Source organism: Stenella coeruleoalba, assembly GCF_951394435.1.
Source record: "Stenella coeruleoalba genome assembly, chromosome: 3".
NCBI classification, from domain to species: Eukaryota; Metazoa; Chordata; class Mammalia; order Artiodactyla; family Delphinidae; genus Stenella; species Stenella coeruleoalba.
In genome coordinates this window covers 11,546,427-11,618,515 of record NC_137148.1, presented here as the reverse complement: position 1 = coordinate 11,618,515, position 72,089 = coordinate 11,546,427, and the positions used below count along the sequence as shown (strand labels likewise).

At 38.9% G+C, this 72,089-nt stretch overlaps 1 protein-coding gene across 1 annotated transcript; it reads left to right on the top strand.

Annotated features, from left to right (window-relative positions):
* Positions 1 to 12,191: 12,191 nt before the first annotated feature.
* Positions 12,192 to 32,079, top strand: LOC307184107 (signal transducer CD24-like; the record flags this gene model as incomplete). The annotated part of the gene is made up of 2 exons (XM_079917360.1): positions 12,192 to 12,327; positions 31,841 to 32,079. The coding sequence occupies 2 exons, from the start codon at positions 12,192 to 12,194 to the stop codon at positions 32,077 to 32,079; spliced, it is 375 nt and encodes a 124-aa protein (XP_079773486.1).
* Between the last annotated feature and the right edge of the window lie 40,010 nt (positions 32,080 to 72,089).

Here is a 72,089-nt window from a genome sequence, read left to right as displayed (position 1 = left end):
ACTGCCCAGTTTGTGATACCTTGTTATGGAAGCCCTACCAAACGAATACACATTCCTTTAGTGATTTTAAAAAAAAGTTCAGCGTTGTACTTTTCAATTCTATTGATAGAATTGCCATTTGATTCTTTTTAAAATTTCTATATTTTCAGTAATATTCTCTACTTGATGAATTCTTTTAATTCTTTAAACAGGGCTTTTTAAAAGTCATTTGAACATATTTATAATAGGTATTTTGAAATCTTTGTTAAGTCCAACATCTGGATCCCCTCAAAGGCAATTTCTTATTGCTTGCTTTTTACCCTTAGGCATGGGTCAAATTTCTGTTTCTTTGAATGTCTCATAATTTTTTGCTGAAAAGGGACAGTTTTAGATAATAAACTGTAGTCAGTCTGGATACTGATTCTACTCCTCCCCCACGGGGCTTGTTTTAGTTGTTTGTTTCATCACTTGTTTATTTGTTTAGGGACTTGGCTGAACTGGTTCTGTCAGTAGTGGTAGCAGTCGGTAGGCTCAGATGTCCCTGCTTAAATTTTTTTCCCCTTTGTTTTTGTCTTATAGCCTAGCTACCTAGGTGTGGCTCCTGCCTCAGCTTCTGTGTCATTGGTCAAAAATTGTGCTTTAGCTTCTTAGCCAGTTAGAATTTCCTTCTTTTTCATTGGATCTATGAGTGGCTTTGAGACTGCTTTCACATTTTAGGGATTTTGTGATTTTTGTCCCACATTCAGCCAGGGACCAGTAGTTTGCAAGTTCCTTCTCTAATCATCCTTGAGACGGTGCAGTTTTGAAGACGTGTAGTCTTCCAAACTACAAAGGATGAGTATGATTTTATTTTGAAACCTGGCTTCCTAGGAGTTGCTTCTGGATTAGAACAGCTTAGTTTTAGACAGGGTTGGAAAACATGTGGGGCCTACTAAGCCTCTAGTGACAATAAGGCTTCTGCCCCTTGCTGATGCTTCTTTGTGTGGCTTAGAGATTGCTTTTAAGTTTACCCCACGCCCTGCTCTTATTGCTCCTGAGTGGGGGCAGTCGAATGCTGACACAGTGTTCCTGAGTTGACTGCAACCTCTGGGAGGTTCTCTTGGCCATCTCTTTCCTTGGCTTTCTTTGTTAAAGTTCTACTGCTCTTTCATTTCATTGGTTGCTACTGATATTATGGAACTACCTGCCTTTCTTAATTGCTTACCACCAATATCTCTATTGTTTTTGACACTTAGGCATGCAATTTTTCATACTCTGTTCCAGATAAAGTCAGTTTCCTCAGGCAGAGCTGTGCAGCTCTTTGTCCACAAGTCCTGCCTCTCTCTCTGGGCGAAACCCAAGTGACACTCCCTGCTCTGCAAGAGGGCACCCCTGGTCTATTGTCTTGCTTTTCCAAGCATGCAAACTCTGCTTTATGAACAAGGAGGAGGTGATGGGGTCCCAATGTTTTTGACCTGCCATTCTGGGAATAGCGCTTCCGCCCCAAAGTGACTGTAGGGTGAAGGTAGGAAGCCTCAATCCCCTCCACCATGCCCGCTGGGAATAGAGTTTCTGTAACAGAGAACTGGGGTGTTGAGAAACAGCAGGAACCTGGCCCTCCTGAGGTGAAACCTTAGCCTTAGACTGGGAGCTGAGAGAGCAGAGAGAAAGCCCCATCTTCTTGAATGAACCTTCCTGGTGTAAAGATTTCATAACACACAGATGGAGGTGAGGGTGGGAACACATTGTAGTTCAATGCCACACTTTCACTATTTTTACTGAGATTTAGTGAATTTTCTTTAATACACGTTTCTCCATTTGCTGTATGCTATTTGCTTATGACAATTTCCAGAGACTATACACGTTTTTTTTTTTAAAAAGTAATCTCACCAGTTAAATGGATGTTGTGTTGAGGTTACACACTGTCACTTGACCATTCTGGAAGTCCTGCATGCTCATGCAGTTTTTACTGGGCATCTCTTTTACTCAGTCTCCAGCTTCCCATCATGCAGTTGCTCAGCCTCTCTCTTGCCTGACTTCCTCTCCTCTCTTTCCTTGCTTTTTATTTGATCCCAAACAACTCTTGCTTTTTAAAAAAAATTTAGTTGTTTTTACCCCTACTCCTCTTCTCCAGACAAAAGTGGCCCATTAAGGTGATGACTGAATCAAGTTAGCTCCTTTCTCCCAGGACAAATTCTGCAATCCAGGTCTCAGATGAACAAAAGTTTATCCCATAATATATGATCTTTTTTTTAATAGCCAATATTTTGTTTATTTTTATTAAAAAAATTTAAAAATTATTGAAGTATCGTTGCTGTATATTATATAAGTTAACAGGGGTACAATATAGTAATTCACTATTTTGAAAGGTTGTGCTCCATGTATAGTTATTACAAAATATTGGCTATATCCCCTGTGTTGTACAATATATCCTTGTAACTTATTTTATACATAATAGTTTGTACTTAATACTCTACCCCTATCTTGCCCCTCCTCTCTTCCACTAGTCACCACTAGTTTGTCCTTTATATCTGTGAGCCTGTTTCTTTTTTGTTATATTCACTAGTTTATTGTATTTTTTAGATTCCTCCATGATGTACGATCTTATATCACTTATTTACTAAAACCCTGAATGGCTGTGAAGGAGCCAGGTGCCATGTCATGTGGTGGGGCCCCAAGACAGGAAGATGGTTCTTGCACCTAAGGGCCTCTCTGTCTCCTATAGGAAACAGACATGGGAATAACTCACAGCAACTGTGTGCGAAGGACGAAGTAGGGGGTGCGTGCAGGGGCTACGGGAATGACTTGCTTTCTGGGCAGCAGCATAAGGTTTCTTAAGAGAGGGATTGAAAGGGCACGCCTTGCAGAGGAGCTGCAGGGAAGCAGAGAGGTGCGAAAAGCGAGATTTAAGCAATTAAAAATAGTTCAGTGAGAACAGAGGGAAAGAGTATAGGGATGCTGAGATGAGAGACTAGAAAGGTAGAGAGAGACATGCATCTCTGTTAACTAGGTGTCTCATACTCTACCTCCCTAATCTGATGTGGTTTAACCAGAGCTGACTCATATTGTTTGAGGGTTTTCAGTTCAGTCACTGTTTAACATTCTGCTGCATGTAGTGAAAGCTTTCCATAAGTAATTGACTGTTGCCCGGAATGTTGGTTATGTTTGTAAGTTGGCATTTAGTATTTCACATCATAAAGACCATAGCCAGATACCCCCATCCCAGGACTTGCTAAGAGATAGCCAAGATGGTCCTTTGAAACTCCCCCTATACTTCATCTAACCTACAAAACAGAAGTCTAGACTCTAAATGGAAGTTCATGGGAGGAATCCCTGAGAGAAGGAGGTTGTCAGCCTAGGGATAGTGCTGAGGATCTGCTTCTGATCCCGGGCAAGTGAAGGGCACCAAGAGAACCACTGGAAAGATTGGGAGTACCTCCTGGAAAGGGACCCTGGCATCTTAATTTTATTTAACACTTACATAACAAGTACAAAATGCAAGGCACTATATTAAACACTTTATATGTATATTAACTCATTTAATCCTTAACCAACCATTTGATACTGGTAATTTAGCTTTTCTACTTTATGTATGGGGCACTGAGACTTGTTCAAGGTCACTTGGATGGTAAACGAAAAACTCAGGTTTAAATACTGTGAGTCTGGCTGCCATACTGCCTCCCTGATGGGTGACTGGGCTCAAACTATCTTGAAAGAACTCTCCCAAGACAGCATCTTGCTGTGGTGCGGGAACCCTTGGCTGTGAGAAAGGAGAGCTGAGTAGGGCCATCACAGAGGCCTAGAAGGGTGGGCATTGCCTAGTGAATAGAGATCAGAAGAATGAAAGAATGAACCACACCTTCCCACTGGAGGTACGTGGACAATGGGTCAAGCCTGTATGAAGGAAGAGGAGAAGTTTCGAATTAAATATAATATTAGGCCATAGTTCTCATGACTGAAAGGGCATCTCACTTATCACTGGGATTCAGGAAGCCAACAGTTAACATCCTTCTTCCTTGCCTGATCTTTATGTAAATCAACTGAATGATTTAGGAGTTGGAAAGAGGGAAATTTAAAATACAGCATCATTTCAACTTTTGACAGATAAAGCTGGTTGGAGAATAAGGCTTTTATTGTGTCTGATACAGCTCAGCTAAAACCTTATCCTAGAATCAACTTGCTCACCCAGTCACAGAAGAGTTGGACGATTACTACTCCAGAAGTAATGAGAGGGACTTCCCTGGTGGTCCAGCGGTGAAGATGTCTTGCTCCCAATGCAGGGGGCCCGGGTTTGATCCCTGGTCAGGGAACTGGATCCCGCATGCCGCAACTAAGACCCGGCGCAGCCAAATAAATAAATATTAAAAAAAAAAAGAAGTAAGGAGGGAGGCACAAAAGAGAGATGAGAGCTTCTTTCAATGAATGTTCTTCTACTTGTATATGTGAGGAGTGAGAATAAGTGCCTTTAATAGTTACCTGAATGAAATTGTTCTCAAAACTGAAAATGACCAGGAAAAGATGGAATCTTCCACAAATATTGGAAACTGCAGAGACAAGAATGTGGACAGAGCATGTAGGAAGACAGTGGTTGGTCTAAAATAAAGCCATACCCTGAAACGCAGGAGTTCAGCCATTCCACCATCAGTGACATTTGCACACCAGATCACTTGTACTCATCTTCCATGTGAAGGGAAAACACACAGCCCTAACTTGTTTCTAAGTGTGAACTGCAGTCCCTTTTCACTTACTATTTCACTTCATTAGTTACTTATGCTATTTGTGCTTTCCCCTCTCCCAGTCCTTCCACTGATTGTAATGTTATTCAAGTTAATTTTCATAGATAAATTATTCCAACAACGGTTTAAGTGTAACTTAGTTGATATAATTGTGCATCAATTTTGGTAAATACAGAATGTGATGTTAAGTATTTTATGCTAACATAAGCTCTTGGTTTCTCTGATCAGTAAAATTTTCTGAATAATAATAAATCATATCCTCCTCATTATCCTTAAGGTTCCTTCAAACCCCATGAATTTCAATAATGAGTGATGAAGGGAAATGGAAAAGGTTCTTAATTAGACTCCTGTATAGGATAAAACAAAATAGAAAACACACACATTCACAGCTTCCTTTCTTAATGAAAGTATTTTTCACTTCCATCAGTAGACCATTTTTCTGTTTTAATTTTGAAGGATTTCCCAAAACGGCAAGATTGAATATAGTCATTTAAAGAAATTCAACTGTTGAAAATTGGTAATTCCCTTCCATTCCATAATTCAAAGTAATTTTGGGGCTCGAATACCATCCTAAGGCTAAAACAATTTATTTCAAAAATATGTTGCAGAGGGAGGAGTCTTCATCTTTGTCTTCTTTTTCTCCTTCATCTTGCATTTGCTTTCTTATCTTTTCTGCTGTCCTCCTTCCCCTCTTCAACACTTCTCTCCTCCTTAACCTTCTTTACCCCTTCAGCAGATTCAGACTTACTGGATCTTTAGTTCCCAAGACCCAGGAGAGAGAGTCTTTTCCCAGACTTTTAGCAGATCCCTTAAAAGGCTTTGCCTGGCCTGGCTCAGGTCACATCTCCATGAATGTGAAGTGTCCTGAAGGATGTGGCTCTGATGGACCAGGGGTTGGTCTTGATCTGAAACTGCAGAGTAGAGATGATGAGTCACAAGGACTAAGCAACAGGAAGGGATGATTCCTGAAATCATCAGACGTATTCTCTTACTAGAAAAAAGGAGGCAACGGATGCTGGCAGGACAGAACAATAGAGTACGTCTACAGTCATGTGTGTGTGTGTGTGTGTGTGTGTGTGTGTGTGTGTCTGTGTGTCTGTGTCTGTGTATACTTTGGTGATACACTAGGAAAAACTTTTCCCAACACAGAAGTATCATATTTTTGGTGTTTTTACAATTATATTTAATGCAGTAAAAAATGGGTTTTGGGGTGAAGTAAATCTATTTTTTAAAATAGACAATTTCCAAAACCTATTGAATAACTCATGCTTCCTCACCTGATTTTAAGAGGTATGGTTTTATTGTTGTTGTTTTTTTTTAACATCTTTATTGGAGTATAATTGCTTTACAATGGTGTGTTAGTTTCTCCTTTATAACAAAGTGAATCAGTTATACATATACATATGTTCCCATATCTCTTCCCTCTTGCGTCTCCCTCCCTCCAACCCTCCCTATCCCACCCCTCTAGGTGGTCACAAACCACCTAGCTGATCTCCCTGTGCTATGCGGCTGCTTCCCACTAGCTATCTGTTTTACGTTTGGTAGTGTATATATGTCCATGCCACTCTCTCACTTTATCACATCTTACCCTTCCCCCTCCAAGAGATATGGTTTTTAAAATCTAAACTGCCATATATAGGTGCAGGGCACATAGAGGACTGATAGCTCCACTATTTGCCACAATGCGCTTCTTGTCATGAAATCTCCACAGCTTCTCTTGGGAGCCTCACAGCCCCCAAGGAATCTGTGGATCTCAGTGGCCCAGAGCTCAACCTGAGGTCTCCCCTCTCTACACACCACCGTCATAGCAGCGTTTGGATAATCAAGGACATTCTGTTTTTTATACATTTCATTTGTTTATCCAATGGGTATTAAAAAATAATTATGAAGTACACACTCACACGTTTCAAATCAACTTAAAACAGACATAGGTATAAGCCTTTTGGCCAACTACAGCAAATAGTATCAATTGGGAGCAAAGACATTTCCTTTAGATATTTTAAGACATAGGAATTAAGTTGATTTAAAAGAAGAACATTAGGTATTTATTCTATGATGGAAATAGTGCTGGATATGAAGTCAGCACACTCCTACTCATTATCTGCTTGACGTTGAGCTAGTTGCCTAACTTCTAAGCACTGTTTTCCTCATCTATAAAGTAAGGGTAATACTGTGACTTACAAGGCTATTTTGAAGATTAAATAAGAATGATTGAATATCCATTATCAATTTGGTGGTATGCTAACTTGCTGAGTCAGTGCTTAGTTAGTTGTAATTCATCTTTAAAACCACAAAATTACCCTCACATATTGTCATAGCCAAACGCTTGCAACATAGGAGACAACTAAGTATTGCTTATTCATGTCAGTAAAACATTCCCTACATCTGTTCTAGTACTCTCTATGGTGCTTCTCAAATCCAAGTCCATGAACTCCAAGAATTAATGAAGGATGAATAAGTTGAAAAAAACTGTAACTGCTTGGCTCATAGCAGAAGCCTCTCAAATAATGTTATTTTAAAACTATAATCAAGACAATTGAAAGAGGTGTTGAAAAATGTGGTATACTGTCAGCAATAAATATTTTGGTTGTACACATTCCAGAAGAATTAGTTTTAAAACTTAAAATAGTTATGTGTTATGTAGGGTTCATGCAAATGGATTTATTTCATTATTTTTGCTAATTTTGTGGCTGTTTTGAGGCAAGCTTTCCTCTGTCACATCTATCATTTCTCCCTGAAGTGCATTCACAGACTCCTTGGAGTGATGGAATCTTCCTGCAGTTATTGGTGGTGCCTGGTCAGAGGTTGCTTCACTCTAGGGCATTTCTCTGGAGCTGTTTCATTTGTGCAAGGGACCAGCAGCACTTGGGTGTTATTTTATATTAAATTAAACATACACACATTAGCACTTTACAGGCAAAATTGTATACATGGCCACTTTCATATTTTTAAATGTCAGATGGATATGAACCCGAGTTTAATATTTTTGGATGTCGTTTGTTAGGGGGACAGGTTCTAGAGTGGTTACCAAGATCCCCACCTCCTAGAGTTCTCTTGAGTGTGGGAAGGACCTGTGACTTGATTCTAATAGATTGTTCGATTCTAATAATAGTTCTAATAGAACATGGCAAAGGTGATGGATCTTTGTGATTACATTTATGGCATGATTCTGTGGTCATGCTACATAAAACTGTAACACTGTCTTGTGGGAGTATTGCTCTCCCTTCTTGGTTTTGAAGAAGTGGGCAGCCATGTTGGGAAAGCCCACACACAGGGAACTCCAGGCAGTGCTTAGGAGATAAGGGCAATCTCTTTCCTACAAACAACAAGAAGATGAGGCCTTTGGTCCTGCAGCTACAAGGAAATGAACTCTACCAATAACCTGAGAGAGCTTGGAAGTAGGTCCTCCCCCAGCTGAGCCTCTGATGAGACCACAGCCCCAACCAGCATCTTGGTTTCAGGCTTGTCAGACCCTGAGGCAGAGGACCCAGCTAAGCCATGCTTGGACTCCTGACCCACAGAAACTATAGCTACTATTTACAGAAACTATGCATAATAAACATGTTGTTTTATGCTGCTGTGTTTGTGGTTATTGATTATGCATCAGTAGATAATACCTTTTTTTCTAAATTTGTCACCAGATCATCTGCTCCATTGTGAGCATCTGATAAACCAAGGAGTTGAATGAATGATCTTAATCCATTATATAATGCAAAGAGTTGATATCAAGGGATAAATAACAAGGCAATATTTAAGGGCCAATGATACAGTAGAAACTCTATGAAGCCATGGGTTGGGATTTAGGTTCTGGTTTCCCTCTTTGTACAATTAAAAAATCAAATGTTCAGACTAAATACATTTTAAGTTCCATTGTAGCTGTAAATTTATTAAGGGTTTTAAAATTTTAAAACATGAGTACAAAACCCTTTAAACATGAATACAAAACCAAGGGCTATTGACCTCAGGATCTTATCCCTTCTCTAAAAATTATAGCTTTATTACCTCTAGTTAACCATTAAATAAATTTTAGTTTTATTTTGGAATTCATGTTCATAATCACCTGGATGGGATTAAAAGGACTTTTTCTAATGACTAAAGAGAGCATATTAACTTCTCATTAGATACCAACTGATTAATTACATAATATTGTTTCCTCTCATCTGTTTTGCTAAACTGGGAAATCTACCAGCAGGAACATGACAATTTAGATACAGCATGTTAAGTATAAATAGACTTTCTCAATTCATTATTGTATTAAAGAAAAGTGATATCTTTTCTTTCCAAGCTGAAAAAATTTGAAATATTTGATCTTTTTTTTTTTTTTTTAATTTATTTATTTATTTTTGGCTGTGTTGGGTCTTCGTTTCTGTGCGAGGGCTTTCTGTAGTTGCAGCGAGCGGGGGCCACTCTTCATCGCGGTGCGCGGGCCTCTCACTACCTCGGCCTCTCTTGTTGCAGAGCACAGGCTCCAGACGCGCAGGCTCAGTAGTTGTGGCTCAGGGGCCCAGTTGCTCCGCGGCATGTGGGATATTCCCAGACCAGGGCTCCAACCCGTGTCCCCTGCATTGGAAGGCAGACTCTCAACCACTGCGCCACCAGGGAAGCCCGAAATATTTGATCTTTATACATTTCCTGCCCATAAAAAAAGAAAGAAGAAAGAAACAAAGAAAAAGAAAGGAAAGAAAATTAATCTAGACCACACACGGAATTGAAATTAATTTAATTAGTTAATCCCATCCATTTCATTATTTAAAAAAAGATGTCATGCATTCCAGTTAGACTAGGGAATCTTTATTGCTTCACTTGTGTTATATGTTTGTGTAAAAGATCCTATCCAGTAGGTGTCAGCAAAGTAATCTTAAAAATAATCACAGAGGCTTCTCATATTAGCTTCATAACTACTTGTAGGTAAATTATAAGAACTTTTCTGCTTACAGAGCAAGATGTTATTTTAGCGTATCTATAATTTAAAAAGAAGAAACTTCCTGATTTAAGAAAGCTGCTTTCTCCTCTTTTTCCCCATGTAATAAAAAGTCTATTCTGAAATATCGCATAGACGGCCAATACTGCCTCATGGTGTCAGTCATCACAATAAAACAGGGTATTTGTGTACCTGGATAATACTAAAAGGAGGCATTATGATGTCATCAAAAGATGTTAATATATATGTGGGCATGTGTATATCTATCTATCATCCTCTAAGTGGCCCAGATGGTAAAATGTTAGCTGGAAATTTCTGAAATAAACAGCCAGGTCCATATCCACATCATTTTGAAATATACAGAGTATAAGAGGCAAATAGATCCAATATGTAGAAAGCTAACCTATGGTGGAATACATGCTCCTTCTTCCCCTCTCCTAAAGAGACCATGGTAAGGGGTTGTGAGAAGACCCAGCACAGTCAGAGGGGTTCCCTGTGGGAAGGGGGAGGGTAGGTCTTAGGAGAGGAAAGGGGAGCTGGCTTCTCAGGGAAGATGTGTAGACTGAGGGCAAGCACATTCCAGAGGAAGGCTTGGGTAGAAGGTAGTGTCCACCAGCTAGAAAGGGACAGCAGTGCAGTGGGGTATGTAGACCACAAATCAGGTAAGACGAAGAGAAGAGAAGCAGAGTAGGAGCAGGAAAATTTATTTCTTTGTTTTTAGAGAATTTTTATTGAAGTATTGATATAATATTTCAAGAAAGTGCACATATCAGAAGTGTAGAACTCAATAAATAGATATATGTATATATTAATATGCAATATATAAATACATAGCAATAAAGATAACATTTGCCTAACTGGCAGCTAGACTCTGAAGGGAAAATTGAGAATTGAAACAGATAAATTGAATCAAACCAAACGAAACCAAACAGCAACCCCAGAAGACTCCTGTGTTCTAAAGATAAGATGCCTGACTATTCCAGCAACTCCTAAGTTTCACCCATTATGTTAGGGTTTGGTGGTATCTCCTTGTGGATTTACTTTGCATTTCCCTGATGATCAATAATGTTGAGCATTATTACATATATTTATTACCTATTGGATATCTTTTTTTTTCCCCATGAAGTGCCTTTTCAGTTTCTTGCCCATCTTTCTATAGGTTATCATTTCATAGTAGATTTGTAACAGGGATTTGAGATCTAGGTTTTATGTTAGATATGGATTTGAATTTTAGCTTTGTTACTTGCTGTGTGATATGAGGCTGGGCTGGGACCATCAGTCTACTGAAGAGGAGCTTAAGAGAACAAATGTTTTAAACAGTCTTATGTACAATTCCAACGCTACTAAAAATCATCCTTAGTTATGAATAAAGCAAGTTCCTAAAAATAGCTATTTGGTAGAGCTCTCTTAGATTTTTCTTTACCAAATCCTGAAAACTTTTGGATGCTAATATATACAGTCCTTGGTTCTGAATGTTTGCTCCCTGACAGCCCGTTGGAGGGTTCTGTGGCTCTGGGGTTGCTTCAGCTCCTGTCTCTCCCCGTGCCAGGTCTTTCTTCCTCCTAGCTTCTGCTGAGCAAGAAACTGAGGTTAAGAGATATTGAACACTACATCTGAGGCCCACCACTCCTAATAACTGGTAGAGTATGGGACTCAAACCCAGGCCTACTGGGTCCAAAGGCAGTGGAATGAACATGCACTAAGCCATGTTGCCTCTTGGTAGCATCTTAAGGTTTGAGTTAGCAAAGGATGTTTTTGAGCTACTAGTAAGTTTGGGAAACATTTAGGTCCTGAAATAACATGCTGTGGCCTCTGGTCCTTATACCAAGTCCTCTTTCTTAAACCCTCCATTATGGAAGTACTAAAAATTACCTGTTATATCTAACTACATGTTTACCAAGCATCATCTGTGGGTATGATGGGTACAATGATGAGTAAGATAGTTACAGGTCTTGTCTGCTTGTAGCTCACTACAGACAACTATTACAAAGGAGACTCAAAAGGCCCATGGAATGGTGATATGATAGATGTACGTCTGTGATTTTTTTTGACATGAATACAAAACCAAGGGCTATTGACCTCAGGATCTTATCCCTTCTTGTCTCTGCAGAGGCCATACTCAATCTACTATTCCAAAAAAATTTTTTTCTATCTACTGTCTCCTTTTCATCAGTATTTAAACATCCAAGGCTTTCCTCTCTAAATGAAATTGATCCCAGGAGAAACCCTCGTTCCATGATCTTGCATCTTCCTACAGCTCCCTGTTACATCACTCTTCCTTGATTCACAGCCACCTCTGGAGAGCACATCCTCACCCTGCTTCCTTGTCTTTGCTCAGTCTTCAGCTCACTCTGCGGTTGCTACTGGTTTACAGAAACAGTGGAAATGGTGTTGCACTTAAAGGATGCTTCCCAGGCTTTTATTCTTCTTGCTGATTTTCCTTTTCCAGTTATTGTCATCACTTCTCAGTCTCTCTGGTGGTTCTTTGTCTTCTGGTTCTCCTTCAGGGTATCATCCTAGAAATTCTCTCTCAATACACTCTCTTTAGGCACCACCCAAACGTGTCTCCAGCATAGATGGCTCACAACCGAGATCCAGGTCCACTTCTCCAACTGCCCATTGGTCGTCTCCATGTTAAACGAACTACCTTCAACCTTTGTTCTGCTTCTCTGTCCTCCGAAATCAATGAGTGGCATCCACATCTAAGGAATTGTGAGTCATCCTTTAATCCTTCCTCCCCTTTTCATCTCCTACTTTAAACTAATCACACATTTTACCTCCTGAATTTCTCACATCTATCCCACCATCATTTCTTGCCTTTTTTTTTTTTTTTTTTAAACAAACGCAGTCTCCTAAATGGTCTTCTGGCTACAAATATTGTTCCCAACCAAACTCATTTCCTCATAGCAGCTAGAGTTGTTCTAAAGGGCAGTTGATCATGTTCCTGCTCTGCTGAAAACACTTGCATAGCTCCCTATAATCTTCAAGAGAAAAAGCAAGCTGTTTAACCTGACATGAAATCATTCGTTGTCTACCCAGGGCTCCCTCTCCCTCTCATCTCTCATCATTCTGCTCCTGTGCACTCTGCACTGCAATCATATGAAGCTTATTTCTAGTTCTCAGCCCTGTTCTTCTTTCTCTTGCCCTTAGGCTTTTCTCTTTTGTAAAACTCATCTTTCCTCCCTCGTACCATCACCTTGCTAACTCCTATTTACTCCTCAGCTTAGCTTTCACTTCCCCTGGAAGGATTCCCCTGACTGTTCCCCAGCCAGCTTGAGTTTAAATGACTCAACCATGTGTTTCTCCAGCTCCTAAACTACCTTGCTCAGTGCTATGAACTGAAATTGTGTGATTACCTGTGAGGAGAGGTGTGAGACTATTGTGTCACACTCATCATTTCCCCCTTAGCATCTATCACAGTGTAGAAAGAATATTTAAGCTTTATATTTGCATTAAAACTGGTCAAATATTTCCATACAAACTTTTTTTAATAGGAAAAAAAAAGACTAATAAAAGAGTTCCTTAGCCAAGAGGAAATGTTTCTATATACTGCTCTCTGCCAGACATTATTACTTTCTGGCTACTGTCATTACATTCCCTTAGGTCCTCTCTTTACCCTCTTTCTTCTTCAACTCCCCCATAATTAGAGAAACATTTGATAAATTATAGGACAAACAAGCAAATCAATAGGTTTTTACATTCTCTGCCAGGGGACAATATTCTCTATCTTCATGATTTCACATGAGCAGTGTAGAGGTGTCAGCAGTCTGCAGAATCCCAGCTGCATTTTCTCTCTTTTATTTTGGAGATTTGGGGGCTCTAGGGCTTCTCCTCTGAGAAATGTCATTCCAGAAAGAACGAGATACCAAAAATGTCATAGGATTTGGTCTCCTGTGGCAATATCAAAGATTGCTTTGTGGATTAATTCTGTGTGTGTGTGTGTGGGGGGGTGTCACATAATTGCAATTTCACATGAACATCCAAGAATTCAATCTTAAATATTTATGAATATGGTTAATATCTGCAACTCTAACTTCCCTCTAATTGCTAGCTGTAATTGTTAATAATTTTTACCCAGAACAGAACTTCCTAAAGGATTTTATATGGAAACTCGTCCTTTAAGATGTACATCTAGATGAAATTCCTGTATTCAAAAAACTTGAGGGCTGCATATTCTCTTTCCTCTTGGAGAGTCACAATATACATCAGCCTATTGCAGACTTTGTGATGTGTACAGCCATCTATTCAACTCAGAATTTTCCATGTGTGTGTAACTTCAGGACCATTTTTCTTTAAACTTGTTAATTTGCTCCAGAATGTAGTTTGGAAAATATTGATAAGACTCTTTTGGACTTTTTATTTCTGCTTCGCAACAGACCTTGTACTAACCAGATTTCTATATTTATTAGAAATTGTGTAAAAAAGTAATAGCAATAATGGGTAATATTTACTGAGTATTACTGTGTCCCAGGCACTATTCTAAGTGCTTTACAGGTGCTAGTTCATTAATCTTTCCACCAATCCCATGAAATATAGGTTATTGTCACCCACATTATATAGACAAGAAAACTAAGGCAGAGAGAGGTAAAGTATCTTGTCTAAGGGCATACAGCTGGTAATTAGTGGAACTGAGTTTCCAATGCAGGCAGTTAGGTTCAAAAGTCTGGAATTAGTACTATTCTTGGTGGTCTCCCTACTTTATCTTCTTTTACTAAATCTCCTGAGCCTGACCCATGCACGGAGCTTGGCAAAAGGTAGACTTTTTTTTTTTTAACTGTTTTTCTTTTTATTGGAGTATAATTGCTTTACAATTGTTGTTAGTTTCTGCTTTATAGCAAAGTGATACATATACATGTATCCCCATATCTCCTCCCTCTTGCGTCTCCCTCCCTCCCCCCCTCGCTATCCCACCCCTCTAGGTGGACACAAAGCACCGAGCTGATCTCCCTGTGCTATGCGGCTGCTTCTCACTAGCTATCTATTCTACGTTTGGTAGTGTATATATGTCCATGCTACTCTCACCGTTCATCCCAGCTTACCCTTCCCCATCCCCGTGTCCTCAAGTCCATTCTCTATGTCTGCATCTTTATTCCTGTCCTGCCCCTAGTTTCTTCAGAACCCTTTCTTTTCTTTTTTTTTAGATTCCATATATATGTGTTAGCATATGGTATTTGTTTTTCTCTTTGTGACTTATTTCACTCTGTATGACAGACTCTAGGTCCATCCACCTCACTACAAATAACTCAATTTAACCCTCTTGCTCTCTTGGTGGGAATGTAAATTGGTACAGCCACTATGGAGAACAGTATGGAGGTTCCTTAAAAAGGTAGGCTTTTATAGATGTTTGATGCTACATGAATCATCTAGAGCTCTGTCTTTGATAAACAATCCAACTTTCATCCCATCTGTATCATTCCTAACAAGTTAGTTGCCTAGAATGGCTGAAACAATGACTCTTGCTTTTCCCTACCCTCTCCCAAGGCCAACTCTACTGGCTAGTTAAGGAGGCAGAGCAGGAATTATATTGTAGTAAGAAGCTGGCATATGGTGGGCATCTTCAAATGGTGTGTCACAACACAGCTTGAAAAACATGCTATAGTCATGGGTCACACAACAAACACAGACATCACAAAATAGGCTGCCAGAGGATGACAAATATTTGAATATAAATTAAAAGAAGCTTTGCAGACACAGCATAACAAAAAGCCCAATTAACAAAACTAACCATATGCTACTACCAGAATGGTTGGACACAGTGTAAGACACACATGAACATTAGATGCAAAGAAATCTCAGATGAAACAGCTTCAACAGACAAACAGCAGACAGACAAACTGGAACTAGTGCCATACTGAGATGCTACAGTGATAAAAGAGCTTCCCCAGAGAGTCACTCTAAATGTTCCCCAATAAAATAGCTATTCAAGGTATACACGCCCTGAAGCACTGAACAAATAGTCAAAGAAACTAAAGCAAAACAATAAGCTTTTCATTCTGTTTTATATTTTCTTCCACATTGAATTACCACAGACCTTGATTTATTTAGCAGCATTTTTAAGGGTATTATAAACTAGTGGTGAAGAGTATGAACTTTAGAACCAGACAGGCTGGGTTTAAATCCTGGCTGTATAATGTGCTAAATGTGTGGTTTTTGCAGGATGGTCTGAGAATCAGTTACTATGTATGGAAATGGAGATACTAATACCTACTTCTTCATACTTTTGTTAAGATTAAAACTCATGAGGGCTTCTCTGGTGGCGCAGTGGTTGAGAGTCCGCCTGCCGATGCAGGGGACACGGGTTCGTGCCCCAGTCCAGGAAGATCCCACATGCCGTGGAGCGGCTGGGCCTGTGAGCCATGGCCGCTGAGCCTGCACATCCGGAGCCTGTGCTCTGCAACGGGAGAAGCCACAACAGTGAGAGGCTCGCGTACTGGAAAAACAACAACAACAACAACAATAAAAAACCTGATGATATATGTAAAGGGCACAGCACAGTGTTTGGCACAGAGTAAACTTATACTCCATAATTAAGAGCCATTTCATTTATTTAAAGCTATACATATTTCAGGATGTAAATTGGAATTTACATTTTAAGTTGTTTCTTGTTTGGTTTAATCAAATAGAAGAAAATTCCGTCTTGGAGAATTCTGTCCTTGGCATTGTATTATTGCAATAATAGTGACAGTGATAGGTCATAAGACGCTGTTCATTTGCTTTTTCATTTGTTCATTCTTTCTTCATTCATTCAACAGTCCCTTTAGGGTCAGGTGAACTGTCCTAGGTGCTGAAGAAATAAAGCTTCTCGAGACACACCATCCACCTTCAAGATACTCCTAGACTAGTGAGGGAGACAGCCAGAGAGGGACATAATTATAATAAATATAGTAAGTACTAAAATAGATGCATGTCTTGAACATTATGAGAGGGCTATTTATTTTGTCTGGGGTTTACTAAAGAGTCATTTGAACTTAGATATTGAAGGATCAATGGTGATTTCAGGAGGAAATAGGGATTTGGAGATGTATTAATCTGCTTATTCCACTTATTGAAACTATATTGGAAGAACAATAGACAATTCTTTTCTAGGACTATTCAACTAACTTCTAATTACTCTGCACAGGAAGAAAGAATTTCCTAATTTTAAACTTATTCCCCACCTCCCCGCCACCATAACTCCCTTATACCCTAGCCTCCATAGAGCACAGTTTTAAAATTGTAGTTGTTTAAGAAAGAATGTGTGCCTTTGAGGTTTTCTAGATTTGAACTTGAACTTCCCTGATCCTGTCTAGATGTGGGATTTAGGGATGTTGTTTAATGTTTTTGAGCTTCAATTTTCATCTGTAAAATTGGAAATGATGTATATCTTATTAGGTATGGACACTGTGGCCACAATTAGGTGAACCTCAAGAAAATTTAAAATAAAGTGATAAACTGTTCTTGGGCAGTTATGAAATTAATATATAACATTTAAGAGCAGCATCCTATTAAAAACCAAAGTGGGGAGTCTCAAGAGGGAGTTATCTTACTCAGGACACATTTCAGAATGATATGTGGTAGTGGTGAGGCTTTTCCAAGACTCCTATACTTTCCATCCTTCTATTAAAAAGCCTTTCCATCCTTTTAGAAATTATCATTGTAATGAGCCACTACTTCTTATGGAAGTAGGTCATATTTCAAGAGTGGTTGGTAAGAAGAAAAGAAAGGGGGACATTTTCTGAGTTAAGGAAGGAATATGTCCATTGGTAGGGCAGGTAGTCAGTTATAGTCTATTCCTAGAAAAATGAGAGTCATTAGATTAGCAGTGTCCACCCCAGACCTGTATAGGGGAAGTGCTCACTATAGTTATGTAAATACCCAGTCTGCTTTATAGTGACATTTGCTACAGTGAATTGATATGTTCTTGTTATTGTTTTTTTTTAGTCTTTTATGAGTGAGCAGACTCAGGCTGATCAGTTGTGGAACACTGACCCATCACATTCAGAACTATTGAGATGGAAGGCAAGGAATCTGCAATGTGGATAATTCATCCAGGCAGGTACCACATGTTAGTTTCTGCCTGGACAGTCATGCAGTCTTCCCATGTCACCTGCAATTTGCATATGCCCAGTTTGACATCTCCACTGGTATGTCAAATAAACATCTTAAATACAATATTCCTGAAACCAAACTCTTGGTTTTCCACTTTCATGTCAAACCTTCTATTCCATCTTCTCTATTTTAGTCAATGGAAACTCAATTCTTACAGTTGCTTGGGTGAAAGACCTGCAGGCATCAAGGCCCCTTCTTTTTCTCTTACAATTTCTGGTGGTCATACCCTAGGGTGCACCCCATGATTCTACCCCCTTGTATCCATATCCTTGTGAAATCCTTTACTCTTGAGTGTGAGTGGGAAGTAACATGCTGTGGCCTCTGGGACCCACAATGTGCTTCTATGCTATAGAATATGGCATACACAGTGCATGGGGTATAACACCCACGATTATGTTATGTTGTGTAGTAAAAGTCAAGAGATCAGATCCTTAAGAAGTTGACTTTGAGCTAATCAGAGGAGAGATTACCCTGGGTGGCCCTGACCTGGTTAGGTGAGCCTATTATTAGAGGACCTGGACGTTCCCTGAAGACAGAGAATTGTTCAAATAGCAGAGTCTTTCTTTATCTTTCTTGCTGGCTTTGGAGAGGCAGGATGCCATGAGTTCTACAGCTGCAAGGAAAGTAATTCTGCCTACACCCTGAGGAGGCTATAAAGTGGATCCTTCCCTTCTTGAGCTTTCAGATAGGGATGTCGCCTAGGTAACCCTTGACCTCACCTTCGTGAGTCCCTGAAGACAGAACTTGTGTGAGCCATGCTTGGACTCCTGATGCACAGAAACTGCAGGATAACAAATGGCTGCTGCTTTAAGCTGCTAATATTGTGCTAATTTGTTGTGCAGCAATAGGCAAGTAATGCACACATCACATCCAGACCATCGGCAAATCTTGAGAGTTACCTCTTCAACAGAGCCAGAATCTCATCACTTCTTTACCTGCTCACCCCTTCTTCTCTAATCAAAGCCACCAATGTTTTTTGTTTGGATGATTGTAACAGATTGCTAGTTGGTCTTCCTTCTTCTACCCTCACATCTCAACTGTTTTTTTTTTTCTCCAAATAGCAGCCAGAGTTATCCATTTAAAACACGAATCGTGTTATGCCCTACCCCTGTTCAAAATCTGCAAAGGATTGCTGTCCTGTTGGCCTTACCAAGATCCCCACCACATCCTGCTAGGCCTTATATGATCTTGTCACCAGCTACTACTCTGACTTTGCCTCCTATCACTTTGCCCCTACTTCTGTTTGTAATGCCACACTGGCCCCCTGTTTCTTAATTACATCAATGCCATTTGTATTGGACATAAGTGTGATTCTTTATGAATCTGCATTAGTAAGTAATCTCTTTGTACTGACTTTCAAAGAAAAAATATGTAAGGACACATACATATGAAAATAGATTAAAGAATTTCAGTCAGGCTTTTTTTAAGGTTTCAAGAAACCAACGCACATACACGTTAAACGGGGTATTTGGACTTATTGTAATGACATAGTGAGAAGCAAATAAAACATGAACAGCCATACTTATAAACTTTAGGGGAAATGATATTGAACTAATTACTTAGAATTGCCACCCTGTAATTTCTTCACCTATAAAATGGAGATTATGACAATACCAACTGATTTAATTTTTGTGGGGAATAAAAGATTGAATTCATGTAGCAATCTCAGACCAGCATCTGGTATAAGGTAAACACACACACACACAAAAAAAACCCACCAGCCCTTTAAATTATTATTAATTAGGGTTAGAAGTAGTATTAGTCAGGAAAACAGAATAACTGAAAATATTATGAGAATGAGGTGCTTGCTGTAGCAATTAGCGCACTTACATATGTAGGAAGAACCAAGGAAGTGAAGGTCTGGATGAGGGAGCCAGGGAATCAGAGAAAGTCAGGGACCGAGACACTATGTACACGGGGCTGATTTGAGCCAGCGCTTTTCAGATAGTTTCTGGGGACTGGAAAAGTACAGCTCTTCCTGCTGGCTCTGCCGAAGTCCACAGGGGCAATAAAGCAGGCAGCTATGCTTTTACATGGTGGCTTCTCTTCAGCATTGCTGCTTGTGTGGAAACCCTGGAGCCCGAGGACTAAGGAGAAGGGAAGGCTCGTGTACCTGGTTTCTGAGTAATCTGGGCAACGGACCGCCAGACATACGCCCTCTGCCCTTGCCTGTGCGCAGGCAGGATGGGCCCAGCTGGAGAGAATGGCACAGACGCCAGCGTATTCTCTGGCCTCCTTAGCAACCAGCATTAATTTTGTCCTGCTGTATACTCGCTGTGTTGACTCCTGTTCTCACTGTCTGGCCCTCTCCTACCAGTTGCCACTACAGGCTGACTCTCTCCTTGTCTCGTGCTTCTGCTTATTTGTAACTTCTGTTCCCTCATGTCTTCTACTGACCGTCCCCCACGTATGTATCATTTAGCTTCTACCATAGCCACCACTGGATTCTTCTGCTATGTCTCATTCTTCCTGCCCAAGAGCATTTTTCGGTTGGTTTCGTAAATTGCAGTCATACCTTTAGAGCAAAGATTTAGCCTTAGGCCACTTTACGGCTCTCTCATCGGCCTATAGATTACCTGTCCTTGTTCCAGGCTCCCTGCCCTGGTCAAATCCACCTTGGCTGGGCTTCAAGTCATGGGATCCATGTGCAAATGACCATTCAGAAAGGCCTGGGTGAGTGACAGCAGTTAGGGTTCCCATAGCACAAGAGGTGTGGTTGGCAACTTCTATATTACACGTGTTTTAGAAAACATGGGAAATGCTAGGTATTGTACAAAACACCTTGTATGCGTTATTTAATATGATACTCAAACCAACCTTGTGATGTAGATTTTATTAAAATGTTCACTTGTCTTTTGAGGGATAACTGAGCCTTACAGAGGTTAAGGTCACATATCTGATACAGGGTGGAACTAGGATTGGAACTCTAGCAGTTGGCTTCTGTAATACACTCTGCTAATCTGAGCATGCCTCGTGGAAGCATGATTTTGATTGTCTTTTAAATAGGGTGTCTTAAATGTCTAAGATGGTTATGCTGCATTGGAGCAGCTGAAAGTGGACTAGGGGAAATCACACCTTTAATAAAGTCCTTCACTGGGGCAAATAAAGAACTTGGGGCTGTTGATAAATTACTCTAGCATGCAATCCACGAACTGAAAAAGAGGACGCTAAACCTGAACCACAGCTCCCCTTGGGCACCTAAGTAAATATCTTTACTTCTTATTCTTAATTCTAATTTGAAAGTTAGAAAAAAAAAGTAATGTAACCTCTCAGAATCCTCTTGCCTTAAGTATTTTAAAAACAGCTCAATTTCTCCTTCATGAAGAAATGACTATCATGTTATGATTATATGTCTTATATCTGGCAACTCTGATACAAACGTGCTAGGAAGTGCTGGGGGTGGGTTAATGACAAAAAAAAGAGAGACAATGTTGTGCTACTTACCATATATGTAAATCCCATTTGTTTTCTTTTCCTTAAAATTTTTTTCCTTGTCTTTCCTCCACCAGCTCCTACTCCTCTAGGCTGTCACTTGTTATACGTGACCTGAATTATTCTACTGAAGAGGGAATGCTTTATCACTTTAAGAAAACCAAATGTTGGAAAAGACCTTCTTTCATTGCTATTCGGTTGTACTTATCGTTCGATAACTAGCCACCCCTCTAGACAAGGATTTCAAAACAGGAGTTATGATTTGCCAGAGCATTTCACAAATCCAGCCATTAGTGTTCACCCAGCTGAAAACTACAGGACTAAACATAATCCAATTAAGTAACAACAGTATATTTTGAATCAGTGCTGAACAGATGGTAAACTATCCTCCATTCATTATTAATTAATGTTCACGTAGCACCACAGAGAATGACTCTGGGTTACTGCTTCCTGAAGACAGAAACGGAACTTCCCCTCCCTTTCAAGGTTGTATCATCTTGTTGGTGAAAACCACCTTACAGGATCTGGAATAGTTTTATGAAATAAATCACCTTGGAAATGAGAACAGAAAAGGCTTCAGTAGATTTTATGACCTCAACAGATGATTTAAAAAATAAAGAGTCTAGAAATGACGAGTTTTCTTATTTTAGAAGAATTTAAAATTGCAGATATATCTGCCTCCTGTCTCTACTCGGCATGCCAGAAGAGACACTGGAGGTTTTTCTCTTCTTTTAATATCACCTCTACATTTTTAATTTATGAATTCTTAGCTATACCTTGTAACTATTTTTTCTCTCTTGACCTCTACATAATATTGCCACACATATATGTAACATTTGAAGTTGGCAAAGTGATATTCAAGCACAGCAATCTCTCCTAAGGATTTTTGGACACAAATGTTTCAGAGGATATCAACTTGGTTCACACTTTGTGGACTGGCTTGTCATCATGGCAATATTCCTCTCTGCCATATTAATTATAGAGAATACCCATGTGTCTCTTGAGTACTTCTTTGCTCGTAATTATCTTGGAGAGTCATGATTTCAGTTGTGTTCCCATACGAAAATAAAAGAGCTATCCAAGTTTAGAAAAAAATTTCCTACTGATGGAAATAGTTCCCAAAATTGGTTTACTTATTTATTTTAAATAGCATTCATCATCATGTGCATTTATTTTGTGGATAAAATGACCACCAAATTAAGAATTCCACTTTTAGACTTATCCAACTTCTTCATTTTCTTGTTAAAAGCTATAAAAATTTTAACCATCTATGGTAGCTAGTTGCCTACTCATGCTCATCTCTGCCTTAATGAACTCTTAATTTGGGAAGATGGCAACGTATTTAGCTAAAATTCAACATTTTCTAACCCCTATTATAAAATAAGGATGGCCAGTGATATGTACGAACATGTCTTTAGGAGGTAGTTTTTGAGAATGTCTTTTAAAGAGCTAGTCCCTGCCGGGAATGCCGGCACTGACTAGAGTTCCAGCAACCATCTTGTGACCATGAGGTAAACTTGAGGAGGGAAGCCACAGACTAATGAAAGCAGAACAGAAATATAAATGGAGCTTGGATTAAAATGACTGACAGTCCTGGACTGTTTATCTCTGATCTGCATATTAAATATGAGAAAATGAATCCCTTATTTTGCCAAAGCACTCTTTTCTTGGGTCAATTCTCTATCCTAACTGAAGCAGACTGTCAGAACCAAGTAGGTCCTTACAGTGACCTACTGCTGGATCCACCCCAACTGGATCTGGTTCCCTCTTCCACCCCCACCCCCAATACTTGTCTGACCTGTGTCCTACAACTCTCTCCTGCATACACTCTATTTCAGCCCCATGGCCTCTTTGCTGTATGCATCAGGTACACTCCAGCCTGCAGAATTTTGCACTTACTCTTCACCTTACCTGGAGTTCTCTTGCCCTGAATGTTTGTCCAGCAAGTTCTTTCACATCCTCTAGGCTGTTACTCAAAAATCCTCTTTCCGGTTCTTCTTTCCTAGTCACCGTTTCTATCACTTCAACATCCTGTCCCCTGACATTTTATATCTCCCTTCCCTTATTTAGTTTTCTTCCTTGCATGATCTAACACATGGTATATTTTGCTTTTAAGTTCATCTTATTGCCTGTTTGCCCCCTCCCTCCTCGGAATGTAAGCTCTAAGGGACAGATATGTTTGCTTATTTTATTACTAGAATAGAGCTGGGTACTAGGGGTGCACATACATTTTTGTTAAATAAATAAATGTGATAAAGAACTGGTTAAAGGAGGAAGATGTGGAGGGAAAATACTAAGGCTCAGATAATGGAGAGCCAGAAGCTGGTAATCCTTATTTGGTTTAAATAGCAGGGAATCGTGGCCAAATTTGAAAGCATAAGTAAAGAGGGAGATAATAAATATTTCCAAGAGCAAAAGAATAAAGAATGAAGCAAGGAAATGCAGAAAGATGAGGCGCAAAGAGCTCAGGTAGAGGGAACTGCTGTAGTCAAGGGAAGTGATGTGCTTTTCTTGAGAGCAGAAATGAAAATGCCTAGAGATTGAATCCAGAGAGATTTTGTAATGGCTAGGATGGATATGGAAGAAACTCATATTGGACAGTCTCAACCTTCTAAGAAGAATAGGATTCAGGAAAATTTGTTGAGAGTGAGGGAGGGAGTAGAGGTGGAAGGATGGAGTGAGGGGGAAAATTTTATGATGTTAGAGGCTGCAGGAAAGGGAAATAATACAGAACTGAAAGAAAATTGCTAGTGAATATTTCGACAAGCTCAAGTTGAGATAGATAATGAGAACTTACAGTCAGCTCTCCTGGCTTTGTTTCTTTTCTTTTAATTCTTTGCAGCTCAGAAGTGGGAGTAGGAAATAAACAACAACAGATGGTCAGCTTTCCCCAGGGTTGGTAAATGGTAAGGTGGACATGGCAGAAAGACAAGGTGGTTATGGTTGAGTAGGTTGTGGAAATGATTGAAAATGGGCCTACAAGGTAAAGAAGGAGAGGGATAGTATGTGGGTTGTGAAGGCAGGATATGCCCTAAAATCCCAGGGTGCTCCCTGACCATGGACTCTACCTTCACCCTCAACTGAAAGTAGATTTGGACTTTTGTTCCACTTGTACCTATATTGTACATGAAGTTTATGTTAAAGGATTCATAGCGTTCTTTAACCATGTGCCATTTGGCCTGATGTAGAAATATGACCTAACAGAAAACCTCTAGGGCAAGTTTTATGTGCACACTTTCAGGTACTCATGCTGCGAAAGACATAGAGCTCATAAATGTAAACTCATATGCAGGGGAGGGGAAGTGCTCCCCATTTCTGCTTGGTTTTAAGTGTGTGTCCTTCACATTAGCTGTCATTATTCCAGCTCTCCTTTTTGTTCACATGCTTCACACAATTGCAAAACAGAAAGATTGGGAGTTGGAAACTTGGGATCTGGAGTCTGTCAACTGAGATCAAATCCTGGTTCCAGCACTATCTAGCTGTGTGATCCAAAAGAGCAAGGCACTTAACTTCTCCCCAAGTCAATGCTGTCATCTGTGAGATGGGGTGTATACCGCACAGGGTTGTTATGAGGATTGGTGAGATATATATACAGTACCTGAAATGGAATCTCGCATATGAAACGTTTATAATTAGCTATGATGATGGTGGTTGTGGTGATGGTGATGTTTAATTCAATAACTATAGGAAGTTACTGAAACTTCATAAAGAATACACCCATCATTTTCTTGAGGTGGAATAAGTGGGACTTGTATTCCCTGACCATAAGCAAGGTACAATTAATTATTAGAATTATAAACTTTGCAATTCTTTCATGAGGAGTACATTAAGTAAATTCCTGGCCTAAGGCTTTCTACGTGGTACATTCAGAAAAAACAAACATAAACTTCTAAGAGACATCTAAATTGTTCCATTGTCTTTAAAAAATTCAGATAAAAAATACCGATTCTCAATTCTAATCACTATAGTTTCATTGTAGAAAAAGCAGGGAATAAATAAAGCAAAAATATGAAAATTAAAATACCCATAATTCCACTATCCATATATTTATAAATAGCTCTAAATAACCAAGGATATATTCACTCTTCTGAGCCCTTTTCCATGTATATACATCTCTCTCATCCAATTTAAAGGAATTTGTTACAAATATTAAGATGCCTAGAAATCCAGGACAGGGCAACTAGAGAGAAACAAATGCTGATGGTCATACTCATTAAGAATTTGCACATGGAAGGGGAAAAAACACACCAGAAGAATTCTTAAAGAATATTGAATCCAGAATGAAGAGGAGAAGGATGTTCAGTCCTTACATAAATTTTCTCTATTACTCTTTTTTCCTTTCTCATGTCTGAGTATTGCTTGGTTTTGCTGTATAGTTTGAGGGTTTAGGGAAGATTTTTAGGATGGATGGAAGCTAACATGGTATTCAAAAATTATAAAGAGCCTGGTTGGAGTGGGTTGTGGTTTTCTCTTCAGTCTGTAATGTAAATATTGGGTTGGCCAAAAAGTTCGTTTGGGTTTTCCATGTATTGGTTATGGAAAAACCCGAACGAAATTTTTGGTCAATCCAATATCAACAGTTCAACTTGAATGGATAAATATCATGACTTTTTAAGTGGATAGGGATGAGAGAAATCAGCTGTAGTAGACTATTCATATTACATAGAAGTCAATAAAACCAGAGCTGTCAAATCCTGTATCTACAATGATTTGCTAGGGCATCTACCTAATTTTCTGTCTGAAAGACATGATATGATTCTGAGTCTATGGGACCTATGCTACAACTATATAAGTTGTGGGTAATGGGTAGCAATGCAAAATAATTCTTGTCTATAGACATGCAAGTGAATTCTGTAACTTTCTAACATTAACTTCTTGAACTGGTTGGGACCCTTCATGTTTCCTGATTAATGAGTTAAATACAATCTGTAACAAGTGTTCATTTGTATATGTGTATGAGAGTCATAATTTTATATTTATTTTTTCTTTTTTTTAAAAATTATCTTTTGCCCAGTTTTTTCTCTGCAGTAACAATCCAAGGCAAGTGCTGTTTTCGAGGGGCTCTCTTCCTGATATGGCCTCTTCTTGATATGCAGAGGTTGACATAAATCCTCATAATTTTATTTTAATTGCTTTTTTATATCTTTATTGGAGATCAAATTGCTTTACAATGTTGTGTTAGTTTCTGCTGTACAACAAAATGAATCATCTATACATATACATATATCCCCATATCCCCTGCCTCTTGAGCCTCCCTCTCACTGTCCCTATCCCATCCCTCTAGGTGGTCATAAACCACCGAGCTGATCTCCCTGTGCTATGCGGCTGCTTCCCTCTAGCCATTCATTTTACATTTGATAGTGTATAAATGTCAGTGCTACTCTCTCACTTCATCCCATCTTCCCATTCCCCCACATGACCTCAAGTTCGTTCTCTATGTCTGTATCTTTATTCCTGCCCTGCCACTATATTTAAAAGTTACAGATTCTTGACATTTGGAACATGCAGTTAAAATGCCTCGTGATTTTCCTGCAGTCCTATAAAATTTTCCCAACCATTTTCTTTTGGTTGGCTTTTTTCCACAGGATAAGTGTCTTAGCTCCAACTGCAAAATACCAATAGACTGGGTGGCTTAAACAACAAATATTTATTTCTCCTAGTTTTGGAGGCTGGAAGTGTGAGATCAGGGTACCAGATTCTCGTGAGGACCCTCTCCCTAGCTTGTAGATAGCCACCTTCCCACTGTATGCACACAAGGCTGAGAGAGAGCTGTTGTCTCTTCATCTCCTTATATGGGCACCAATCCCATCATGGGGGCTCCACCTCCATGACCTTGTACAAATCCAATTGCCTTCCAAAGACCCCACTTCTAAATACTATCACACTAAGGATTAGGGCCCCAACATATGAATTTTGGGGGGACACATTATGTAAGGAAGCCAAATATATCCATTGGGTATATATCTCATTCTCAAAGATCTCTATAATTAGAGACTTAAATTTCCCCTTGACCCAGGAGTAGTTTAGGAGATTTTTGGTTGTATTATATTCATTTAAAAATTATTTTTGTCTTCTGAGTTTTCATATGTATTTGTTTTAAATTACTAATGCATTGTGACTTAGAAAATGTTCTGTTGGTGGGAACGTATTGTGAATTTCTTTACAGTCGTAAATACAATCATTTTAAGTAGTTTTTAGCCAGATGAAACCAATACGTCATTGATAGGTTATAAAATATATTGTTATGTATTTTAAGCAGTTAAATAGTATTTCTCAAGTGTCCCTATCTTTACCTTATCGAATTAATCATCCCACATATTTGAGTTCAGCTCTTTCTGTCTTCTCTTTCTAGATTGGTTGATTGGTGTTTATTTGAAGGAATTGGCTTAAACGTGATTTTGCAGTTGGTAAGTCCAAAATCTGTAGGGAAGAGAAGCAGACTGAAAATCCAGGTAGGAGTTATGTCGTAGCCTTTAGTCCAAAATCTGCAGGGCAGGCTAGGAGTTTGGGAACTCAAGCAGGGTTTCTATGTTACAGTTTTGAGTCAGAATTCCTTCTTCTTTGGAAACTTCAGTTTTCGCACTTAAAGCCTTCAACTGATTGGTTGAAGGTCGCTGCTTTACTTAAAGTCAGCTGATTGTAAATGTAAATCACAGCTATAAAATACCTTCAGAGCAACATCTAGCCTAATGTTTGACCAAACAACTGGGCACCATAGCCTAACCAAGCTGACACATAAAATTAACCAGCACGCTTCCCCAACTAGGATGGCACCCTTTGTGAAATGCTTTCTGACTACTTTATCTTCCGTACATTGAGAGCAATGTGTTAAGACATGATGAAAATTGTACTTTTTTTTTTTTTTACTATGTACCATATATTTATACTTTTATGAACAGTATGCTATGGTATTTTTTGTGGATGTGGTTAATCTCTGCTTCTTTGACTATTCTGTGAAATTAGTAAGTGAACTCTGGTTCCCTTGGAGCCTATATTTCTTCTCTGTTCCCTTCTCACATCTATGCTTTACTATGCCATCACCGGAGGCTCTGCAGAAATCCAGACAAGGACTTTGGAAACTCAAGGCTTCGTTAGGCTTCTAGCTTGAGCTGTGGGCTCCTGTCCAGTCTCACCAGGAATTTTGCTTTGGGAGGGTATTAGTCAGTGGTCTACTATTAACAAAATGCCTTTCATTTCTACTTTTCCTATTAATCATCCTCAGCCTCAGTGAAAAATCCAAATAGAAGAATTCTTAGCTTCCTGGTATAAAATATCATCAAATACCTCCAAACCAAACCCAGGTTCCTAATGACCCATCTCATTCCTAAGTCCACATAAGTCCCTTGAATGTGTAGTTGATTAGGATCTTTTTCTTTTTACTGTAATGTGTATAAAGCTCTTATTACAGTACTTGAAGCATAGTTAGTGCTTAATAAATTTTTCAATAATTATTACTTCATCCTTAAACACAATAAATTAAAATATCATTTAGCTCTTGAAACAATTACTATATACCTTATCCCTTCATATAATGACTGTGTTGGAATTCAGGCTATGCAGTGTCTTAGATGTCTCTAGTTACCCGAGGGTCACCCACTGATGGAGTGAAATCACTTAAATAAGGTCACCCCTGGAGAGGATTTAGGATTATGCACCTTTAAGAGTCTTTTCAATGTTGCCACTTTGCTTTGGTTGCACTTTTGATCGCACATCGTTAGATGTTCCACTGCTTACCACACAAACTTCTTGCTTGTTAAACCAATGATCAACCAAGTTCAAGTTACTTTGATGACTCTAAGTAGGTTACAGCAAGAGAAGAAAATAAAATACATCTCTAAAATATGACACAAGGGAAAAAAGTAAAAAGATGCTGAAATGTATGACTGTTTCATGGATATCAAGCTATTTACAAGTTTTGAAAACAATGCTAATGAAAATTATCATGCTTTACATTGATATAGAACAATTTCTAACATTTATTTTGTTTCACAATTTTCATAATATCCTTGCAACTATTTAACTATGTATCATACATTTTTATTTTTGTGAATGTTATCCTATGATATTTTATGTGGGTGTGGCTCACCTCTGCTACATTTACAAGTAAATGATGAAAAGCAATGGGAAATACCTTTTAAAGCATTGATGTGAAAAGGGATAGTAATAAAAGTATAAATTTGAGGCTGCTATGTTTACTGATAGAATAATCCTAGATTCAAGATGAAACAAATATTTTTGTTCATTGCAGCCTTTCAAATGAATTAGAAAAAAAAGATTTCAGAATTCCTCAGGAAAAGACAGATAATACACTAAATGTGACTTGTATCCACCCAAAAATATAAAGGGAGTTTAAATAAAATTTTCATAGCCTGAGCCAATACAGCCTCATTCACAAAATAAGTTATACTTTTCACGTGTGATTTAATCAGATACCAGAGTTTAAGGTATCTCATATTATCAAGACTTTATTTTACTTGTGGTGAGACATAATGTCAGTAACAATGTTTTATGGTACTATGAAACATGCAAATTCTTTCTCTTTTTTTCCCCTCCAATTTATTTGACATCTCAAATCAGGTAACTTTTGAGTGAAGGTTTGGGGTAATGTTATCTGCAACAGCCTTGGACGTTTCCTTTCATCCTGGGATCACTCAATTTAATAAAAATGTTAACTTACTTTTGCATCACTCCTTAAAATGTATTAAGTACTTCATGTGATTTGTCTGGCTTGGTCTGCAGAAGAATCCTAGAGGGTAGGCTTGGCATGTTTATATAGGACAGTGCAGCATGGTGGCCAATGGCACAGATGTTGGTTCCAAAGTCCCTGGGTTCGAACCCTCCCTTTGTCCTCATTCCTTCGGCATGTGATCACTGGCAAGTAGCCCAACCTGTTTCCTCACCTAGAAGGAGAGGACAGCCACCTCACAGTGGTAAGAATTGAGTTGATAGATGTGAGTTGCTTGGAGCGCCCCCTGGCCGTAGCAGTCATGACTCCAGCCCCTGTTGTCCTTATTTTACCCAGGAGTAAAGCCTTGCTCAGAGAGGTTATGTGCCTTTTTAGAGAACCTTTTTTTCCTTTCCTTTTTGGAAAGTGAATTCTTCATTGAGAAACAAAGAGAAAGGGGCTGATTAGTGCAACAAAGAACAATGAAAAATTAACTGTGAAGTTTGCCATTTTCAAGAATCATTTGTTTAAGAAAAGCCTTCTACCTTGTTTATTTCTGGAATAATCTGCCTTCAGGGGCATGTAATCACAAAAGAGCTAGTATTTAAATATGCTACAAAAAAAGCCGCTTTTCATTTTCTATGTATGACATCAAAAGACCTTTCTTAGCAATGGATTATTTCTGCGATGACAAGTGTATTTAATACGTTTAGATATATTTCTAATGTTTTATTCTTCACTTGGTGGCTACTAGTTGATGTGGATCATATAAATGACTCACAGATACTTTTTTTCATTTCAATTTAGGTATATACAGAATGTTATAGACTCAATGTTTGTTTTCCCTCAAAATTCATATGTTGAAATCCTAACCTGCATGCGCTCACCGGAATAACGTCACAACTATTCTATTTCACGGCATCCCTGTACATGCCAAGATCTTTCTTCTTTCTATGTGGATATTTGCTTTGACATAGTTGATCCCTCACAAGGATGATTTTTCTCTTCCTTCCTCCTCCCCCTTTCCTAACTCTATGCCAGGAGCCCCTGATTGTCTCCTTTGGGCTCCTGCATCAGCCACTGTCTTGGTTCTCATTTTGGCTTTGAATTGTATAGGGCTTTCCACATAACTATTGCAAGCACACCTATCCTTCCCCTTCAATCAGACTAAACTCCAGCTCAGTGAAGACCACATTCATACAACCACAATTCCCAAGTGTCACATGCAATTGTATACCATACAATTCCCAAGTGTCACATGCTTGGGAATTATTACTTGGAAGAATACATTTCATCCAAGCCATCTCAAATGATCACGTAAAGAAAACAAGTGTTAATCAGGATAGCTCTAGCCTATAATCAATCTATTAACTACAACCAATCTTTTGACTTTAACCATCTAACCAATCACCTATCCAACTCTCCTTGGATGTCTGAAAGGCACTGAAAACTCTCATTTGACCCCCTGATTATGTCAAATCCCTTGTCAGATGTTCTCATATTTCTACCTATTTTAAAGTTTTACTTTTTTTTGTATAATTATTTGCTTAATATCTGATTGTCTCACTGGATTACAGCAGATAATGACTGTTTGCACTCAGTATTGTATCCCACATATATATCAGAACAAAGGAAGGAAGGCAGGAAGAAAGGAGGACAAGCAGAAAGAAAAGACTGAGAACTCTCCAGTTTACTGCTGAAGCTTCAATGGCTGTTAGTCCCCTCAGCAGTATGATTTGATGTTCCTTTGTAGACTGCACTAATATTTCCAAACAAAATTCCTTTTAAAATATAACATCAAGAGCAATTTACATTTCAAAATTTTTCCAGTTATTGAAAATGTTTTCAGTGGTGTTACAAATGGTCTTGAAGCTTCCCCAAATGTTCTAGGCATTAGTAATGGGTGTCTGTGACTGTCTCCTAAAAACTGCTTATCTAGTTACCTCTAAACAAAGAGAAAAAAAAAGCCCGGAGAAGTAATTATCATGCTGTGTGTAAAATAAGTGCAGCAGTGAGACGCACTGCGCACCGACGGAGCAGACCTGGGCAGGACGATGGTGGCCAGGCTCGGACTGGGGCTGCTGCTTCTGGCACTGCTCTTACCTACGCAGATTTATTCAAATCAAACAGCTGTTGTAACACATTCAAGTAACTTCTCCCAGCACACGTCAGCTGCCCTCAATCCAGCGAATGCCACCACCAAGGCAAGTGACGGTGCTCTGCAGTCAACAGCCAGTCTCTTGGTGACCTCGGTCTCCCTTCTACATCTCTACTGTTAAGAGACTTCGGGCCAGGAAACATCTATACTTCCCCATCCTCTAAACTCAATTCAGATGGCATCCAGACATCCAGTGTGACAAGGGAAAAAAAAACAACAGGTCTTCATTGAATGAATCTGCAAGTTCCACACCTTATTTTATTGACAGAAACTGTTGAGAATCCCAAATTTGATTGGTTTGAAGAGCATGTGAAGGGTTTGACTAGATGATGAATCTCAATATTAAATCTGCTGGAGTTTCCTGTACAAGATGAAGAGAGACAACCTCCAAAATTGGTTAAGAGATGATTTCCTTAAATGTGACTTAAGAAGTATGGACACATAAAACTCTACCTTGAAAGTGAGAATAGATTTTATCTTACTTAGAGATAAAAAATGCGATGTGGAACAGAGATTCAGTTTTCATTTGGTTCATTAAATTTGTAAGGCCATGAAACAATGAGGTAAAACAGAAAGCTTCTGTGATTCTATTTATATGTACATTAGAAGAAACTTCCAGGTATTACTGTAAAACCTCAATGTGTTGTTTCAGCAGTACTAATGTAATGCTGATGTACTCCAGAGAAAATCTTATGTTAAGCTATCACTGTTCTCTTGGGAAATGAACTCTTTCCCTTGGGGTTTGGGTTTGACATTGCATTTGAATTTTTATATAGTCATTGATATGTACCAGGGCAATGATGGATTGGAATCTACCCCAAATCCAAGCATAATGAGTACATTTCACTTATATACTTATCAACTATTCTTATTCAAAAAGAGCACTAGATTCATTTAGCTAAACAGATAAAGAGTAGAATTACATTGATCTCAAGTAATTTCTAAATGCTTTTTATTTCTGCATATGTTGAATACTTTTTACAGCTTAAAAAATGATCTGTTTTGAAGGTAAAACTGACAAATCTTGAAATTAAAAAGGCAAATATGTGAAGGAGCTACACTAAAACCAAATATATTTGGCAAGGGAAGGACCAGAAGCTTGCTTACATTAAATTCAGAAAAACTTTTATACTCTTTTCTGTAAATACTTCTTTTTAAACTGAATCAGAGTAGCCACATTTGGAACACTTTCTGTTATCATTCAATATTTTTAGATAGTTAGAACCTGGTCCTAAGCCTAAAGTGGGCTTGATTTTGGAAAGTAAATCTTTTCACAACTGCCTTGGTGCACAGAAACCTGTTTAAAAATAGACACTCCCTAGTCTTTTGTTCGCATGGTCACACACTGGTGCTTAGATGTTCCAAAATCTAATATGACCACAGTAGTCTTGATAACCAAAGTCATTTTTTTTCCATCTTTAGAAATCTACACTGGAACAACCATATCCAACATATCTCAAGTTACTGTGTGTGTGAATGAACGTTCTCTTTTGTTTCATACCTGAATGCTGTACATCTGTTTTGGATTGTATATTGTGTTTGTGTATTTCTGCTTTGATTCATAGTAACTTCTCATGTTATGGAATTGATTTGCATTAAACACAAACTGTAAATAAAAAGAAATGGCTGTAAGAGCAAAAAAAATAAGTGCAGCAAATAGCTCTATAAAATAATAGCTTAAAAAGACTCTTTTTTTGTTTTGTTTTGTTTAATGTCCCAGAACCTTCCAACTGAAAATTAAAGTTGGTTAAAATTACTTCAGGACCAAGCCAAAATGCAGGAAAAAGAAAATGGGGTGCATTTACATCCTAAACCATAAAACATGCATAGAAATTAAAATCTCCTTCTGGTCTATGATGAGACAGGTTCCTCCCAGGGAGACTCTCAAACAGAAGGCTTACCCAGGTCTGTTGGAAACAATCTTCTAATTGTCACTGCCCAGAGTATCCAAAAACATTTATCTTGAAAGTTTTCTTCTAAATCTTGGGATCTCTGATATCAGACAAATTCCCCCACTTTTCTTAAAGATGTATCCCTCTACTCCTGGACACCAGGAGATTATTCAGTTATGCTGGTGTTTCTCCTGCTTACAAGGTCTTACAGGTATCTCCTTCAGCTGGGGCTCTCACACTTTGAGTAGGGAGCTCTTTAAAAATCAGGTTCAAAATCTTCACCCCCTAGAGAGTTTGTTTCCATAATTCTAGACTGGGGGGGGGGGTCCAGGAATTTGTCATTTTATTTTATTTTTAAGGTTCCATGAGTGATTCAGATGAATTCCCCCAGGTAAACCTAATGTGGAAAACATGACATTATGGTCCTTAGCCCTTGAGAGGAGTTATATCTACAAAGGCTTTATTTGTCCTATTATGTCAGCAGAGATTTAAACTATTTAGTATACTTGTGGTTTCTCTTTGATTTAAAACATTCTTATTCTCCCCCTATTTTCTTTTTTTTTTTAACATCTTTATTGGAATATAATTGCTTTACAATGGTGTGTTGGTTTCTGCTTTATAACAAAGTAAGTCAGCTATACATATACAGATATCCCCACATCTCCTCCCTCTTGCATCTCTCTCCCACCCTCTTCCCCCTATTTTCTAGTGCAGTTCTTTCCTTCTCTCTCCCCTCCCCTGGAATCCTGTCTCCCTTCACCCGACAAATCTCAGATATTTTAACCTTACTAAGCAAATTGATCTCTCCAGTTCACTTTGTACCCTTATTTTCTTGCTTTAAACACATTTTAACTTTCTGGTTAGAAAGAACATTGTTAACTTTATACCACTTTTGATTGAGGGTTGGGTAAGGAGGTATGGATAATGAAGACTGATATAGATAATTATGTCCCTGTCTTTGCTAATAATCCTCTTAGAACTGTGCTTCCTAGATCTGGTTATGTTCCAATCAGAAGACCACTCTAGGTCTTTCAGCAGAGGGAGTTTAATTTCAGGGAATTTATTCCTGGGTAATGGAAGGTCCGAGAAGCCAAATAAGGGTGGTTGATGCACTCAAAAGATTAGCAACAGGAGGAATCTGTGCTCACTTGTAAGCCTGGAGAGACAATGGAAGGCAGAGTGCTGTCAGAACCCAGGAAGCAGGGTCACCTTCAGGGAGTGAGAATCATGGCAGGCACATGGCGGAATCTGGACTTACAGGGAAGACCAGCCATTGCTGGGTACACTGTATGAGCACAGCCAGAGAGGGAAAACTACCCTGGTGTCTCCCCAGTTCCTGGCTTCTCTCCTCCTGCTCTCTGGTCTCTTGCCAGTGCTTCTCACTGGTTGAGCGTATGTAAAATCCAGGTGACAAGGGAGACTTGGCAATGCAATTCCTTAGAGAAAGAGAGGAAAATGGATTTGAAAGCAAAGAGACCTGATAGGCACAGTTTCTGTACAAGAATAATCTCATAATGTATGAAGTTGCTCTTTTCTATCCAAGCAATAGTTACTCTCTATATCAAGGTACCCGATTATATGACGTTTTATGCTAAATGAGAGACTAGAGAATAATAAAACTGAAAAGAAACTGAGATGAAACCAAAGGATAAAAATCTGTATTTAAATTATGACTGACTCTTTCGTTCTGCCCAACAAAATCTATATCCCTCTTTTCTGTCAGAGCTGCTATTTCTTCTTTTCAGTGACCCTCTCAGCTTCCTATGTAAATGAATGGGATTAGGGGCTGTGGGAAGGGAGAGTGTGGTGGTAACTATAGTTTTTAACTTCTGGAGGGGAATGTGGGGCAAAGCAGGAAATAGCAGACAACTCTCGTGGGAAACTGAGGCAGAAGGTGAATGACCATGTCTTTTTCTCCAACCCAGTCTCCCTGCTTCACATCTATGAAAAGGGAGCTAAGTGCAAAAACCCCAGGGAGACACAGAAACCAGAATGGTCCCCTAAAGATATTTATGTTGGAACCAAAAAATGGCACCAAAGTGCAGATGGTACCAGATACATCTGGATGATGCAGACCCCAGAAAGGGCTTCGACAAGCTGTCATGCACACACACGGCAATTGTGTTTTATGCAATTTACTTTTTCTGACCCAACGTAATGATGCAGTGCCAGGGTTGGATGCTAGTATCTTATCACCCTTTATACTGCCCTGTATGCCTTTCTATCTTCAGCCCATTTCAATCTGGCATTGGTCAATCTCACTCCAAAAATTCCTCCCAGCATGACCTGCTAACTGCCAAATCCAATGGTAACTTTTCGAAACTTCCTAACTTTCATACGAGATAATTATTTTTGGCTTTTCCTCCTAATTTTGGACTGCTTTACTTGTTTTCTTCCTCTAATTTCCTTTTCATCCTAAATACCTATGGTCCTTGGGATTCCAAAATTGGGCTTCTTATCTCCTCTCAATCCATCTCCCTCTTTTCCTGGTACATGCTCCCTGGACCGCCCCCCCCCATGCCTGCATTTAACTATAACCTGTACTCTCCTGCCTCTCATATCTTCTTTAGACTGGAAGTATCTCCTGAACGTCAGGCTTGATTTTCTGTTTGTGTACAGATCATCTTCACCTGGATGTTCTGCCTTAAATTCAGCAAGTCCCAGACCAAACGGATTATTTTCCCTCCTCAAACCAATTCCTATCTCAGTTAACAGTAGCTTGTTAACTAGAAAGTCTATCAGTATCTCTGACCTCCTACAAGTCAAATTAGCAATTGTCACTTGTGTTTCTGAAGCATGAAATATACTACTCTCGTAATACCTTCTGTAGTGAATTTTTATTTGTCTCTTCTTTTATCAGGCTGTGAGTTTACCAAAAGCAGGGACAGTATCTTATTCATCTCTGAATCCTCAGGGCTCAACTGACTGCACAGCTGATTCTCATCATCTTTTTCCCTCTCAAATATCCTGATCACCCTCCAAAAGGAATTATACAGTCTGTACAAAGGGTTACTTTCTTGGAGAATTCATGTTATCTTTCATTTTCTTAACAGTGTTTAGAGCACATGTTTATCTTTGCTAATTCATTTTAGAGAGTTTGGACATAGCTCTTTTATTTCCAGCTGCCTGAGGATATGAATTCCAGCCACTTGAGAAATGTACAGGTTTTGAGCCATAAGAAATCAATTTGTCTAGACCATGAAGTTCATTGTAATGGGAATTTTACTTGTCGCCTATACTATATTTATTTTTACGATGCGGATGAAAAGGATAAGTAATAATCTTTGACAAATTTTTGGTTGTTCATCTCAGAGTTTCATAGACCTTCAGTTATAGTCATATCACATTTTTTATAGAGTAACTATTTTATTATCACTATTTGGGGTGCTCAAAGGAGGATAGCTAATTTTAAAAATTTCCAGGAATATTTTCTTAATTTAAAATTGATGAGTTTGTATATATCTCAATATTTCCTCAAGGACCTAACACATTTAATTTGAACTTACTCTCACTTACATTTTAAATCTAGAACTTGGATGAATGAAATAACTCAAAAATAAAGTTTAGGTGAAACTTCTTAAATTCAATCTTAGCCTTGGATTCTCGGAAAACAGAATGTGAGGCAAAGATTTAAAGTACTAACGTATTCTTTGGGAGATGCAAGTCTAAGGCAGTAAGAGTGAGGAAAAAGGTAAGCGAAGATGTGAAGGGATGCTTCAGCAAACTTTACCAAAACCAGTGGCTCCACCACAAAGGGCTGGGAAAAGACACTGCTGGGTCCCACAGGTGCATCTCCTCAGCACAGGGGAGGACAAAGAAGTCTGTTTGAACAGAGCAGTCCATGGATGGTGGGAGGGTGGCTCCCTCCTGTATCCTGGTGACCATTGGTCAAAGTTTACTCCACAGAGCTAGCTTCCCTGTATTTTGGGGTTGCGTCATTCAGCTCTGCCTTGGCCACTAAGAATGTCAAATTCCATCCTGTGGGGATGGCATTCTTTTTATTTCTTTGTTTTGTACAACCTTCATATTGCCAGTGACCTAACCTAAGCTTTGTGGTTTGCATTTTGGAAGCAGAGGCAGGCCACACCCTTTAACCAAGGCTGGTGGGCCAGGCTGCTGGTGACAATTAAGGGCAAAGGACTAGTTGGCCCCAACAAGAATCCAGGGGGCAGGAGATGCACATATAACTCCAGGAAGCGCATAACATCTGAGTCAGAGGTGCTGACTCAACACTCTCTCCTTCCAAGTTTACAGAGAGGGAAGGGGAACAGAATGCTTCCACAGAGAAGTTGCATCACTCATGAACAAGTTGCTGTAAGTCATCACAGATTTTGTTTTAAATTGAGCTACAATTGGCATATAACATTGTATGTCTTCACTGTACAACATAATGATTTGATACATGTATATATTGTGAACCAATCACAATAAGTCTAGTTAACATGCGTCACCACACATAATTACAAAATTTTTTTTCCTGTCATGAGAACTTTTAAGACCTCCCTTAGTAACTTTCAAATATACAATTTATTAACTATTGTCACCATCATCACAGATATTTGACCTGGAAAAAAGTACTGAAAGCTAAAGTGTCCTCACAGTTTTTAAAAAAAATTCTGCTAGTAGACTTGGAGAAGCCTGGGCTATCCTTTGGAGGAGAATGACTCCATGAAACACCTCTGTGACTTTTCTGATGAAATTTTCTAATCTGCTTTCCCTTTTAAGAGAATCTAGGTATCTTGTCACTGACTTTTGCTTTAATAAATATAGGAACCTGGAAAAATGAGTGACCTACAGTTTTCAGCGATTAGAGTCATGCACAGAGGAGTATTATTCTGAGAACTTCTGACTCTGCTACCTTGCTGAGTTTGAAGCATTATTTTCAGAGGAATGTACGTCTTGGCCTCAGCTGCATGTCGGATATTCTATGTATTTTTCTTTGGTTGGAGAACAGAGCCAAGAAGATGCTTTGCTTTCGTTGGTCCTATTTAAAACAACCACAGTGTTCATACCTCTCCCCCCTGGAGATGATCTAAATTTATTGTCTATGGGGGATTATAAAGGGTCTTCTGTCAGCACACAGTAGTCAAAGCATAGTTTGGCTTTCATTGAGTGATTTCCAGTTCACCCTTATTATGTTTACTTTACTTCTATTCCTGGTTCTATTGTCAGTTCCTCATATCTGCACTTCTTGCTCTTTTTGGTTCTTGGATCCATGGTAGAGTGCCGTCTGTTCATCTCTAGCACAAAAACAGATCCTGAGGTTTCCCCCTCCTCCCCAAAGAGTCTTTGCTACTAGAGACTACACTGAAATTCATAAGGGGCAAAAATAACTAATTAAGTGAAAGTTTACTTTTTCCTAGAGCTGAAGCATTTGCAGCAGTCACCTACAGCTGGTTCATGAGTGACACTGCCCAGCAGGGGGCTGGTTAAATCCACTGCCAGCTCTATGTGCTCTGAAACCAGGCTCCTGGGGCGGAAAGCAGAACCCAGTTGGTGCTTCCAGGAATAATGTGAAATTATGGATTGAAGAGGAAATCAGGAAACAATTTATGTCTTTCATGGGTAAAATTGCTGCTGGCATTCATTGAATATAAATGGCTAGGGCCCCAGGTGATCTGGTCAATTTTTTTTACGTGTGTGGAAACAATTATTGGGATGTTAAGACACCTTGGAGTGTTGATGGTGGTGTCTCTGAATGGCTGGGGTTACGGTGTTGTTTATTTTCTTGTTAATCTGCATAGTCTGTGAATGAGAATGCATTGTTTTTATGATAAGAGAAAGTAACATTTTACATTACAAAATAAAAGCAGTTGGAAAGTTTAATTTAAAATACATTTTTTTTGTCAGTTATGCCTACTATTTTCCACAAAGTGTGTGTAATTTTTTAAGCTGTGCAAATTGGAGGAAAATTTCTTTTTCTAGAACATTTGTTTATACTATTTGTCCTTTCATGTGTCTTATAAGTTCTAATAATTAAGGTGTTTCTAATACCTTCACAGAGAAGGAATAAAAAATGATTGGAGTAAGAAATAATGTTCTGAAAATGACATGAAACATTAGAGAACTGCCCTGTGATGCCCTAGAGATGTACCAATGTATGTAAAACAAGTCATTAGGATTATACATTTGCTATAAAGCCATCATTTTGAACTGTTCTCTTGACCTATTTAATTTTGTCCAACTCTTTTTTGACCAAATTAAACGCTACGAGTAGAGAGTAGAGCTCGTTCCAATTTTTGTTGACTCCAGGTACCAGCAACTCATCTTTAAATCTTTCATTAAAGGAAAAACCAAGCTTTATTAAGCACTGGGAATCTCTTTTAAGCAAGGACCTGGTGCTTTTGTATCATGCTTTCTCAGGTAAGGAAGTCTCCTTTTCAGGTTCTGATTCCTCCTTCCTCCCCCTCTTCCTCCCCTCCCCTTGCCTACCTCCCCCGCTTCTTCCTCTCCCCCTCCCCTCCCTCTTCTTTCTTCCTCTCCAGTCTCTATGGCTCCATTTCCACCTTTTTCCTCCACCCGCTTCCCTTCCCCTCATCTCTTCTCTTTACTTCTCTCTTTTCCTTTCCTCCTCTCCTTTCCCTGCCCTCCTTTCTTCTCTTCATTTTTATTCTCTTCTTTTCCCCTTTCATTAAAAAAAAAAAGTGGAATTTAAAAACAAAACAATGATTTGTTCCCTGGGAATTAATGGAAAGATTGATTCAGTTACATCTTAAGGGAACTTCTTAACCATTTAACTTTATTCTAAATTTCATCCCTGTAACAGAGACTAATTATTCCTGAATAGGCTCATTGTCATGTTTTGCCTTATTTCACCAGGTCATGAGTTAATTGAACATTATGTGAAAAAGTCAATATATGGCTTTAATTGCACTTAATCGTGTTAATGATGAATGAACTTTTGTGTCATGTAAGTCAAAAACTTCATAGCGTCATAGTTTATATAACAATGAGATAAACACCAGGGTGATGAGGTTAATACAGGTTAATTAATAGAGTTCAGGCTTGCTCTGATTTATTTAATCCAGAAATAACCTTAAAACAATTTAATTTTCACTATTGTTCTTACTTTTGGTTTTATCAGATTTATTTTAGAGAAATAAAACCTTGCAAAATACAGTTAAAGACTCCTTTGTACCCTATCACAATCCCATTCCCCTCTCTACCCTGAAAGGAATCACTCTCTTTAAAGCTGTGTGTATCATTTCTAGCTATGTTTTCACATTTCTACTATATACATATTTTTTCACTGACAGTATATATAATTATTGTGTGTGCTTTTTGTTTGTTTTTGTTTTTTTTGTGTGTGTGTGTGCTTTTTTTTTTTTTTGCGGTACGCAGGCCTCTCACTGTTGTGGCCTCCCCCGTTGCGGAGCACAGGCTTCGGACGCGCAGGCTCAGCGGCCATAGCTCACGGGCCCAGCCGCTCCGTGGCATGTGGGATCTTCCCGGACCGGGGCACGAGCCCGTGTCCCCTGCATCGGCAGGCGAACTCTCAACCACTGCGCCACCAGGGAAGCCCTGTATGTGCTTTTAACCTACATAAATGTCACCATGTTGCTGCATATGTGTTTTTCATACTACATTATATTTTTGAGATCTATCTATGTAATACATGGAGATCTGCTTCTTTCATCTTAAATGCCCTAAAGTGTCCCCTAAGACACTCTGTCTATGACTTAATGAGTTGAAAAGATTTGCACTTACTTTGATTATTGATATATTTGGATTTATTCTAAACTTTTCTGTTTACCATATTTGTTTTTTGCTTTTTTCATTCTCGTTTCTTGCCATTGACTAGATAATTGATAGTTTTCTTATTCCTATTATTTTTTCTCTGGGGAGTTGAAGTCCTTAAATTAAAAAAGATTTTAAAATAAACTTTATTTTTTGAATAATTGTAGATTGACAGAAAATTACAAAGATAACACAGATTTCCCATGGATCCTACAACAAATTTCTCCTACTATTAATATATTACATTATTGTGATATATTTTTTATAATTAATAAACCAATGTTGATGCACTGTTAATAAATAAAGACCATATTTTTTTTCAGATATCCTAGGTTTAAGCTAATCCCTTTCTGTTCCAAGATCCCATTCAGGACACAACATTATATTTAGTTGTCATGTCTCCCTAGGATCCTCTTGGCTATGACAGTTTCTCATACTTTCCTTGTTTCTGTTGACTTTGACAGTCTTGAGAAATACTTGTCATGTTTTTGGTAGAATGTCTCACTATTGGGATTCTTCCGATGTTTTCATCATTATTCGTCAGAGGTTATGGTTTTCTGGGAGGAAGATCACAAGGATAAAGTACCATTTTCATCACATCACGTCAAGGGTACATACTATCAACATGATCTCTCACGGCTAACGTTGATCTTCGGCACGTGAAAGCAGAGGCTGAGTTTGCCAGGTTTTTCTACTGTGAAGTTACTCGTTTTCTCTCTCTTTTCATACTGTGTTTCTGGAAGAAATTCACCATAATGAAGAAAGAGAAGCATAGCCTACCCTTAAGAGGTGGGGAGTTATACTCTTCCAGAGTTTATACATAAATTATTTGGAATTCTTCTGGACAGGATATATGTTTATTCTCCCCATTTTACTTATTTAGTCAATCATTTTTAAAATCATTGTGAACTGCTGGATATGTATTTGATTATTTGTGTTATTTCATTGCTCAGTTGGTTTCAGCTTTGGCCATCAGGCCCCAAATTTTAGTATACATAGTAAAGTGCATTTTTTTTTCTAATGATTTTGAAATTAACAACAGATTTTTAGCTTGCTTTAACTCTAATGATTTTTCTAGTTATTATTGTCTAGAATTTTGTTGCACCTTTTTGAAATGCAAACTTATTTTTTATCAAAACAATCAATAGTTAACTAAATATATCAAAATATTTAATAGTCATTGTGAACCTTCTAGCTTCACTTTTTTTCCTTGAAGTAAATCCTTAAGTAATCACATTAGCAAGGACTTGTGGGTGGTCAGTTCTTGTACTCTTAATGCTAGAGGAGCCCAAGATGTATGTGAGGGTTCTTAGTCATGAGACAGAAAATTAGTTTAGGTTGTTCTCATGCTCCAAGCAGTTAATTCTGGATACTTACTCTACAAGTAAAAATGATGTAAGTTGGATCAAATGTCTCCATAGAAACAATGGGAAAACAAAGGGTATGGTCCCACTGAAGAACCTGATACTTAACTGTTTATGAAATGACCATAATCCCTGACTTGAAACAATGTATGTATGTTTTGCTTTCAGATTTTTTCTATCACAGTTGGATTTTTGTCTCCCTCTTTTAATTAACTTTTGCATTGGCCTCCTGAGTTGCCCTATTTCCTTCTATCTGTCTTTTTCAATTCATCCCATTTTTCTGCCAGGTTATTTTTTTCTAAGGTGAATTCATCACACTGCCTGCTGATTCCTCAGATGTTCATCCTTCAGGAATTCCAAGAAACCTGAGGATAAAATCAAAACTTTAGGTGCTTCATGGTCTGGCCCCTACACAGCTTTTGTATCTATTCTGACATTTGCCATCTCCACCCACTGCCCTTGCCTATGCCCACAAGACTTCTGCCTTTTGGATGTGCTATGATTTCTTCCCAGGTGTTCCTAACTGCTGCAGGTTCCTCTGCCTAGAAAACACTTGCCTCATTTTTTGTTTTGGAAAACTGACCCCCAAACTGATCAAATCACCAGCTTTTGAGGTTAGTGGGATCTGATCCTACCCAGGCTCAACGGATAGCGCTTTTCTCCGTTCTCTGTTAGCGCTTACTCTCAAGGCATTATCTTTGTTTATGTTTTACCTGTCTTCCCCCAACCAAGTTGAGAATGTTTTAAAGTTGGCTCTGGACCTTGTCCTATTCATCTTTGTATTTCAGGCAATTAACATTAACAGGCAACTAACAAATAATGAATAATAATAACAGTTAATGAATAAACACCTGTAAATATTTATCGAGGGATAAGCAATCTGCCAGTAGAAGTTAAATCTTACTATTGGTTAATAAAGCATCACACAAAGTCCAGTTGATCGTCCAAAACGTTGCTCCTTGAGTGCCCTTTGGCTCATGACAAGTTGACTTCAGACAAGTGTCAGGGTATCTTTCCTCTATTACTTCATCTTTCTCTCTTTCTCCCATTTCTCCTGTCCTTTTGGTCCCAATGATCCTCTTGGTACTTTTAAAAAACACTTTTTTGTCTTCCTGATCTTATTTTTTCTCATCCTCTGGCTCTGCCTATCCATTTCCATCTGGATTTATCCTCTGTAGAGTGGATTAGAAATGTGGTCTCTTCAGTTCCTATGAGTAGGGCGAGGGAATGAAAAATTGGCCCTACTTCATCCAGCTTTAGGTAGATTGTGTACAAAACTAACTCTTCCTTTGCAAATATTCACCACCTCTAAGCATAAAGCTTAGGAATGTCTGTCTCATTTCTTTCTCTCGTCAGAGACTACCTTCAATTATTCTAGGTTAACATGGGCCAGGGTTCCAGGAGAAGGGAAATAAGTGTCTCCTAAGTTGATAGGTATAAGGGAAAGTGGGGGAGATGATCCTGCCTCCGCTAATTGTCCCAGAACTATATAGAATGTATACAAATTACTAAGGAGGAAAATGTTCTTATATTTTACCCATCATGCCTCATAGCCCTAAGCATTCAGTCATTATTATAAGTTTACACCTTCCATACCATCTGTCAGAATAAGAATACTTTTCCCTACCTACTCTGCACACCCCTATCTCATGCCCTCCCCACTTTCTCAAACTCTTTCACTATGATCTCTTGCACAGCCTCTTTCTGAAATGTTTCCTTCACCTTTTTCCTCCTGACTGAAAGCTGGTTTTCTTCCAAGGATACCCTGTGAAGAGAAAACTGTTTTCTCTGAGCATCTTAGGTGCCTCAGGACCTGGTGGAGGGATCACTGTCCTCCTTGCTTCCTATTGTGTGAAACACACATATTTTGACCCACCTGTATGTTTTAGTCTAGCTCTCAGAAGAATTTGGCTCATTGGAAACTGTTAAAATTAATAAGACAAATATTTCAAAGACTGGCAACAAATATGTAAATGAAGTCTAAAATATAAAATCTGCAATAAAGTATTATTTTTAAACTAGGCACTGTGCAATATAGGTGTGTCATGCTGAGCATAAATGATACTTTGGACCATTCAGATTCATTTTTCAGTACACCTAGGGAAACTATCTTTACAGCAGAATGCATAGTTTGGGATGCTTTGACATAAAAAATGGAAAGATGACATATGAATGGAATCTAATAAGCATCACCTCTGGTCTTTTTCTATACTCTGGTCTTAAGAAAGTAGCATATATTAATAATGCAAAACTCAACGGAAACATAGATGACATTTTAGAATATCATTGAGCCTCATTACTGCAAATGAAATGTCTCAAAACATATCTACTATCATTTGATTCTTTTTTCTTTTTTAAAATTTCTGGGAACCCACACCAAATGTCAAGTGAAAGAAATGAAGACATGAAACAGCATCCTGAGTCCTGAATCTTAGCTCTGGATCTACTGTATGCTCGTTGGACTTGTCATTCACTTTTCTGAGTTTCCCTACTGTAAGATGAAGGTGCTGGACAGATGGCTCCTAAGGGATATTCCAATTCTGATAATTCATGAAATAACACAACTAGAGTTGCTGAACTCCTGTGGGTGAGCCAATGAGTGTTATGTTAGATGAGGCTGTGTTTGGTGTATTCACTACCAAGAACGTTGATTGTCTTGATGTCTTATGGTCATGAGAGGTTTCCCTGCAGATTATCAACCTCCTATGTCTATCAAAAACTCATATTATGGAAAATGTCAACCTTACTTTGGTCTCTGTATCTAAAAGACTTTGAATATTTGCTTTTTCTATAGAGGCTGTGCTGTCAAATTTTGTGACAGTTATGGGCATTCCTTGTGGTCCGGTCAATGGCAGCAGTGTTTGTGGGATCAGTATGGTCCTATAGAAAAGGGGACAAGTTTGAAATCTCCAGGCCTGGGTTTTAGTCCTGGTTTCAGTCTTTTACCCATGTCACAGAAGGTTCATTGTAACTCTTAAGTGAGGAATCTCAAGAGACACTAGACAAAAATTGTTCTGCCTATGTTTTCCTCTAAGAATTTTATAATATCCGGGCTTACATTTAGGTCTTTAATCCATTTTACAATGAGATATCACCTCACACCAGTCAGAATGGCTATCATTAAAAAGTCTACAAACAATAAATGCTGGAGAGGGTGTGGAGAAAAGGGAACCCTCTTGCCCTGTTGGTGGTAATATAAATTGGTACAGCCACTATGGAGAACAGTATGGAGGTTCCTTAAAAAACTAAAAATAGAGCTACCATATTATCCAGCAATCCCACTCCTGGGCACATATCTGGAGAAAATCATGGTTTGAAAGGATACATGCACCCCAATGCTCATTGTAGCACTATTTACAATAGCTAAGACATGGAAGCAACCTAAGTGTCCATCAACAGAGGAATGGATAAAGAAGCTATGGTACATATATAAATGGAATATTACTCAGGCATAATAACATGAAATAATGCCATTTGCAGCAACATGGATGGACCTGGAGATTATTATACTAAGTGAAGTAAGTCAGACAGAGAAAGACAAGTATCATATGATATTGCTTACATGTGGGATCTTAAAAAATATGATACAAATGAACTTATTTACAAAACAGAAATAGACTCACAGACTTAGAGAACGAATTTATGGTTACCGGGGGGAAGGGTGGGGGGGAGAAGGATAGATTGGGAGATTGGGATTGACATGTACACATGGCTTTATTTAAAACAGATAACCAACAAGGACCTACTGTATAGCACAGGGAACTCTACTCAATATTCTGTAATAACCTAAATGGGAAAAGAACTTGAAAAAGAATAGATACATGTATATGTATAAGTGAATCACTTTGCTGTACACCTGAAAGTAACACAACATTGTTAATCAACTATACTCCAATATGAAATAAAAAAATTTTTAAATGTTTAAAAAAATACGTAGAGAAGATTTGAGAGAAGGATACCTTTTGAAAGAGTTCTTGGAATTCTGTGAGTCTTATCTCCCCTCCACAAGCTATTAATGAGATCTTTTGGGGGCTTTAACAAGAAAGCCATTTGAATAGGCTGAATTTCTCCTTCTGAGGATGGGCACAATGGCCTGAAATTATCTTTTGCTTGAACAAATCTCTTGCCCCAGAGAGATGGCTGGTGATGTGTTCTGAGGACTTCATTGATGGAATAGGGGCTGTCTTGGGTCCTGCGTGGGTCTTTCCTGTGTGCCAAATGTAAAAGAGCTGACCTGGAGTCATCTGATATTTTTCCTGAGATGACCTCCTTGGAGTGTGATGGGATTTCAGTGGAAAGAGCACATCTATGGAGTTAACAAGCAGAAACCAAGCTGGAGGGCCAAGAGACAGGCAGGGGAAAACTGTGCATCTCCTGGGTCTTGGGAGCTATTGTCAGAGAGTCCATGAAGGTGCCCATAAGAGATGGAGTCAGGTTTCTCATGTGCCAGCCCCTTAGCATGCAGTCAGCATAGACAGGACCAGAAGGTAAGGAGTCTTTGTGCCCTTCCCCTTCTTCCCTTCCTTTATCTGATGAAGAGAAAACCTAGAGACAGCATGGTGGGGCTGGACAGGTCAGGGAGAAGGTGAAAGAGCAACCAGGCAAGGAGATTGAGGTTCCCTTCTGGGCTTTCTGTGGGGAACCGATCAGATGTGATTACCAAATTGTGACAGTGAACTGGCTGTGACTTTAATTTCCTCAGCGTGACCAGTAAAGTCTTGAGTCTGTCCAACTTTTCATCCATTTTAAAGGGACACAGGGAGACAAAAATACAGATCTGCCTTAACTTACAATTGGGTCATGTCCTGGTAAACCCACTGGAAGTTGAAAATATCATAAGTTGAAATGCATTTAATACATACACCTGACCTACCCAACACCATAACTTAGCCTAGCCTACCATAAACATGCTCAGAACACTTACATTAGTTTACAGTTGGGCAACATTACCTAACACAAAGCCTATTTTATAATAAAGTGTTGGGTATCTCATGTAATTGAATACGGTGAATACAAAATGGTTGTAAGTATATTGGTTCTTTGCCCTTGTGATCACAGTGCTGATTGGAAGCTGAAGCTTGCTGCCGCTGCCCAGCATCATGAGGGCATTCTACTACATGTCGCTAGTCTGAGAAAAGGTCAAAATTCAAAATTTCTATTGAATGTGTATGGCTTTCACACCATCGTAAAATTGAAAAAGCTTAAGTCAACAATCCTTAAGGCAGGGACCATTCTGTAAAGTTGCATTCTGGATATGTCACAGGTCAGATGGTTCCATGCCCCTGTTACCCTTAGACGGCACCACTGAGGGCAGTTTAGTCATCCGCCTGATCCTGTTTCCTTATCTCTAAGTTAGAGATGATGGCACTGTCTTTGTGCAGAGTGAGAGTGATAATGACGATGAAGAGTTTCTTTCTTGGTAGAAGTTTGAACAACGCTATCTTCTTTCAAACCTTCCTACTTAATTTAAAATTATTTCATAAAATAATAGTTTTGATTTGATTGCAACCTTCTAGGAAGAGGAAGGAATTTAGAGGAAAAAGCATGTTGAAATGCTTCAATTTCATTCTGATGAAAGGGTTTCTTCCCGCATCTTTACAGCCACCTTGCCTTTTGGTCTCCAACAGTGACAGGCAGGTAATGTGCCCCTTTTTCCTTTTGTTCTGACAGCCAGCAGTGGGGGCCATGGGATTTCCATCTCTCCTCAAAAGAGGTGGGGGTGTGGAACACAGCTCATCTCCTATGAGAACACTTGACAAAACAATGCCTATTTTTAATATCCACGGATGCTGTAAATTTTCACAGAGAATTCTTAATAGCAAGGGAAAGAGAAGTTCTGTTCTGGCAGGGCTTCAGAAACTGTCACCTTCTCTTCTGCTGGCTGTGGGGCGACAGCAAACAGTGACAGTAAACAGGGGACACAAGAGTAGACCTTTAGCAAAAGCTATGATTAAATGTCAAAGAGACTCAAGTATCCACCTGTATTCCTCTCCCCCAGCCTTTCACATGCTTCAGAACCTCAGTGGCTCAAATGAAATAAAACTGTTCCTTTGAAGCATAGTTCCTGTTGTTTCCATACTACTCTTTCTGTGAGAAAGGGTTATGTATGTAGCTCTGTTTTGAGATTGCTTCTGTGTTGAGTGCAAAAATATGAGCAGTCCTCACATCAGAATGGTCAGGGGTTACAAAACTGTTGTCCATTTTACTGGGTAAAGGAGACCTCTGTGAGCCCTCAGTGGTTATGGATGGGAATTCAGCACAGGATGATGTAGGGACTTCAGCTGATGTTTCTGCTATTGTCATGCTGTGCTGGACAGAGTCCTGTCACCGTGGGTCAAAGTAAAGATGACACACAGACCCATCTGTATCAGAATCTGGAATAACAGGCAAAGAAACAGAAAAGCCACCAATCAACGTGACTCACCCTGTCCATAAAGCTTCAAACTGGACTTTTAGTGTCTCAGTCTTACTTATAAATAGACAGCTTCAGGCCACTCAACAAGTGAGGAAATATTGCAACATTTCCAGTGACAGAAAAGCCCATGCTTTAGTTCTCAGCGTGGACTAATTACTGTAGCACAAATGCTCAGGAACTCAGGCAGAGAAGTCAGGTCTGCATATGACAACTGTTTCTGGACAGTTTTAGTCCAATACTCAAAACTTACTTTCAACAGAAATTTGATAGAATTGTTGAAAAGTACATTTTGGGTGATAACAAACATAGAAGATTTATCTGTCATTCTTTGTCTTTTTTAATGAAAAACGTTTGTTGATGTAATATGAGTATAAAGATTAATAAGTCAAGTTGTATTAGAGGAGATTTAATGATAAACAGCTGTCCCCTGTCTTACCCTTTCTCACCCCTGAGTTCCATTCCAAAGAGCAAATTATTTCTAAATCAGTCCTGCTTTATTCACCCTGATATTTATCTCTGTTTCTAAAGAAAATATCTATGCTCGCTCTTCCCCTGTTTATCCACTTTAGAAATTATCTATCGTCTTCCTATCATAGATGATACAAATTTTGGAAGTACATTTTTTGAGACTGTTCAGTGGACAGTACTCAGCCAGCTGTCATCTCTGGAAGCCAAGAAGGGAAAGGGCCCAGAGATCTCCCTTTTTACTACTCCTTTAACTTGTGCTTCTGTTTTCAGTAAGGCTCTTCTTTCTCACTGTTTTCTCTGGTCTGAAGCCTGTTCTGGTCCAGTATCTCCACAGAGTAGCTTTACATCTCCTGTTAGGCCAAGGGAAGGTAGTAATGGTGGGAAGAAGTGTTGGCGGGAGGAGGGCTGGATGTGAGTTCTTACATAGACTTTCCACTAATTCATGTGTTTTGAGCCCCTCGTTTTACCCTCACCCTCCATGGTAGCTGACATCTCCAATACCTGAGCCTGTCCTGGGTTCTGAGGCTCAAACTGGCTATCTTATCATTGGCTTCATCCTCTGCTGTCTCTTAGAAATCAGCTTTTACACATCTACCAGACTCGGTATCACTTTGTGTCCCAAAATGTGTTGATCTCTTTCTCTTTCTGCATTTTCCCTTTTAATTTTTATTTATCTGTGTAGGTTTTAAACCTTCTTTTGGTAATTTTTCTTTTTTATTTTAGGGGCTTGGGAAAGGAACAATGATAGAAAGCATTTTTAATTGCCCAACTTTTGCCTCCTTATCTAAGATTGCTTTTTACCATGGAGTCATGCCGGCCTGAGATTCAGTCCTGCTCTGTAACTTACTATCTGTTCCGTCACTTCATATTTCCATCTTTACTCTAGGTACAATAATGCCTGCTTCATTGAATTTGTGGAAGCCCCACCTGGAATAATATCTGGAACAACGCCTAACCACGACAATACAAACATTAATAAATACTTCTGTTTTGACTAGTTCACTATTTGTTCCTATGCAGAAGTCACCTTCACAACCAGTTGAGGCCCAGTGGCTATGGTCCCTCCATATGCACTTGGCAGACGTTCTTTACCCTGATTCAAACACTGTCCTTACATTGGGGCTCTACAGGTGAACAAAACAAAGTCCCTCCCCTCCAGGACTTACATTCTAGGGAGGGAGGAAGATGAACAAATATACAGGAAAATTTACAGTATGTCAGATGCTAACAAGTGCTATGGACAAAAGTAAATTAAGGTCAGTGCTGAGGTGTGTGTAGAAGGAAGCTGCTATTTTAGGAAGGATGGGCATGGAGGACCCCATTGAGAAGGTGACCTTCAAGTGGAAACCTGGATTAAAGGTGTAGGAAATAAGCAGGCCATGAAGGAGAAGAACCTTCTAAGCAGAGAGGCCTCTGGGAGAAGAACCTTCTAGGCAGAGAGAACAGGTCATACAAAACCCAAGGTGGGAGCCTGATTGTCAAGTTTAAAGACTAGCAGAGGGGCAGTGTGGTCCAAGTTGAAGGAGATGAGTTCATACCTGGCAGGACCTTAGATGCCTTTGGTAAGACTTTAGTTTTCACCTGAGTAGACTGGCGAGCTGTTGGAGGGCTTTGAGCAGAGGAGTACCAAAATCCCTTATGGATGGAAGGACCTACCTTCACTGTAATGTGTTATCTTTATTTGATAAATAAATGGTGTCATGATGCCGGCAGCATCATATCTATTGGGTATCCAGCTACTCATGCCTGCCTTAGCTGTGCCTCAATTTTCCAAGTCCAGGCTCTATACCCTGTTGATTTTTCCAGCCTCTACCAGGACTAGCTTCTGGTTCTTTGTCATGCCCAAGACTTCCAACTTCTTTAACAAATCTCGCTCAATAATCTGTTTCAAGTCACCTTCCGATGTCTGCCTAAACTTACAGCTCATTATTTGTTTGAGGGTAATAAGACTTTCCAGTCTCTTTCTTCTCCTGTCTTTTGTTTGTTGTAAAGCTTCTGCCCACAGATTCTCAAACTTAATGAAACCTGCTATATGATTGTGTTATGTCTGGCAAGTCACATTAGCAAATCACTAAGGTAAGGTTGTGCGTTGGAACGGAACTGAGTAGTCTCTGTTCAAGCAGTCTCTCAAAACAATGTGTTGTTCTCTGGAATGGTTCTACAAGGACCATACGGACCCTTGGAAACACAGCTTGGCTACTTACCATAGAAAAGCAGATGTGTTTGGTGAGATGCTGCCTATCCTGTCTTGTGTTACACATCGTTAATCTTTTCAGTGTTAAAATCACTATGGGCCATCAGGCATTTCCTGCAGCCGAGGCTTTTATGCACAGAGACACTACATGGAGGGCTAGAATGGCAGAGGTAATGTGAAAATTTCCCTTTGGAAAAGCAATGCCATGCTTCACACAGGCACCATTCATGGGAGTGGGCTCTTGTTTACAGTTTGCAAACCAGTCCGTTTTCTTGAGTTCCTTATTGGTCATTCCTTTACTCCTAGTTTAATATTATGAATAATAATGTCATTTAATTAACCTTACTTTTTTTTGCTGAAGTCAGTGCTCCTGGTGGAGTAATCTGGGACCAGCCATGATAGGTATTTCAGGATACAAACAGGCAGTCGTCTTCTTCCCTGGTCTTAGTCATGACCACGAAAAAAGACAACCATGAAAAAGACTCATGCACTGCCCCTATAGTATAATAATTTAGGGCTTAGGTAATCACTGGGATCCACATGTATCAGTGTAATGGGCATTCTTTGTGATTATATTAACCGCTGGACACATAATGCTGAACAAGATATGGTTCTTGTTCTCAGAAACCTTACACTCTGGAGGTAGGGACTGAGCAGTAAACAGGTGGGAGATGTCTGTAGGTCTTTATCAGAGATCTACGTCCTCTCACATGGTGCAGAGTTGCTGCTGGGAAGTGGGTTCTTGGTCTGAGACTTCATTGCCCAGTGCCCCTTGCATATATAATTGTTAAGACCATATGGCTTTTTCTTATCAATGGAATGTGATTGGATGGGATGCATGCTGCTTCTTGGCCAGTGTGGTTTCTCTACTGTCCCTCCTCCCTTGTCTCCTGAGTCTCTCCCAGAAGCCTGCAAGCTTCCTGGCAGGCATGCAGGCTAGATTGCCTACACCTCAGGCTGAATGGGTAAAGGCTCACAGCTTTCAGGAGATTGGTCATGTCAATGAAAATAATCAATAAACAATCAATAATAGGACTAGAAAAGAGGACTATAGCCTTGGAAACACAGATTCAAGAAGCACTTGAATTGTGTTCCACCAGACTACAAAATGGGGGAGACTTATATAGGCAAAACCCACAAAGTTACATATGTTGTTTGCAAGGATTAGGATTGGAGTTGGCAAGAAGTAAAGGTGCTCATTAAGTAAAGATTGTTTGGGGTCCAAAACAGTTGCATAATTACAAGGGGAGACCTTGAGACCATAAGGTTATGGCTGGCAGCTACTAGAAGATTTTTTTTAATTTAATTAAATTAATTTATTTTTTATACAGCAGGTTGTTATTAGCTATCTATTTTATACACAACACCGTATACATGTCAACCCCAACCTCCCAATTAATCACACCCCACCCCCCACTCACTTCCCTCCCTTGGTGTCCATGTGTTTGTTCTCTACATCTGTGTCTCTATTTCTGCCTTGGAAACTAGTTCATCTGTACCATTTTTCTAGATTCCATATATATGCATTAATACACAATATTTGTTTTTCTCTTTCTGACTTACTTCACTCTGTATGACAGTCTGTAGGTTAGTCCATGTTCTCTACAAATGACCCAATTTTGTTCCTTTTTATGGCTGAGTAATATCCCATTGTATATATGTACCACATCTTCTTTATCCATTCTTCTGTCGATGGTCATTTAGGTTGCTTCCATGACCTGGCTATTGTAAATAGTGCTGCAGTGAATATTGGGGTGCATGAATCTGGAGCTGGAGGAATCAGGCTCCCTGATTTCAGACTATACTACAAAGCTACAGTAATCAAGACAATATGGTACTGGCACAAAAACAGAAATATAGATCAATGGAACAGGATAGAAAGCCCAGAGATAAACCCATGCACCTATGGTCAACTAATCTATGACAAAAGAGGCAAGGATATACAATGGAGAAAAGACAGTCTCTTCAATAAGTGGTGCTGGGAAAACTGGACAGCTACATGTAAAAGAAAGAAATTAGAACACTTCCTAATACCATACACAAAAATAAACTCAAAATGGATTAAAGACCTAAATGTAAAACCAGATACTATAAAACTCTTAGAGGAAAACATAGAAAGAACACTGTTTGACATAAATCACAGCAAGATCTTTTTTGGCCCACCTCCTAGAGTAATGGAAATAAAAAAAAATAAACAAATGGGACCTAATGAAAGTTAAAAGCTTTTACACAGCAAAGGAAACTATAAACAAGACAAAAAAGGCAACCCTCAGAATGGAAGAAAATATTTGCAAATGAATCAACGGACAAAGAATTAATCTCCAAAATATATAAACAGCTCATGCAACTCAATATTAAAAAAACAAACAACCCAATAAAAAAATGGGCAGCAGACCTAAATAGACATTTCTCCAAAGAAGACATACAGATGACCAAGAAGCACATGAAAAGCTGCTCAACGTCCCTAATTATTAGAGAAATGCAAATCAAACCTACAATGAGGTATCACCTCACACTGGTTAGAATGGGCATCATCAGAAAATCTATAAACAACAAATGCTGGAGAGGGTGTGGAGAAAAGGAAACCCTCTTGCCCTGTTGGTGGGAATGTAAATTGATACAGCCACTATGGAGACCAGTATGGAGGTTCCTTAAAAAACTAAAAATAGAATTACCGTACGATCCAGCAACCCCACTACTGTGCATATACCCAGAGAAAACCATAGCAAATAGTGTTTTGAAAATGGCTGGTGGTGCCCTTAATTTGATACTGTTCAGAAAATTCAAGTTCCCAGTGATACAGGAAAAGCATTTTAAACCACATCCACTATGCCCTCCTGGCTCCATTTTGAATGTTGGAAACACAGTTACTCCACTTGTGAGTTTTAGCTGCATTCTTTTCTTTAATAAATGGTTAAAACAGATGTACAATGCTGTTTGACAGGCCATAAGACAGGCTATTCTTGTTAGCATAAACTTCAAGTCTAGCCATGTACAAGCCAGAATGATTTCCCCATGCCTCAACATGTGAAAACTTCTTTTATTAGTCAGAAGGACATACGGGGAACCCTAGTACTACATTTGTCCTCCTCCTCCTTTTCTTCTTGTTCATTTTTCTTTCTTCAAATACATAGCATTTCAAAATATAAGATTTCCTCATTTATATTTTTGTGAGTCAGTCTTCTGTCTTACCGTATTCAACTGAAATCCCCCCTCCAAAAAAAATGAAAACCTTGGGTAAGTTATACACAGCCCCTCTAAGCTGTGGTTTCCTCATTGGTAAAGTATGGACTTAAAAGTATCTACTCCATGGGATTGTTGAAGGAATTAAATGGGATAAAGTATGTGAAGTTCTCAGTACAGTGGCTGGTATATAGTAAGTGGTAATGAAATCTTAGCTACTATTATTCTGATCTTATTCACAGAGCACTTGTCTGCATAACATCATAGTTATTGAGAGTATTGGTGGAAAGTGGGTTTTTATATTTTCACAGGCTCATCAAAGGCCTAATATCAAGTTAGTTACAGGTGGTGAGGGATTCATGTTCAGGTTCCAAAGTCATTGAGAAACATAATCACATGCTTCCATTTAAGGTCTCCAAGCTAGAATAAGAGCCTCTCAGCATTATGACTCTTTTGAAGCAGACATACTGACAGGTGATTCATTAGTATCTTCAAAAGCAATGCTTAAAACTCTGAAGTAGCTAGAATTTCATGGTATACATGGAAATAAATTGTAGTGCTTGAAAATAGACTTAACATATTGTGTGGCTTTCTTTTTACTTGGACCCGATTTTTGTCAGAATATATTGTATTGGGCAACAACAGACAAGAAGACAATGAGATTCTTTCAAATCAATTACTTATTGAGTCCAAAACCACAGGGCACAATCTGCCTCAAATTCTTACAACAAAGAATGACAGAACCTAAAAGAGGACAAAAACATAAAATCAAACTCTGGTGTTTTCTGGTATTAAAAACAAACTCTCCTCCCAATTTCCCTTTAGGTTGAAATACTTGAGAAGTGACCTTTAAAATTAAAGTATACAATTTACATTAGATCAACACTGCCATGGAGGCAAAGTAATGAAAGCACTGTGATTTGTTAGAAATTAAGGAGCCAAAGCTTTGATGTTACAACTTTGATTTTTTTTCCAGCAAGACATTGAACATCAAACAATGTTTCATTCCAGAATGTCAAGTTTTTACCTTTTTTCTTGGGGGAAATTTGAGTCTTCTGACTCTAACTTGGAAAGGTTATGTGGCAGAAAGTTGGCCTTTCTGAATTTTGCTCTCGAGTAGGTTAAATAGAATTTAATCTTGTATTTCTTCTGACGCCCTGAAGCAAGAAGATATTTTGCAATTTAATATGAAATTCATTTAATAACTCCACAAATGTTTATTGTACACCTAGCTAATGCCTGATATTGTGACAAGTGCTAAGTATTCAATTTAAAAAACCTACTCACCCTTTAAGGAGTTTACCGTCTAGAAGAAGCTGGAGTGTACTAACAGGTCTTTGTGGTGCTGTAAGTTGGAATAACAGTACCACTGGATATAAATGATGGGGTGATTAAAAAAGCTATGGAAGGGAGATGTTTAAGAAGATGCTGACAAAGGATTTGGTGTTTCTCAGGTATCTGGGAATGAGATGGAGAAAGAGAGGGTGTTGGTGAAGCAGGAGTTAAGAGGTGAAGAAAGATTTTGGCGGTGCTTGGCTGTTATCCATCCTACTTCCATAAACAGTGAGAAGACACTGAAAGTTTTTTAAGTGCCAGAGACACACAATAGTATTGTAATAAAGAATGATATTGTGCCTGTGGTGTGAAAGCAAGAAAGGGCAGTAAACACAAACCAAGTTAGACTGTCTTAGCTCCAACTGTCTCATGGAATCAATACTTGTCCAAACATTTATCATCTGAAAACAAGAACACACAAGCCAGGGATGAAAAAACTGAGTGATTATTTGCATTTCAAAGATATCATTCCCTTGATTTATTTAATTCAGGAATTACTTTCTAGTAACTAAAAGAGAATTGGATAACTTCATTCACATTTTATTTTTTAAATTTTTAAATAGTTTTTAAGTCAATTTTATTTTTATTTTAAATTAAATTTTATTGGAGTCTAGTTGATTTACAATGTTGTGTTAGTTTCTGTTGTATAGCAAAGTGAATCAGTTATACGTGTACATAGACCCACTCATTTTTAGACTTCCTTCCTACTTAGGTCACCACAGATCTTGAGAAGAGTTCCCTGTGCTCTATAGTAAGTCCTTATTAGTTATCTATTTTATATATAGTAGTGTGTATATGTCAATCCCAATCTCCCTGTTTATCGCTTCCCCTCCCCTTTCCCCCTTGGTGACCATAGTTTGTTTTCTACATTTGTGACTCTATTTCTGTTTTATAAATAAGTTCATTTGTACCATGTTTTTAGATTCCACATGTAAACGATATCATATGATACTTGTCTTTTACTCACATTTTAAAAACACATTTCTCACAAACATTAATTCTTTAGGAGATCCAAAAATGTTAGAATTATTTTAAATATGAAATAACTTAAATATTTAGTGTATGGAATTGAGGAAATATAAGAAGGATCAAATATTAAATGAGAAATGATAGAAGAAATACTATCGAAAGTGGTTGCTAAAATCCAATAAATCTGAATAAAAACAAGAAAAACAAACAAACAAACAAAAAAACCCAAACACATTTCTCTTTTCCTCTCTCTCTGTCTCTTTTTCTTAAAGTTAGATACGTCTAGGTTAATAAACTCTAAGCAAGGATTTTGGAAAGAACCCTGAGGGGAAGATCTAGGAATGGTTCTATGGAATGACCACATTTAAATTATTTCTATTATTCTACAGTTATTCTATTTTAAATAAAATACTCTGCAGGGTAATCCTTTATTGCTTTCATTATTAAGAAATTCCCCTACTCAAACTCTTGAGGGAGGGTGCCCAACTCAGAGATCCCCTCCTCTAGTTATATATTGCACTTTCCTCAAGCTTTACTCAGGTTTTCCATTTCTCTTGTCTCTTGATCTCACTGACACAATCTTAATATGGCAAAGACAAGAGACAGGGAAGTTGAAAGCCACAAGGAGTGTATCATCCGTTTGCATCACGAATGTGCTCTCCAGCTGGTCCATTTCTCTCAGGACAGGAGAGAGAGAAAGTTATTCAGGCTTATAGGAAGTACAGATTTGAATGACAAGTGAAACAAATCTACTCTCTGTGCAGAAACTACACTCCAGAGGGGGCCAATCCATCAAAAAAGAGTTCATTAGAGAGGTGAAGGCCACTAGGCAATTTCTCTGGGAGATGGAACTAGGAGTCTGGGGAGAAAGCGTTGGAATGCAATGGAAGCCAAAAGTACTGGGCTTGCAACTGAATTGGCAAAGACATTCACTCATGTGTCCATGGATCCCTGCCTGCTGCTCCTGGCAGCGTTTGCAAAGCCTGTTACCCCTCTACAGCTCGACTCCACACATTCTCAGGCTGTCAGTGTTATTTTATGCAATGTGGCTCTCCTTTGGGATCACAGTGTGCTGCCGTCAGGAGAGGGAAGCAGGCAGAATCCACCCCTCTGTTCCTCTTTTATCTTCCAGGTTCACTCTCCCAGCACCTTGTTGTCATTCTCTGGCTAAAGACCTGTTGATAGCTCTTTAACTAGTCATGTCCCCCTTGCCATGGGCACACCTCTTTATTCTCCTTCCTTCAGTTGTACTCCTAGGTCTTAGGTCAGGGTTCCTAGAAGGAGTGCTGGGATTCAGAGGTATGTGATGTATTGAGGGGAGGCTCTTGGGAGAAGGGGAGTGAGGAAGCAGGGTAGGGAAGGGAAAATGCTGATGGTTGTGGTCTGGGCTTGGATGCTGTGAAGCATGACCTGCACCATAGGGTCACTTCACCTTGAGGTATGAGACCTGCCATTGCTACCACATATCAGTCAGTGGATTGGCTGCCCCAGGTATGAGGTGAAGGCTGCCTAAGCTCCCAGGCAAGGCTGCTGCCATAAGACTGAGGATAACTCTCTGCAGAAGGTGCAGCTGTGAGCCATTAGCAGCCAACACTCAAAGCAGCCGGAGGATGGGTTAACCTGGAGGATGGATTAACCTGGAGGATGGGTTAACCTGGAGGATAGATTAACCTGGAAGTTAGGTTAACCTGGAGGATTTTTCTTATACTAATCTTCAAGAAATGATAAACTTCTGTCCTGTTTCCTGTCCCAGGAGTGTTTGCCCTGTGTCGAGACTGGAGGAAAGACCAGGATGGTGGAGCCGCAGGCATTGTGCATAAGTGCTGTGGAGAATACTTTTAGGCAGTGGTTGGGACCATCCTGGTATCTCATTTGTCATATTCGCACAATATAACTGAGGCCCTGGCAGCAGATCTGGTGACTTTGTCAGCGACAAATATTTCCTGATAAACATCAGGGCTGCATGATTTGTTTTGTGCTTTGTATGCATCTCCAGAGAGCTGCTGCTTCTCCAGCCCTCCAGCGTGCACATATCCATTCCAAACACCAAACGTGGGCCCCCTGAAGCTAGTGTCTGGGATCCTATAGTAGAGATGGATGCCAGCTTCATGCAATTCCTTCCATAGTTCCTGGTTGTGCAGGTGTGATTTTATATTTCCATAAATGGAGCAAACACTACCAAAGTGGCAGAACTTAGTGTAGTCTTACACTGAGTTTTTGTTAAGCTCAAAAATGTTGATGTGATGCAAGTTGATAACATGATAAAGACCTGGTCATTTTTGTTAATGATGCTGTAAAACAATTCTGACACTGCAAACTAGCTCAGAAAATACAAAGGGAGTGTTAATTATCTCTGAAACAAATGCTACAGGAATGGGCCATTCATTTGTCTAGACATGATGCCTCAAGTTGCACATCTATCATTCTTTTATAGTTTTAGAACATTTGCAAGTGCGTTTCAAGTCCTTAAGAGATTACATTGTATGATGTAATTCCCATATGTTATGTCTCATGGGGTGATACTAAATGAAGTCTTTACTGATGTTACCTTTCCCGAATACAGACAAGGATTCCTCATCATTTGGATTGAGTTGGTTGGCCTGGCTTATTTACCAAGATAAAAGGGAAACATTTTAATTACGTATTTGAGAAAATACCTCATAGCTTCATATTGTCACTAGAAAAATTACTCGTCCCTACTGTGCCTTATGAAATCAAATTAGCAGGGAGGAAATGGACCTCCTGAATTAAAATCCATTACCAACTCACTGCTGAAGGCAACAATTAGAGATGATGCACAGAAAGGAAGTGGTACTAACAATGTTCAGCAAAGACGGGGTCAAGTCAAACGGGTCAGGAAAGCAATTAATATAATTCTCCTTTCTTCAGGCAATTGAACCAAGGTCAAGAGGAACGCTCAGTTCTTTTGAAATTCTTACATCATTTCTTTACCTTGAACTTTGGACTTTGAGTGTTCACTAGCAGAGTTTTCTCCTCAAACAACATAAATGGACTAGATATTGGCAAAGCATTTTAGGAAAACTGACTTGGAAACTAAGAGTTACTTCTCCTTTTAGGTTGGTTCAAAAACTGTAAAAGAAGTGTGTGCTTGCTTGTTGAAAATAATTCAAGCAAAACAGAGCTAATATGGTAAAAGTGGAAGTTCCCCCTCCATTCTTTAAATACCTTTCCATTTACCAGGATCACTAAATGCAGCTCAGCGTATATCCTTCTAGGTATAGAATATATACTATATATTATATAATATGGTGTATATAATATATGCCATATACCATCTATTATGACATATAATTATTTTATGATGGTCTGAGCCTATTGATAACCAGTGTTGTGGCTGGATCAGCCTTTGGGGTTCTTATTATAATTGCAGGACCCCCTCAGCAATAACTATCAGGGACATTTTGAAAAAAGAACAAAGTTTTATTACTCACAGATCCTGGAGGATACAGGGCACACTTGGGGCCACAGAGCAAGGGAGAAATAGAGAGAGAGAGACAGAGAGAGAAAAGAAATTTGGGTTTCTATCTTTATTGGGATTGAGGGTGTGGGCCTAGGGTTGCTAGGTTGACTTTTTATTGGTGAATTTAAAACATAGGAGTGACAGTTTAAAATGTAGGAAGAGAAAAAACAAACAAGCAGCCTAAATGTTCAATTACGGAAATCCACCAAGACCTCTTAAGACAAAGGAGACTTTGTGTGTAGTTAAGGGAAAAGGAGGTGGAGGCACCCTGGTTCTTGATCTAGTCTGTGACTGGCATTGTGTTTATTGGAGACAGCCATCTTTGAAGTAGATGCCACCTTTGAGGTAGATGCCACCTTTGAAGTAGATGCCATCTTTGAAGTAGATGCCATCTTTGAAGTAGATGCCTTGGCAATTAAAGCTTAAGTCAGGCAAAAAAAAAAAAAATTACAAAACACAAAAAACAAAAGAACCTAACCAACTCTTAGGGCTTACACTATAATAATATGTGGTGTATAATATATTATACATAACATATGAATAGAATAACTATATCTATACACAAAAACTTTCTAAAAACTAAAATAATAGTATATTTTATATACTCACATACAGTTTGCTTTTTTCCTTTTAAGAATGCCTTGGGCAAATGACAAACTGGAAAAGATGTTTATGGTTTAGTCACAGAAAATGTGTTACTATCCCTAATATATATTACCCTTCTAAAATTTGGGGAGAAAATGGTCAACCACCATGTAGGAAAATGAACAAGAAATATAAACATTCTAGAGAAAAAGAAGTGCAAATGGCCATTAAACAGGAAAATATGCTCAACCTCACTCATTATAAAGTGGATAAATATATAAGCCTACACAGTGACACCATTTCTCACTTATCCAATTGACCAAATTCTACAAGTTTGACACACCATCTGTTGGCAAGCAGAAACAGGTATGTTCACTCATTGCTGGTGGGAATGAAACAATAGACAATCTTCTGAGAGCAATGTGGCAACATCTAGTAAAAGTACACATGCATTTACCCTTTGACCCAGCAATTTCATATGCATGAAAAATTTCACCCTAGTGTCTCTGAAGACAAACAGGAAAAAATGCAAATTTATGTCTGAGTAAAGGTGTTTATTGCAGCAGTATTCATGAGGAAAAGACTGAAAACCACCCAAATCTCTATCAACAAAGGACTAGTTAAATAAACGCACGATGCAGCTGTAAAAATAATGAGTGACATCTTCTTGTACTGATATGTATGGTCTATAGGATACACATAGGTCAGTGTAAAAAATTATGGACATACAAGCTGTACAGAATATATTGTCACTTATTTCAGGAAAGGGGATATACACACACACATAGACCAAAATCCACACCAGTGGTGGCTATTTATTTGAAAAGAGGGAGTGTTATGCACTAAATGTTTTTGTCCCTCCAAAATTCATATGGTGAAATCCTAACCTCCCATGCGATGGTATTAGAAAGTGAGCTTTTGGGAGGTGCTTAAGTCATAAGGGTGGAGCCCTAATGAGTGGAATTAGTGTCATTATAAAAGAGACCCAAGAGAGCTCCCTTATCCCTTCACTCATGTGGGGACACAGTGAGAAGATGGCCACCTGTGAACCAGGAAAAGAACTCTCACCAGACACCAATTCTGATGGAACCTTGATCTTGGACTTCCCAGTTTCCAGAACTGTGAGAAGCAAATGTTTTTTGTTTAAGTCACCCAGTTTATGGTATTTTTGTTATAACAGCCTGAGAAAAGAGTGATGGAAACTAGACTTTTCTGAATGTATCTCTTTTTTTTTAATAGTTTTGACTTTGGGAGCACAAAAATGTTTCACATAACTATAAATAAAAACTAAAAATTCAGAAGGCCAACCCTAAAATAAATAAGTAAATAAATAAATAAAATTTTGTTCTTTAGAAACAAATATATTAATGACAAAACAAATATATAATTGTATTAATGTCCTTAGCAACCAAAAATTTCAGCATAAAAGAGGTACAATCATAAAACGAAAAATATCACTGTTAACTCATGGTTTGTCTTTCTTCATCCATGTGTATGTTTCCAGAGAAAAGCAACAGAAGTTGTGAACAACTCAGTATCAATGAGCATCCCTAGCACCTAAACTCTGTTCCTAAATATCACATGACCCTAAAGTTAACTTAGGGGGACTCCTTGGGGGATATGTATAACAAATTGTCTGATGGCAGGAAAGGCACAAGGTATACCTAAAAGATCTTTCTGCATTAAAAAGCAAGGAAAGTATCAAGGACTGCTGGGGATTGTGTCAAAAGGATAAAGAAGTCATCCTTAAAGGCTGCCTACTAGCCAAAAGTAGGACAATGGGAACATCAAAAAAATAATGCCTATGATGGACTGAAATAGGATTCAGTTCAAGGAATTGAAACACAGTGAATTCAAATAGGTTATAATCTATGACATAATTGGGATCCCCCCCAAAAAAACCCCTTTCATTGGTCTCATCATTGGAGGTTGTTAAGGCAACAACACATTATTCTGAAAAATGGTAAATAAAAGGAATGAATCAAATATTCATTGGCTTCTCCTAAAAATACTCTATTTCAAGGGAGCCAAATAGCTGCTGAAAGAAAGTTCTTTTCAGATAAGTATTTCATTTAATACATAAGAAGGGAATAATAGAGTTTCAATATTACTCTATTGTAGCTCCACTGAAAGGAAAGAACAGAAGCAAGGAAATTAATTCAGAGGACATAAAATGGTCAGACAGAGCCAGAAACAGCCTAACAGCAGAAATCTGATATTCTGAAAGAAAAAAAATGGGGAGTTTTTTGGATTTCTGGTTCCAGGTAGTATGGGATAAGCATACTCTATTGCCTCTCTCTCACACTAGGAACAACTTATAACCCTGAACGATCAGAGGATTCTGAAAGGTGGAAAAATGTATGCATATTGGGTGAGGATCTCTAGACCTATGGAATGACCTGGCAGTCTTTCTTGAATTTTTTCTTTTGCCTACTACTTATCGCTGCCTGGGGGCTAGAACAATCTGAACAGCAGACTGCCTTTGGGGGGAGATATTAAAAGCCCCAGAAGAGCCCACTCTTTCTAGCCAGAAGACCAAGAGGAATTCCTATGGGACAGAAAATGTTTTGACTTTACCTGCCCTACTTGAGGTGAACAGAAGCCATAGTGATGTCCCCTCTCTCTCTCCTGCCCAAATTTCAGCTTCAGACCCTATGGGACAGAGCTCTGTGGACTGTCCTCACTGGACAGAAGGCAGGAGCCAGCAGAGATATGTTCCTACCCCTGGCCATGGCGGACCCTGCAGGATGGAGCCCAGTCGACTCTCCCCATCCTGTACCAGAGACCCTCTCACTCCAGCCCCCATACACATTCTGCTCAATTTCAATTATTTAATTTTATTCATGTGAAACATGAAAATGGTTCTAAAAGTCAGAGATGCACAAAACTGTACACTCAGAGAATGTGACTCCACTTCACTCTTTTACCCCATTTCCATAGCCCCATTTTTTCCGTGTCTGGTATTTTGGTCTCCCTTTAAACATCTTTGCTGCAAGCAGTTTACCCACACATCTAATGGCCGTAAGGCAATTTTGTCGTAAAAGATAAAATAACTGGTTGTCAGTTTGGTTTGACAGTTTGGTTTCATTTCTCCATTGAGGCATACATTCTTCCTTTTTTATATTATATACATCTTAGGCCTCATCATGGTCTGTGCAGTGAAAAGAAAACGTGCTGGTCTTAAAATAGTGGATGGTAACAACTATGTATATCATCTTGACAGAATATGCAGTGATAAGAAAACTTACTGGAAGTGTGAAGTAAGAGAGTATAAAGCCAGATTGCATACCATACTAGAAAATGGTAACATATCAGTTTTTGCAAATCCTTCATGAGCAGTGATCCCTCCCACTCATCAAAAGCAAAAGTTTACCAAGCTATGGCAAATACAAAAGGCGGCTAGTAATTCACAACGGTATTTGAGATCATTAATGATCGATTCTTTAGCTAACTTAAATACAACAGCTTGTTCTCTTAAGGCATCTTTGCCAAATTTATCACACAATGTTAGACGTTGGAGTCAAAAGAGGAATCAAGCTCCTCCTATGCCTCCCAAAGAAATGGTTATGTGATCCCTGATGAGTATAAGTTTCTTGAAAATGGTGAACAATTTTTGCACCTTTTTTTTTGATAGTGGAGAACGTGAGGGAGACAGGTCTTTGGTATTTGGCACAGAATCTGGCTTAGACGATTTGGTGAAATATAAGGACTGGGAATGTAATGGAACGTTTAAATGTAGTTTAGATAGGTACTATCAGTTAAATATGTTACATATGTCAATGTGAAATAGCAGCATCACTCATCTGTTCATCTTACTTTCAGGGAAATCTGAAGAGATGTACAGATTTTTTTTTTAATATTGTAAAGAGCTTACGTCCAACATTAGATCCTGAATACTTAATGATTGACTTTGAGAAGGGAAGTAGCTCTCCTTTCTCTAAGATTATGTCGGTCCTGCCTATCCCCAGATTCTGCCTCCGCAGATTCAACCCATTTTGGATGTGGAACCTGCGGATATGGGACTGAATTAGGCCATTTTATGTAAGAGACTTGAGCATCCGTGGATTTGGTATCTGCAGGGGTGATCTGGAACCAATGCCCCAGGGATACTGAGGGACAACTGTATGCCCGAAATCAACTGTAACCATGAATCTAAGCACATTTTAAACGTATTCAAATATTTTTTGTATTTTTTACAATAAAATCTTTAAAAAGTTTATTATTAATTTTTATGTTTCATTGTAGCTTTTTATATGTCCCTCTTTTATTTTATTTTCAGTATTTATCTTTTATGGCAAATTGTTTTACAACCAATTACTTGTCTGATGAAATGGCTTACAGGGAAACTGCTTATGCGGCAAAGATTTTTATGGCAAAAATACCTAAAACCATTTTTCAATCCTGTTTTCCCCCACCCACCAATGACATTAGTTTCTGGTTTATTCTTCCACAAATGAGCAGATACGTATATATTTTCTTCTTTTCTTTTCCTATCTTATGGTTTCTGAAGTCCTTTTTGAATAGAATAGAAGCATACTAATCCAGTGGGATTGGTACTAGCAGTTGGTTAATTAAACTGAAGAAAAAAAAAACAGTGTTCAAAAACATAACAGATACGCTTTTTGACTGGAAATATTTTGTTCTTACAATACAGATGCACAGGCAGGAATTCATTTACAGTGTTTGGTTTAGGGACAAGGCCTTTCTTTGAGCATATATCAACTATTTTGAGTTCCAAATTACCTATTTTTTATACAAAGCACTATGATTTATAAGATGAATGGAGACATCTGTGATTAATCCAGTGCCTCAGGTAAGTGAAGGTCAGTTAAGAGGTCTATTTCAAAAGTATTCAGAAGTAGAAGTTCTTGTTCAATTTATCAAGCTCTCATTTCCCCCCTTTTCATTAATTTCCATTCTCATTTTATTAATTCCTTGCTTATATGTTATCTTGGTTGAGTTTTGGGAGAGTACTTTTTCTAGGTTCTGGAACTGAAGGCCTTCATCTTAGACTGGGTTCCCCCGGAGCAGAGCCTGAGATGGCATTCTGGTGAAAGTGGTTTTTTATGGAAGTGCTCATGAGAACCTGTAAGGAGTGAGGTAGCAGGGAGGGCTTGGGGATGTCTAACCTCAGACTGATCCTGTGGGGAGCTCTGTAGCAAACGGTACCATAGCATGTCCTCACTTGAGGCAAAGATGTGGGACCTTTGCATTCCAGCATTAGTCAGCCATTGGCACCAGCCACTAGAGCAAAGGGAGCTGGGACATAACTCCGGGTACCTCTCAATGAGGCAGTTGTCCAAGGGCAATCCACTGCAGAATTGAGCAGGTGTAGGTCTCCAGCAGGAGCACGCTCCACAGCTAAGACCGTATCCCTGGGAATCTGGCCAAGGAACCCACAGGATCTGCTGCAATTTAGTTTATGCATTTCAGTCTCTCTTCTTGAGTAACAAGGCATTTACTCTTTTCCTGTTTATTTTTAGCTGCTTTCTTTAGGTTTTGATATTCTGTATGCTTATTTTTGTTGCGTTCTGAATACTTGAGCACTTCCTGTGAGCCAGACATTCTGCTAAGCACCTTAAATCCATTATCGCGTGTAATCCTCACACCTAGTTCTTGAGGTAAATACTATTCTCATTCTCACGCTTCAGCTGAGGACACTGAGGGAGCAGGAGGTGCTAGAACCTGGATCACCTTGAATTCAGGTGTTCTGGCTTCAGAGTCTTCCCCTGCTCTCTGCCCTGCCCGTGGGTGTTATCCTCAGTTCTCTTTGGAAATGTCCCTCGTCTTAGTTCAATCATACGCCTGCATTCTGGGTTTTCTGTGTTGAGTTTTATCATTGGTTTGGTTTCATCAGGTTTATACCTTTGAGAAATCTTTCTTTGTTTTGGTTTGGTGAAGCCCTTCTCTGACTCAGCTGTAACTTACCTGCTGTTGTATTTTACTTCAGTCACATCAGTGGGATCCTGGTTTCAAAGAGGGGCAAAGGTGTGTGTGATCTGTTAGCTCGTTTGAATAGAAGGTTCTCCTATTTTTTTCTCCCAAAATATCTGACTCAAATACTCCCTTGAGTTGCTAGTGCTACCAGACTGTGCAGAAGACTTTCTCCTTGTGTGTTGTTTTGATGCCTACTTTCACCAAAATTTTTATTAAATTCCAGAAAAGCTTAAGTTTGAAGAGGTTAGTAATCTAGAAAACACTTGTATACCCTAGTAGGACACATTGTAGAAAGCAAAACATTATGGAAAGTGGCAAATCCTTTTGCATTATAAAGAACAAGCCCTTAATTCCCTTAAGTTAACTGTCTTGTAGACCTTTTTTGTTTGTTTTTTTGTTTGTGTTTTTGGTTTTTTTTGCGATACGCGGGCCTCTCACTGCCGCGGTCTCTCCCGTTGCGGAGCACAAGCTCCGGACGCGCAGGCTCAGCGGCCATGGCTCACGGGCCCAGCTGCTCCGCGGCATGTGGGATCTTCCCGGACCTGGGCACAAACCCGTGTGTCCTGCATCGGCAGGCGGACTCTCAATCACTGCGCCACCAGGGAAGCCCTGTAGACCTTTTAATCAATCAGGCTTACCATTGTTTTTATTGTTGTTTTTGCTTTTTTAAACAAGGTACATTTGTTTGATACTAAGATATTCTTACTTACAAGATACAAGCTAGATATAACATGGAAAAGAATACCCTTCTTGGCCTAATATCTGTAATTTTATACTATAACAGATTTACTTGATTATTAATCAGTTGCCTACTTTTTTTTTTTTAAGAAGATGTTGGGGGTAGGAGTTTATTAATTAATTAATTTATTTTTGCTGTGTTGGGTCTTTGTTTCTGTGCAAGGGCTTTCTCTAGTTGTGGCAAGCAAGGGCCACTCTTCTTTGCGGTGTGCGGGCCTCTCACTATCGCGGCCTCTCTTGTTGCAGAGCACAGGCTCAGTAGTTGTGGCTCACGGGCCTAGTTGCTCCGTGGCACGTGGGATCTTCCCAGACCAAGGCTCGAACCCGTGTCCCCTGAATTGGCAGGCAGATTCTCAACCACTGCGCCACCAGGGAAGCCTCAGTTGCCTACTTTTTAAAAAAGTCTCCAACATTGTTAAGAATTTTAATCACCATGCTTCCTCAAAAATATTGTTGCCTGTTTATATGGTCCATCCTTTTCCCTGGGGCAGATTTTACGTAAAGGAAGACAGCCTTGTATTTCATTCTTCCATCTTTTTAGAGGCAATACTTGAGTTTGTGAAATGCTCTATTACTCTAAGATAAGGAAATAAAAATATTCTGATAAAGAAAATTTCTCTTGAATGTATAAGCTCTTAAATGATTTAGAGTTTTTTTTTTTTTTGGCTTCTCTCCTCACCAAAAGAAAAAAAAAATGTCCCTGCTGTAAAAACCTGGTGAAAATAATCTAAACATGGACTAATATTTAACCAAGACACTATCAAATTATGGGTATGCCACTACGGCTAAAAAATTCTTAACTTTTTAATATTCTGACTTTAGTGTGTTTGACTGCAAATATCTTCTCCTGTAGGTTTTCCTTCTGCAATATTAATAGCTACAACAGACTCTAGTCTTCCCACTGCAGGGACTTTGGCACCAAAAGAGCTATGATGGCAGATGTACTCTTACCTCTCCCACATGTAGAGTCGTTCCACTTTTTTCATGAAAAAAGTCCTAGGATTCAAAATTAAAGAAGTAACAGATTTTGAAGAATAAACCTCATACCAACTGCTTAGCAACTGCTTACCGTTGTTTATATTACTAATGAAAAAGGATTAACAATCTGTGTTATACCACAACTAATAAATAACCATGTTGCTTTCTATTTGGATAGCACATTTTGGAGCATGCTAACATGAGAAGAAGGCCATTCCCACGTTCCTCTTTTGTACTGGAGTCCTCTATACAATTGTGGCCACTGGCCCTTTATAAACCAGGTATATCAGACGGAATTCTGTCAGAGGACAGAATTCGGATTATCAACTAAAGAAACTTTAATGAGAAACTGTAGAGTTGTAGCAAAGTTAAGAAAACCAAAAGAGGATGTTGAGGCACCTAGGGGCTATCAGAGTGGGAAATGTGAAGGGAAAAGGGAAGAAAAAATATTCCTGGAGCCCCATGAGGACTAGAGCTGTGAAGAAGCCTTGGTATTGAAAGGATGCAGCCACCATCAGAACCACAACATCAAAGCAAGGACTGAGAGTAGAGAAGAAATGCACCAGCCCTTTTGTCTTCCCACTTCCCATCTCTTGCCAGTGCCTCTCACTGGCTAAGAAGCAGACGACAAGGGAGCCAAGACAGTTCAGTCTTTCAGGGTCGGACTTCTAGGGCATAGAGCAGGAGGGAGCAAAGGGTGGAGAATGGATGGAGACAGGGGAGGGGGAGGGCAGGCAAAGAATAAGCAGCACGGAGGGTAACATAGTAGATGTTTTAAGTAAGTTCCCTCTGTAATCTATCCCCACAACCTGTCAGGTTCTGTTGCCATTTATAAATGGAGAAAGTAGAGATCAGACACCTTAAATGTGTCCAAGAGCACACAGGTAAGCAAGAGTGGAGCTGGAATGCACACCTGGATCTGTATGTCCTCAAATGTGGTGTTTTTATCCTCTACATAACACTAACTTTAATATATTTTAACACAGGAATGTGCTATTTTTCTGCTGTAAATTATTCAGTAATTCCTCACTGTCTTTGAGATAAAATCGCAATCTTTACCTTGGCATGAAAGGCCCTTCATTATCTGGCCCCTTCCTTCTTTCCCAGTCTCATCTTCCCCCTCATCCCCACACATACCCCCCGCTCCCAACATCTGAACTCGTAATTTCAGGATGTTTGTAAATACTGCACATTTTTCTGGCACACCCTCTTTCAGTTCCGTTCTCATGTCTGGCTGTCTCATTTTGGTCTTTCAGCCCAGCCTGGCTGTCCCTTCCACTTGGACATCTTCCAGGACTCCTTCCATCCAATCTGGATTAGGTACCTTACTCCCAATTGCTATCACATGATGTGATGGTCACAGTCACAGCACTGATCGTATGGTGCTGTGTGCATCCCCCAGTCGACTGTGCCTAAGGGCAGGAACTACCTTTTATTTATCTTTGTATCCCTCATGCCTAGCTTTACAACTGGTATATGGAAGCTTCCATATCATAACTGTAATTGTTGAACAATGAATGAATGTTTTGAATTATTAAGGCTTAATCTTCTTTGCATACAGTAACTATTTTTGAAGGGAAGAGGGGACGTTGAATCTGTCACAGTGCCCTAGGTATAGGTAATATACATAAGAACATGGCATTATTTTAGGAGAGATGCTGCAGGGTCAAAGGATTTCAGACATCTTTCAACTTCCCCAAATTAAAATAACTCCTTTGATTTAGAACAAAGGCAAGAGAAAATTATTAAAATACATCTTACCTTGAAGTGGATGGATGGCTAATAATCATCTGGGGAACACTTGGTTTACCAGGGTAGGTGAATCTGCTAGACAAAGAATGAGGGTTGATCCTCAGGGGATAGGAAATGACATAGGTTCAGTAGAAAGAGAATAAGAGAAAAAAAAAAAAGCAGCACAAACCTGAAGATATTTTGGGAAAAAAAGAACAAATGTGCAGAAAAAAAGTCAACGTAACTTCAGATAATAGCCCGAGGACAGACATTTACTTTCTCTCATTTAGTTCTTGTTTTTTTCTGGTGCAGCTCCATTTCACAAGAAAGAAGAACATGAGAGAGGAATTGAGTGAAAAGGTGAAAAATAAAATAGGGCAATAGGTTAGGACGATAGAAATGGACACATGATAAAATCAAAACTGAGTGCCCAAAAGAGGCGAGATTGTCATAAGAGGTATTCAAAATGGCAGAAAGGGTGGTCAAAGCAGTGTTGCTCTGGAAGATTGCACGGCAGAAACAGGAGGGGATTGGAAGACTTTTCCTATTTCTGTATCTTCCCGTACTTAGCTTGGCCATGATTACTTTAGAGTTTTATTTGAGGATTGGAATAAAAGTTGTTGACCGTTATATAGTTGAGGCCAGCAGGCAAAAAGGCCCAATGAGAAGGCAAAACATTTCTAGGTATACATGTTGATGCAGCAATAAAACAGAAGATTGAACGAAAATAGTCAATTTGGGCTATGGTTAAAAGGCCTAATGGCTGTTATGAAACTTTGCTTCTTAAATCTACTTTTGGTTTCACACTTTCCTCAAGGAATTTAAAAATTAATTTTGTGAGCTTCAGGGTAAAAATTAATTCAAAAAATATGATAATTTGCAAGTGTCTTCAAGTGTTGGGAACATTTTGTTATGTAGAATTAGTGAAGAACTTTACTTGACTAATAATGTGAGAACAGTAACAGTGTATTTAGCATATGTGGGTTTAAAAATATTATTCATAGGTAGCATATGTCATGGGGGCCTTTGGAGTATGAGGTAAACAGATTTTCAAAAATCATTGCAGAATTTGGAGGAATTAAGAATTTCATTTAAATATGTAAACACCCCCATTCTTTTCCCCT